Source organism: Bombus pascuorum, chromosome 3, assembly GCF_905332965.1.
Source record: "Bombus pascuorum chromosome 3, iyBomPasc1.1, whole genome shotgun sequence".
NCBI lineage: Eukaryota > Metazoa > Arthropoda > Insecta > Hymenoptera > Apidae > Bombus > Bombus pascuorum.
This window is the reverse complement of record NC_083490.1, coordinates 27,864-99,952: the sequence shown is the minus strand read 5'-3', so window position 1 is coordinate 99,952 and position 72,089 is coordinate 27,864. Positions and strand designations below refer to the sequence as shown.

The 72,089-nt window shown below is 39.2% G+C and overlaps 3 protein-coding genes across 6 annotated transcripts in view; 1 reads left to right on the top strand and 2 right to left on the bottom strand.

Annotated features, from left to right (window-relative positions):
- The window catches only part of LOC132905210 (polycomb protein Pcl), a 6,488-nt gene extending 1,978 nt beyond the window's left edge, over window positions 1–4,510 (bottom strand). Inside the window, exons 1-11 of one of the 3 annotated variants that reach the window (XM_060956282.1) lie at window positions 3,973–4,510; window positions 3,458–3,592; window positions 2,732–2,877; window positions 2,353–2,553; window positions 2,063–2,254; window positions 1,705–1,877; window positions 1,427–1,622; window positions 1,070–1,311; window positions 759–950; window positions 454–670; window positions 1–331 (exon numbers count right to left, since the gene is read on the bottom strand). The exon at window positions 1–331 is cut by the window's left edge and continues 1,978 nt beyond it. In XM_060956282.1, coding sequence (XP_060812265.1) covers window positions 1–331; window positions 454–670; window positions 759–950; window positions 1,070–1,311; window positions 1,427–1,622; window positions 1,705–1,877; window positions 2,063–2,254; window positions 2,353–2,553; window positions 2,732–2,863 — 1,876 coding nt within the window. In that variant the 5' untranslated portion in view covers window positions 2,864–2,877; window positions 3,458–3,592; window positions 3,973–4,510. The remainder of the gene's footprint in view (window positions 332–453; window positions 671–758; window positions 951–1,069; window positions 1,312–1,426; window positions 1,623–1,704; window positions 1,878–2,062; window positions 2,255–2,352; window positions 2,554–2,731; window positions 2,878–3,457; window positions 3,593–3,972) is intronic. The other 2 variants (XM_060956281.1, XM_060956280.1) reach the window with 2 other exon arrangements.
- A 425-nt stretch (window positions 4,511–4,935) lies between these two features.
- Window positions 4,936–8,038, bottom strand: LOC132905223 (leucine-rich repeat-containing protein 57). The gene has a single exon (XM_060956305.1). The coding sequence runs from the start codon at window positions 7,206–7,208 to the stop codon at window positions 6,492–6,494; it is 717 nt and encodes a 238-aa protein (XP_060812288.1). The 5' UTR covers window positions 7,209–8,038; the 3' UTR covers window positions 4,936–6,491.
- Window positions 8,039–17,207: 9,169 nt separating this feature from the next.
- Window positions 17,208–69,102, top strand: LOC132905209 (guanine nucleotide-releasing factor 2). 2 transcript variants are annotated; one of them, XM_060956278.1, is made up of 17 exons: window positions 17,208–17,281; window positions 24,374–24,915; window positions 58,112–58,517; window positions 59,410–59,634; window positions 59,820–60,005; window positions 60,131–60,438; window positions 61,818–61,934; window positions 62,353–62,666; window positions 62,934–63,141; window positions 63,409–63,432; window positions 64,614–64,809; window positions 64,896–65,148; window positions 65,236–65,476; window positions 65,777–65,951; window positions 66,050–66,694; window positions 66,830–66,961; window positions 67,055–69,102. In XM_060956278.1, the coding sequence occupies exons 2-17, from the start codon at window positions 24,732–24,734 to the stop codon at window positions 67,191–67,193; spliced, it is 3,753 nt and encodes a 1,250-aa protein (XP_060812261.1). In that variant the 5' UTR covers window positions 17,208–17,281; window positions 24,374–24,731; the 3' UTR covers window positions 67,194–69,102. The 2 variants fall into 2 exon arrangements, with proteins under 2 accessions (XP_060812261.1, XP_060812262.1); XM_060956279.1 differs by lacking the exon at window positions 63,409–63,432.
- Window positions 69,103–72,089: the final 2,987 nt, after the last annotated feature.

Genomic DNA, 72,089 nt, shown 5'->3' with positions numbered 1-72,089 from the left:
ATTGATTGTACGGTGACGGGGTACTTGAATTTGTTTGAGTGAGATGATTGCCAGGTGTACCCAATAAATCACTGAGATTTCTAAAAGGATTATTCTTGCCTTCAAAGTCTTTGGGTGGTGGAATGAAGGAGTCCAAGGTTCCTCTTGAACTGGTTTCATCCCCACTTGTATCCGCAGGCGTAGATGGTGGTAAAGGATGCATCAATTCCACAGAACTAGGCACAGATAGTTCAGATATACCCGAAGTTGTGGCTGGCGGCGTAGGTGGACCAGAAACTGAAGTTGGAGGTGTCGGTGGTAGATCAGATGTTTCCGAGTTACGGGATTTACTCTGCAATATATAACGAGCAATTGGATCGAATCCCGATTGTACGGAGCCCCGTAGTAATTACACCTGATGTTGCTGTTCTTTTTTTTTCTTTTTTCTTTTTTTTTTTTTTTGTTATCTATTACCTTAGCTATAGCATTCTTCAATAATTTCCTCGCTTTCCTATATCTAGCTTCTCGAACGCCCTGAGCTTTGCTCAAAGCACCGTCGCTCTTTTCTCTTTTCTTGTGTTTACGCAACATTCTTTCGCGAGAACTTCCTAATGCCATTAAACGTCTCCTTCTTTGCAAACTAAGTTTGGGAAACGGGAATGATTTCTTTACAAAGCCACCTCCAATATACCTATAACAAATAAACAGATAACAACGATCAAAAGTGTTTTAGGAAACACGTTGTTACGTTTCGTCGATACAGTGAACCAGAGCCCTACCTTTCCCTCAGGGACTGCGTCGATTGACTCGGTGGGCTTGGACTCGGACACGAACTTTGTTCTGCTTCCGAGTTCTGATAAATTGTTCCACGCATTACCACGTCCGATGGATTTACTGGAATTTCCAAGTTTTCTGCTGTACTTTGTTTCAACGCAGTTAATTGTTTTGTACTTTCCGGTAATGATATCGGTCTGCAACAAAACGATATATCTTTCAAGGTCGTTAAAAAGGGGGAAAGAAGGAAAGAAGAAGGAAGAAAACAATAACAATTAAAGTACGTATTTTAAACAACAATATCGCGGTAACTAACCCTGTAGGCGGAGGAAGATATTGCAGTCTTTTATTAGCACCCCAGCATCTACGTAACACAGAATCATCTATTACACCAGTTGCTGGAAGATTAACAATTGGACACGGTGGTGGTAACCTAACTCTAAGACCCCATATCGTAGTACGTTTCTTTATTTCTCTGCCACATTTGAATCTGTTCCTATTATTTGTCAATATTGCTAGTATAGATTCTCTGCGTATTTGAGCACTGACATCCCTGATCTAACAATAACAAATACATACGCATATTTTTTTAGGTGTCTAATTTGTGCACATTTTTAACCAAGTAAAAACATCTTGAACTTAACGTTCGGAAAAATTCTATGAAACATCTCACCCGTGGAGGAAGCTGCAAAGTGTTCCAGTTATCATTGGCATAAGGTACAATAACAGTGTCCAAATCATAATACTTTTTAGCATTGTAAACAGTTAAATTGTACAACATCAGGTGCACCAGATCTACCCATTTCAATTCCAGTCGCCGTACGAATTCTTTGCCATAATTGCACATTGAACACACAAATACATAAAACCTATAAATAACATCGATTATTAAAGCCACCATAGGAATAAGGAAAGAGACCCTTTTACCAAGATTTCATCATTTTCACCTACCTATCTCCACTGTATAAAGGATAAGTTAAGCAACTGACACATTTTTCATGAAACCATTGCTTGCAACGAGCACATTGCAACATTTGCGTATACCATTCGCCATTGAGTCCGCAATAACAATAAATTTGTTCCGCATTTACTCTATGATGCGCATCCCAATTCAACATATTGGGCTGTAACAAAAATTAACTATTGATTCTATCAGTATTCCAATGTATTTTTCAACAAAATAATATATTTAAAAATACAAGTAAAGGACTGATATTGTTCAGTTATTGTTGTTATTATTGTTATTATTATTATTATTATCGATTTGCTATTCAAATTAAGATTACAAAAGATTGTCTTGGATACTTACATCGTACGGCAACTTTGTCATATCATCTGGTGGCGGCTGAGGTTGGTCCCTACCACTGCAAACTTTTCTGATACTTGCCTTTACCATAGAAGTTTTCGGTTCTACAACTTCACGCGTACGCGGTTGACTATCTATACATCTTTTACACATCCAATGCGCCTCGGCTGCAGTTTCTTCTTTTAATATTTGAGGCTGCAAGTACATAAGCTTTGAAAGTCTATCTCATAACGTGTTGACACAATTACAGACAAACTGTCCATCTCCCTTTCAAATCTTTTTTGCCCTATTACCTGATGACAAAGTTGGTGATAACCACGACCACATTTGTCGCAAACGATAATGTCGTTATCAGTCTTGGGCTGGGATTTTTTACAAAGAACGCACATAACATCAGAATCTGGCATTGATAGCTTTGTCAACTCCTTAACAGAGGACCATGCGGAGGTGTTGTCCATAAATTTGACAAGGCATTTCTCCCTTGCCAAATCCACCTGTATAGACAGTGTTCAATAGAGTTTCCTCCAACTATGTTAAATACCTGTAGTCTAGCTATCTAGTTATTTTGAAATTCTCACTATGTTAAATCCGATAGCAAAACACAATGTAATTATGTTTTATTGGAAAAATGTAGAAAATCAGCTACATTTGAGAAATATTATACAAATGTACCTCAACAACCGTTCCAAGATAATATTTCCCATCTTTGTGCTGAAGAAGAACGTCGTCCCCATGAGAGAAACCCAATTTTTGTTCCCTCGTAGTGCTATCCGGCGCTGCCAGATTTTCTTCTGGCTCTGACATTTTCTACCCTGTGTCTACGGTCACATGGAACAAGAACGATATAACTTAACACACATAAAATTAACGATTGAATCATATCTAAGTAATGTAATGAAATAGCTGTTATTTAACTTTAGATTCAAATGTTACAAAGGGAATTTCATTAAAGACACTTTAATGGCATTGTTTTAAATCTAACATTGTTTAATTTCTGAAAGAAAAGCTGACATTAATGTTTAACTGTATAAGATGTACAGATCATAAAAAATGATTAGATGCTATAGAAGAAACATGTTATGATTTGATAGTAAATAATAACATCAACATGATAAGGCTTCTATATTATTAGTTACTCCAATACTACACCGCATATCTATTTACATTATAAATTGCTGTTCAATGTTATTAAACAATTATAAAACAGACTCGATATATGTGGAAATTAGCCTTTTATGAAATAAATAGCATCCTATAGAAGTAAAATTGAACATGTTTCGAGGTAAAATTACGATAATTACGTTAGGAAAGTGGTTAACATTTCGAATGAAAGGCCATGTTAATATACAATCTTCTTGTAAAATGTTTGTTGAAATCCGAAAGGAATGCAAATCTTACATGCACGTACACATAATGCTTGGTCCACGCAAATGTGCAAAATAGATGGTCGTCCGCCAAATCATTCATTTATGTACGTGTCCATTACAAGCGGCGATAAGTACGTTACAAGAATGAAAAAAGTATCGCGTATACCTGCGAAAGAAATAACGACCATATGATCGGCATCTCATTAAAAACCAGTCCGCGCGCTCTCGCTCTCGTTAACGAACGAGAGCACCTACAAATGCTGTTCTAAACAAGACGAAACGTCGCGCACGAGCGGCTACACTTTCGAGAACATTTTTATCGTTGATGACAAGTATGTCGAATGAAATCAGATTCTCTACCGATTAAGGGAACAGAAGAGACCATAAAACCGATTAATTGACAAAGACACTGGCGATACGATAGACAGGAACAACCCCCGGGAACATCTCCTAACACCGGGCGGTGCTTGGACCGGTGGTGGTGTTTATAGGACAGAAGACCGTGCGAATATCGTTCGATCTCCAAACACCTTTTCTATGTCGTACCTCAGCGTCTTGGCCGTCGAATCACGCGCGACGTTCGGCCCTCATTTTCCGATTCCCGTCAGCCATTTACAAGCATGGGGGCCCCGCCACGGTCGGTCGCTCTCAGACACAGAATCGCGGCGCGGCAAAACCCTATCCCGTGAAGTCAGGATGGCGACACGCCGGCACGCATGCAACCGTTACGATCACGGCGGCGCCCGGGTATCTACGTCGGCCACCCTCAGGATCACCACACGCCCTTAGACACGGACATCACCGCCGCGAACTCGGTGCACTTTCATTGTGTCCCTTGAAAATTCGAATAACCACCGTCCGCCATATTCGGGGAAACACTTGCTAGAGACTACGCTGCTCAACTAACCTACCGTGGTGCCAGTGCTCCCCGTAGGGATGTCTAACGAAACAGCGGTGCCCATTTCTCTTCGCTTTACACTTGCATTTACACTTTTGCCTAGGAGGTATAACACCGCTATCTCGGAACTCGTCAAATAGAATCAGAGACAGTTGGTCAATGTTCCGAGTCTGTTTTTTATAATTGTATTTCATGAATACTATAGCCTTAAATTATAACCTTGCACGTTTGTTTCATCGACAAATGTTGTTATGGAACAATCTCACCAACCCTACTTTGTCACCAAGCACAAGAAAATAACTGAACGAGCTATTAACAAAAGTTCTAAATACATACATCGTATATCATGTTTTGGTATACGTGTAAAAATTCGTGAACAGCATGGCGCAGGGCATACAAATCTTGATGTACGGCCATGGTCGTTAGTTGGACGTTCTATTGTGGTACAGGTATAATATAAACAATTGATGACAGCGTAGCTAAATACTCTGTTATATTATGATAATTACAAGGGATTATCATAATTATTTAAAATGTAGAAGATTTCGGGATTGGAACGATATATAGAATATAGAAATCTTGCAATCTTTCAACAATTAGAGTGGTACATCTTTCATACACAACATTCTCGTCATCTATACTCCAAACCTGTATAAATTTTGTTACACTTTAAATAATCCAAAGCAGACCTTAAAGCACTATTAAATAAAATACTATAGTTAATAAATGCAATGATTTGTTTAAGAAAAAAAAGCATCTTCATGCGTCGCATCTAATTTTATCAAGTTTTGAAAAATAATAATTTCGATAGCTTCTTGTAATTAACTTGTATGCAAAATATGAATTTGTAAATCAATTTTATATTACGTTTATGTACAAACAACGATTTTGCCACTCTAATATTAAGCAGTTGTACTAAGCACAAGCGCCGCAATAGCTAGATAACATTTTGGCTATTGGTTATTCACATATTAGCTGATCATTGGATATTGAATGCGCTCTAAAATTAGCTGTAATTGTCCAATCGGCAGAAGACTGGAATACGAATCTCTTATGCCTAACGAAGTAATACTTAAGCTACTCACGTATTCGCAAGTGAAGGGTTGCTAACTTGGAAGTTGAAGCATGTAAGTAACTTTTTTTCTGCCCGTAACTCACCTGCCGATTTTTTTTATTTAATTTCAGCAACTCTTCCTGTTCAGAAAGCAAAGACCAGACACGCCATTTTGGGATGCAGAACATCATTTGTTTTTCACTCGCAATAGTAAAATAATTTTTGTCTGCATATTTATACTTGTAAATACTATAATTATACGCGACAAGAAATTGATTAGGAAACGTAATAAAAGTTACAAGTTCAAAATAAAAGCACAATTTATTTTTACGAAACTTAATTTATGAAACAATTAGATTACACAATATTATCATGCAATATCATACACGCAATAATAAAGTTTTGTGTACATTTACATATTACAACTGGTTATAATAATTTCGGAAATGTTTGCTTCAAACATATTTTTGATTGTATCTATAAAATTTAGTTTGCAGCGTATAGAAATATGTATAGATATGTCAAAATGGGGAACATTTTGGGATTAAAATTGATGTTTTTGCTTATTTGAAACATGAAAGAAAAAAAAATGCAAAAATTTTTCGCAAAATATATTATTATTATTATTATTATTATTATTATTATTGTATGTTCTACTAACGTTCCATAAATTATGCGTATATATGATCATTTCTGTCAGAATTATACCGTAACACGAAATGTATATCGTTTAGACATCGTTTTATAATCCATGTAATACAACCTGAAATCCTGAATGTTATACCAAATATAACAAATGTTTATATCGTATGTACATTATTTGTATATATATATATATATATATATATATATATATATATATATATATATATATCTGCTTTTTTAAGTATAAAAATGCTTTTCCGTAAAAGCATTCATCAATTTATTAAAAACGTTTTTATCTCACGAATAATTTAAGAATTTTATTTTTATGATTACTCTATCGCAGATATCGAGTATAATACAATAGCACGAACACGATGCGGCTTGTTTTCAACGTCATAACATAATTATGTAATTATTATTATTATAGTCTATAACAAATTTCTTAATGAATATTCCATAGAATAACTCTCAAAACAGTTTCTTTTTTACCGCAGTATACCTTTCCATATAGTTATCATAACCATCGAGATTAGCAAATTGTTTCATTTCGAATAAATTTCCTTCGACAGAAAGAACGGAAATCTTGGAGTCTTTCAAAATTTTGGTAGGTATCGCGCTCAATTGTAGACAATTTTCTTCGAGTCTTAAAGTTTTTAGGCGCGAACATTCCGCCAATTTGTCAGATACAGTCGATATTTGATTTTGATTGAGGTTAAGTTCAACCACATGTAACGCCGCAGCCGCGTCGGGAATTACGGCAATTCGATTCTTCGATAAATCCAATACGTCCAGAAATTTTAACTCGCAAAACATGGGAGGAAATTCGGTTATACGATTGTCAGATAAGTTGACCTGTTTCAAACGCATTAGTTTAGATAAAGACCAAGGGATACTTTTTATTTGGTTCGAACTTGCGTTTAAGCATTCTAACTTGGTCAATGTTCCAAGTGCTTCGGGCAAAGTGGTCAATTTGTTATGATTAAGATTCAACTGCTTTAATAATGTGAAATTCCCAATTTCATCGGGAATATGACCAAATTTGTTCTCCGATAGATCCAATGTTCGTAACAGTGGCGACAAAGCTAGTAGATTTTGTGGAAATTCGTCGAGTTTCCTCTCTGACAATTTTAACGTTCCGGTTTTCTTTGCAGTTTCGTAATGCTGCTTCAAGCCAGAGTTGCCCATTTTACTTTAACATCGGTAAAAATAAACCCGTATATTTGTTCTCAATTTGTTGATATCAGAGGGTCTTTACACGGGTTTATGTTTGATAATAACTTTCTACCAATCTTCGAGAGGCATAAACAGGAAAAATTGGTTTTCGCCTAATTCACTTTATTTTCTTAACAAATGATTGTTCAACTTATAAGAAATTCACGCAATGTCTCGTTATACATTCTCGTTGGTTGCTCGGTACTCACTCCTCATCACGGTTAAACCGTGAAATATATTTTGCTACAGACTGTATTCGATCACATCGGTGCGGTGGACGATGATTTTTGCGAACCACTGTACCAACGTAGCAGAGTCAGTCGTTGCGCCGCCACTCCTCCGATTAATTTTCACACGGCGATACTTATGAAGCGGATCGTCGCAGCAGATTAACCAGTGTCGCGGTTTCTATTCTCGCGCGAGTGCAATCGCAGAACATGCTGCGCTTGTAAAAATCAGTCGTTCGAAAACATCCTTCCGAGATCGAAAATAGAGTGAAATGTCACCCGAATGACAGTCGGCCGGCCATATTGCTCTGGATGGTGGTTGTGTTCGAATCGTGACCGCACGATGGCGGTTCGCGCGCTCGCACCCCGAAACATGGCTGACAAACGAAGATGTAGCGGTGCACGTTGGGTTTACATTAGACTGAAAACGCCGCGGCAGTTACTGGTGTGTAGTTTACGATGCGATCATTCGTAGAAATGGTGAGATAGTGTCGTGGCTCGAGAGGACATACTATCGGCTAGCGATGGCCTCCACGCCGAAGTCGGAGAAGCATGCAGGTGAGTGATATACCGTGTAAGTACTATGACCTACGATCAAAGAGAACGTACGTAAGTATGTAAGTATAGGATGTTCCGCAACAACGACGGAACCCGGCCGTCCTCGCCGTTCTTCTTTTTCTCCCTTGTCAGTCAAATTCTTACTCGTTTACGCGCGTATCACAAGAATTTCTCACAGCTTAACATCCTCGAACGCCGCTATAGTCACTGCCGCGTTAATCTAAATATTAGCAGTGCAATGGTTCACGGACGCTACCGGACGCGAAACGTCAAAAGCATATGCGTTAGCACGCCTCTTCTATCGTTTCTCCTTCTCCCTTCTTTCTTTCTTCTGCACGTTGCGTGTCACATTGCTACAGGTGCCCGTTTCATTACAATTGACGATTACAACGGGCATCTTTCTGAAACGTGGGTAATGTACCTTTCGACGAACATCGACAACGATCAGCGAATGTCACTTACAAACGAAGGGTAACTGCGCCCGGTAAACGCGTTTAAAATTTCACCTTTCGTTCGACTCATCAACATCGTATCGCTCTAATTTCAAAGATTCCATTTTTCATACGAAACTAACGAAGTTTGTTGCTCGCGTTCGAATCTATAAATGGAAATTGCATATCGTATCCGTCGTCCGAAGGAATATGGTACACGTTTTTGAAACTGCGTCTGAAAGGACTAATGTTGCCCGATGATGCGAAAGCGAAAGAAGAACCGCACGAAGAGTGGAAAGAATGGCACAAGAGGTGGAAGCATCGTTGATTTTCTTCCTCTCTTAGTCCATAGATCCGAGATTCATCCTGATGCTACGACAATCGTTTCCTTTCTTGAAAAACGTTACGCGGCGGATGCACGACACTGGTAATAATACGCGGTCGCCTGGAGAGTGTGTCAATAAACCGTCCACGCGCCAGGGGCGAGCCCAATGTAATCCGAACAGCTGCCCGTGTCGCGAGTTTTTTTACTTCGCGTTCGCACGCTTCAAACAAAGAGTTACATACTTACTTACATATACGTAGGTCGGCATCGAACGCGTCGATATTAACATGTTCGTCGCGTACGTCTCATATTTCCGTTGGTACGCGTATCGAGCACATATCAATTTCGATGTCAAACTCAAACTATAGGTTTTCTCTAGGAAAACCACATACGTACATACGTATTTGTCGTGATTCCATCCGATCAGCAGTGAACGTGTTAAAGCCTCGAAAAGTCGAAGTCGTAACTTTGTTTACGTTGTTTAAAAATTACACGGAACGCGTCGCGTTGCATCGAGCATGCGGCTTTTCATTTCGATTGCTCTCTGCGTGCAATTGATAGCAGTAACTATGTTGTTACGTTCCCTTTTACTATATGCACTATGTTGCACGCAAATTTAATAGAAAATTGTGTGTGGTCAGATAATTTAAATAGGACACGCAATATATAATACGCGTATTTATTAGAGACGTAGGTCTATCAGAGGTTTTGAGATGTTTCGATATATTTTCAAGCGCCCTGTAAAATTTTACCCCACTATCCTGAAGATATATTTATCTAAATGTCGAACAATATTCTACGCATAAGTGCATAATATAAGTGCGTATATATTCTAAAGGTAATTAAAATAATTAATATAACCATTGGCATGAATGTTGATAACTTTTGAAACTGTATTATAACACGGTATGCATAGATTGTATATAAAGGGTGAACAAACTGTTCACAGACATCACTGTTAACTTGCTTATTATTATTCGTGTAACACAGATTCGTTTTCTCGGCCTTTTAATACTCCATCGAATCACAAACATCGGGCAAAATTTATACTTTATATTCATAAAGATAAAATACACGCACAAATTATTAACGAAATGTACACGCTATTATCTATTCGACGTAATTTAGCCAGCAATTTGAGACTTTATATTATCATAAAGTGGAGATGTAAATTTCTTTCTTTCTCCTTTTAATTGTAAATTGAACGTAATAAAATGGCCTCAGAATATCTAACGTTTTTATTTTATTATCATAATAAGTGCTACTTATCGGGATCGATACGTTGGACCACGTAGGACCGGCGACTGTTAGATATTCTTCAAGTAAAGGCAGCTTGATCAATTTGCCGGATAGCTAGTAGCAGCAACTAACTCGGTATATGCCCTACGTCATCTGTCGCTGGGTAATTGTGTTTAATGCGAGTTGATTTGTTCCCGGTTGAAATCGTGGAGTGTCTGTCATGTTCTGGCATGGTCTCTCGCATCTGAAAAATAAATTCGCCGGATCTATCCGAGGGGTTACAAACGTTACGCGGAGAAAAGGGCGTCAACAAAGTTACAGTTATTATCGATTAACAAACTTTTAATACACTTTTACATACATCGCGTCAAGTCGTCGAAAGTAACAACAACTTTGTTCCACCTGATCTATTACATTAGAACATTACATGTACGTTATATGCATTCCTTTTCTACGTATTTTAAATGTTTTTTTTTTTTTTCTTTTTATCATAAATCAACTCGATCGATCGATCAACAATTTGACAACGAAACAAGAACAAGCGTAAAAATATAGAGAAATATATTTTTCAAGAATTTGATCACGAAGAATTTCATCTTGAATCGTATGAGTTACTTGAGATTTGACTAAAATCGTGGGAAACAAAATACAATTGTGTCACGATAGAACAGCCTTTTTTTAAAAATATCATTACGTTATCGTATAAACACGTTTCTCGGAAAAATTCTATTTTTCTAGTTACTCTTTTTGGTAAAGGATCGAAAAGCGAAGCTGGTCCAACCGAAAGGTGAAAGGTTACCCGAACCGAAAGATCATACGAAGAATGACGACGAATAATCTTTCTTAAGGCTTATATATAATATAAGAGCCTAGTCTCTCTAAGTAACAAACTATAATTCATTTCATAATTCATCGGGTATTTCACCCAGCTACTCCGATAGATTATCGCCAACGCAACGTCTCGGAAAGGTGGTTCGTTTCGTTTTTACCAGTTACTACAATACTTACGTGTAACGAGAAAGAAAATTCTCGTTACCAAGAAACGCACCGCGGACGATCGAGTCTCTTCTCGGCGAAACATCGCAAGCTCGCATTTCGGAATAAAGGAATAAATATTAAGGAATAAATACTCCCGTAGAACAATTACCATAGCCATAAAAACAGAAGAACGTTGGAGAAGAGGAGAAATTGTACCCTCTCGGTTAGACGAACCGGACACTGCGAACTCGGTCAATAATAAATCCACGGTTTTGCCAGGGAATTCCTGATGAAAAGCGTACTCTCGTTAAATTTCCAGCTAGACCGGCTGGTTCGTTGAAATAATTCTATGGTGTGTCGCGTAAATGCCCGCAGCCGGCGATGCTTGAGCAGATTAAACGACTTTGTCTTTGTCTGGAAAAAGAAAGGGAGGAAGGCGAGAGCGAAGAAGGAAAGGTAAGAACGTGCGCTAGATCGAACTGCGATTAAATTCTACGCGTTCTCTGGCCTTTCTCCTTTCTGCTCTGTTGACATTGTATATGCGGGGTCCAGCCGTTTTGTCAGTTACGCTCTCCTGCTGGATCTCCTCGGTGAGAACAGGACACAGGGAAATATAGGGTACGTACTCCTGGCATGTAACAGTGCGCGTCTTACGGCTGGAAAGATGAGATTTCGGCGAACGAATGATTTCCTCTTCTTTCCGCTTTTTCCTTTCTTTTATCTGTTTCTTCTCTTTCTTTTCCCTTTGTCACAGGAATTTCAACTTTAGTCCGCGATATCCAACCAACGTGGCAGACCGCTGACTTTACGAAGTAAGTAATTCATCGAAGAGTGTCCCGTCGACGATATCGATTATATTTCTCGAGTAAAGATGGTCAAGAAGCAAACACCGCGCATACATTATACCATAAACAGCGTCAGGAATAGGAAACAAATCCTATACGTTATATTAGACGCGTGTACACATATGCATAGACAGTTGGTCATCAACGATCGTACTACAAGGGGATGATCGGGTTTAGGATTAGATTCTTAGATGCTCGTGTTTCTCGATCCTCGATCCCATCGGCAGCTATCCTCGACGCGAGGCCACAGGGGCAAACGTTGTAGGTCTCGTATACCGCATACATCTGTATATCAAGCACCGATGCGATGCAGCGTGAGGAAGAGACCGGGGATCTGTAGCGTGTGCATGGTACATTCACCGACGATTCATGAATATGCATCTGTTTTCACGTTTCGCCGAGCAAACGTGATATCTCGGTACACGGATTAGAGGGGAACGTGCACGTGCGAAAACCAGTCGACGTATACATGTTACGTGTTGATCCTAATTTAGGTTCTGATCCAACGGATCCCATGCGTCTTATTCTTCGTAGGCTTTCGTTGCACGCACATAACGCACACGTTGCGTCGCATCGAGGCTACTAACCGAGTGAGCTCGATACGACACCTTCTTCGCCTTCTTTCGAAAATTAATCGTCATTATCGTTTCCTTATCGTTCAATATCTGCGCGTATACAGATAATCGCGAGCGTTTAAGGTAATCGTCATGGCGAAACGAACCTGAGCCAAACAGTCCTCTTCTTTCGTGATACAACGTGTCTGCGACAAAGCATCGAGCAGGTTGAAAAGAAATTTTCCTAGCGATAGCGATTGCTGCACGAGTCACAATGGTCGTGGGATTCGTTTATAGAGAACGTAAGTTTTGCAGAAGTTTTGTCGCTTTATCTTGTACACGAGATTTTTTACCGACGTTAATCGTTTCGTGAAACGATAATCGACGGTTTTGGTACGAATGTGACGATACGAATTGAAATTTTGAGAGATTCGGCCGCGTTAGCGCCATACAGAGAAAGCGCATACAGAGAATTTCATTAAAAAATTGTTGCGTTTAGTCGACGATAGATCCAATGTATTTAACAGGTAGTAGGTAGGTATGTATCGGGACTAAATAGTATCTTAATTTATCTTGATTTTTCCTTCTTATTATTTCAGAGTTATTAGGATATTGTTAGGCGATAAAATACGAAGAAGTTGAACGACGTTCGAGACGATAAAATATCGAGATTAAGATATCAAAGAGTATTTGGTGGAAAGTTGTTTGACGATAAGCATTCGAGTACTTACAACTTGACAATTTATTTAAAATTTGTACGATTATTGGGAAAGTGACATTACTATCTCCAAATTACAATATTTTTCTTATATATCATTATATATATCATTATATATTTTATACTACGTTTCCGGAATTAGAAAGCCAGTTGAAATATAGGCTATTCTTATTTATCCGTAATGTACTATTAAAATAAGGTACAAGTACTACCATCGAAGTATAGTAAGGAACGAGTTTTTGATAAGTTATTAGCCATTTACATTTACATATATGATAAATATCCTAGTTTTTACTGATTTGACGCGTCACGTATACAAATATTAGCCTACAGTTATTCATTTCGTTCGATTTTCCTGCATGTTACACGCATATATGTAAGTATGTACATGTACAATAATGATAAAAGTCAAAAAAGATTTAAAAGTCAAAAACGTAAATCAATTAAGCACAACACCGTCAAAGAATTCATCGATATTGTTATATATTTCTTTCAATCGTTCTCTTATCTTGCTTTTTCTTTCATTCCGTGATAGTACTATAAAAGATCATTGTCGCATTACGTGCGATGTATTACTAGGATTACGGATAAATACTATTTATGATTAGTAGTAGAATTTTCTCCATTTCTTTGAAACGATCCGATCCTATAATTTCGAGACGATCCGATATGAAATTTGAAAATCGCGGGGAGCACGGCAAGGGAAAGGTGGCTATAGGCTACAAATAAAAAGTTCCAGCTTCGAGTATTTATTAAAATTTTATTAGATATTAGTAAAAAAATATTTCCGTAACATATATCGAATTCTGCCTATACATGCGTCGCTATTCAACCGTCCTCGCTGTAGTAGTTGTCGATTGTCAAACAGCCGATGACTGATGACGCAGTGGCGATATCGGCTTCAGTAGCTATAGCGCACCTGCAATTAGACCGGTTCTTTCTAAGCTACGTTACGTTTTAATCTCAGTGGCCGAAAAATGTTAGTTTACAATATACCGTATGCATATGTTATATATATATATATATATATATGTATTTTTTTATATTTATACAGATAATATAACGCATAACCGGTGATCGGCCTTAGTTTTCAAGCTGGATTGGGTTAGCCGGCCGCAAAATGATCAAGCATTTGGTTGCTTAATCACTTTAGAGAATGTTTAAATAGAACGTGAAACATGTGTGTCTTTGGTGCGATCAAAGTTACAGTAACCTGTTTTACGTGGAATATCTTACGGGTACTGAGGTCGATATCGTTATTGCGTATCACCGGCTATTCGACGAGTCGCCGAGATAACTATCAACTATTACGGGGACGGTTGTATCAGTGACGTTCGTATAGGCAGAAGTCGATGTATAACTCTAAAAATTTTTTACTAATATCTCGGAAATTAACAAGTACCTGAAGTTAAAATTTTACATATGGGGTTCGCTACTTTTTTTCTCTCTAGTTCCATCGATCCTCACAAATTTCGTGCCGATTGGCCACTGGGAGGAGGGGAGGGTGGGGTTTCGGGACTTTATCCGTTAATTCTTTTAATCACCTGCAACGTTTTGTCGGTGATACTGTGGAAAAATTAATAATGCAATATAATCTGTTACGTCGCGCGAGATGGTCCGTGCGGCGTCCCTCGTGGTCTGGCCGCCAAGGCCTACATATCGTTACACTGACCCGCGATAAACCCAAGGAATCACCATAAACCGAATCTTTTTAGCTTAATCTCTATTCGTACAAGTATTTTCGGTTTATGGATGGTCCTTAACAACGTCCTTGCGTTTATTGCACGCTCTTACACATTACGGAGAGAGCGGATGTTTGTCTAGCGAAATAGCAGGTTTTTCCCATGAACAAGGGCACCCATGAGCCACATCCGCAGGAGACTTTCTCCTCATATTTTTATTTATTAACGTTGGCTATAACCAATGGACATCGCGGATCGTTACCCTCGCTTTTCTACCGAAAAGTGTGAACAACGAATCCGCGTTCTTAGTGCAAAAATGCACACCCACACCGAGCTTTCCTCCTTAATAGCGCGAGACGGGTGTTTTACTGTTCCTCCAATCTTCGTGCAGTCGAGTCAACGGTCTTATCCTTGGAGCAGTCATCTACTGTCGCTACACATTTAAATCAGTCAAATCTATTGTTCTTTCAATCTCGACGTAGTCATCTACCGTTGCTGCAAACTTAAGCCACACTACGGTCCACGCGACATTAACTTAATCTACTTTTTGCTTATACGAAGCAACTAGCAAGTATACAATTATCAAATATATCTTCCGACACGGCGCAATAATAAGCGTAATAAATTGTTGAAAATATAAATCTTATAAAACTGTTGATTACAGTTTTATTACACAACAAACACCCCTATTATCCCACAAGAGATAAGGGGATCGACCTGTTCGTGGTGTCGATTGTTATAATCGTAACGGGAATTTACGACTCCCGTTGACGCGCTTCAACGCGATCACGTCTCCCCGCGACTGGACGAAAAAACACAATCATTAAGAGCTTCAACAAAAAAAAAAAAAAAAAAAAAAAAAAAAAGGAAAGTGATTAATTTCTGGAAAACGAATAGAGATCTATAAAGGTTAAAAGGAGAAAGAATTAGCTATAAGCCAGAGATCTTTGTTCGAAGGTAAGTGACCGATCGTTCGAAGCATGACATCTAATCAAGAGGAAAGGAAAGCATTGACTGGAGGAAAATTATAATCTGCACGGTCGTTCTCTTACGCGAGCCAAACCAATTTATGGTGCAATGGCAATGACAATGTCCATTGCATCGCCGACGAAGACGGGAAGCAAAGAACGGCGAGCGAGATGAAACGAGAAAAAGAGGAGGAAGAAAAGTAGTTCTAGCCATCGCACGCTGACACAGTGCTGCAGGGGTCCGCAAATAAATTGTGCCGCCTCCTTCTCTGCTTCTCAATTGCTCGTCTCCTCTCCTCGCTCTTTCTTCCCTTTTTCTTCTCTTCCTCTTGCCTTTCTCTTGCCTTTCTCTTCTCTTTCTCTTCTCGTCTCTGCTCGACGAAATAAAGAACGAACGTAAGAGCGACTGCCTATGTGCGTGGCCTTTTGTCTCGTCTCCTCTTTGTATTTTCTTGTGTCTCACTTTACCGCGCAGACCTTTGCGAGGCTAGATTGTGCACGCGCGCGCGCGCTCCTCTCTCTCTCTCTCTGTCTCTCTGTCTCTCTCTCTCTCTCTGTCTGTCTCTCTGACCCGTTAAAATAGACAAGCCTTCTTTCCCGGCCAAAGTCACAGATATTACTGGGCGATCCTGCTAGTGGACGGTCCACGAGTATTAGCCGCGGTTCACCTCCGGATTCGCGTGCGACTTGCCTCTCTTTGACTCTGTCGTTTAAACTCGGACGGACCTGTTTGGAATCCGATCCGCGGACCAGATTTACGCTCTGTGCTCTTTCGTAGACGTCTCTAACGCACTCGTTTAAACGTCGAACACAACGAAACGACGACGTTCGGGAACAGTCAGTGAAGTTTTTCGGTGAGATTTTCAAGATCCTGACGAATTTCAGCGGATTGATCGATTCGGATCGGTTTTCTGCGATCGATCGCGTCAGCGCACGGTGAAAACTCGGGAATGCTACGGTGCACAGATTGGAGAATCGTGTTGGGTCGATGTGAAAATTCGTTTCAGACTGACTTACGTTTGCCTAAGGTTAATATAGAGCCGAAGGTAAAAGTTCTCGATCGTTGATTGCGTTAATCGTAGAAGATGGATTACCGTTGTGAAAATCAGTTGCGTTAAACAAATCTAGAAGCTGGTATAGAAACTTGGTTGTAACAAACGTGGCGAATCCGTTTTACGTAGGTATATCGGTTTTATGTAATTGTTCGCGCTTTGGAGAAAGTGTATGGTCTATTACTTCGAAAGTAAAGATTCTAATCTTCCAGAAAATACACAATGAGGAAATTTATGGAAGATGAATCGACGCGAGCAACAATCCGTGTTCAAGATAGATGCAGAGTGTCTCTAACGAGTGATTAGTTTTTTAGTGGATATATATTTGCCGTGGTGAAGTGGATCGATTCTTACCTTTTCTACGATCGTACGGAAAGTGGATAAAACGTGGTGCATTAAATATAGGAAGATTCGTGTTATCTTGCCAAAACTTGGTAGATTTACAGTTTGAAAAATGATAGAAATCAAGGTAAATCAATATCAAGACTCGTATGAAATTTAGATCAACTTTCCGTTCCCACGACTGACAAGATGGATTCGGTTATTCAGTTATTCACTGGACGTAAAAATTCCTCATCTTTAATTCGTTGATAGAAAAGATAATCGGCCAATCGTTATACTAATCGCCAATATCACAAACATAATTCATTTAGGAATCTTTTCGCCTCTTAATGCAACATCAAAGTCCTATTAAAAATACATTGTGTTACATGTACAACGTTTGCAAGAACGAAAATGAAGCGATTTGATCGAAATTACCTTATCTTTGTCAATTTTAAACTTTATGGGCTAAAAGATTTCTTACTAAAACATAAAACATCGTCCACTGTCATCTACTACTGTTTATCGTTAAAAGCTTTGAAGGATTCGCCGCAGTGTAAAGATTAATAGATTAATTTGTATTCGAAGACAGAGACGACGATACATCTAGCGCAGCAATGATCAGCGGTTTAACAAAGTTTTGCAATATGAGGATTAGGGGAAGATTCGCAAATTCAATACGAGCGCGACGAGTTTACCACGAGTTTAAATCGAATACGGTTGAGAGCAACGTTTTTCAATTATTCGCTATGCTAAAGCTTTTCATATCTCAGATTAGCTTATTAAGAAATAAATGGCGGATCTGTAAAATTGCGGTACTAATCTCCACGATAAGTACATCAGTTTTTCACTATTCACATTGCGTTGATCCAAGTTCCATGGTTGATGGTGTGTAGTATAGATGTATCGCGTTACATCAGAGGCAAAGCTTCCCGAGAGCGAATCTTTAGTTGTTCCGCGATCTTCCAGCAAAACGGAGCTTCGTCGAGTAATAAATCCATCGATGAGTTTCTAACTAGAAATGAACAATCTACATCGGGTCGTATAACAAGTAACATTTCTTTTATTAATCTTCTCATAGCCTTTCGTCCTGGTGAATATTAAATACCTACGTAAAAACCTGCAGATTCTAGTAAATATTAATATATCTTTTATAGATCTTGTTAATAATCTTTGCTGATCGATCGAGGATTTTAGGACGGTATCTGGAGTTACGCGAAAAGCACGGTTTCTCGGTTGTACCGCTTCGTGGCGATTTCCGATTTTTTTCGTGACGATTTCAAAACTCGAGAACAGCGTGTATCGATTTAGCCGTCGAAAGTAAAGCTCTCGATTCTTTTCCACGAACAATCGCGAATCACGTCACGATCGACGACTTGGAAGCTCTAGCTAGGATAATTCCTCTGTCAACAATTGCTCGACGTTCCTTCTTCTTCACCTAGAAATCATTTTTACTAAGTTGGTGTAAAGTGGATTTTCTTTAAAATTTTTCATTAATTCGAAACGAATGTACGACGAAGAAAATTGAGAATTTACTTTTGGTGTTTGAAAACGAAATTCTCAATGCAAGTAACGTTTATATTTAAACGTAAAAGTGTGTCGCAGTAACAACTAATGTTAATTTGTTCCATCGGAGGTTCGGTTTTACTCGTTATTCACTCGTTCGTGCAACACCTGTTTTCAAGATAAATAACGGCGGTGTTTCAAGTTGATCTATGAATGAAATGCGATGAATGAAAGTGGCATGGGACTTTGGTGATGTTGCTTGTGAATGGATCGTAAGATTTATTTATAATGATTCTTTTTTAGGGAAGATAAAGAAATTCGTACAAGTTGCCGAGTAAAACGAAAAGCATAGATAAGGCTGATATCATTTTTCTAATTATACTATATGGAGAGAGATTATCACATAAATTGCTAGTATTGCATATGGTTCGTGTGTGTACACGTTTCACTGAAAAGAACAACAACGTTTCAACGAAAACGTGGAAATCCATTGAACGGTTAAGTGATCTCATGATCAGAATAGCGAGAAAGAAAAAATACGCAAGAAGAATGTATATGTAACATAGAGCCGCGTAAAATATGTTTTTAATCAAATACTTGGACGAAAATTCCGTTTTATGTTTAATAGTTAATCTCGATTGTTTTTCTTCGTTCGGGTTCCGCAAGTAATCGAGACTATATTTTAATACAATCACGGCTTATTTCATTTCGTTCATTCACAATCGTTCCATCAAGCTTTTCTTACTATTTAAATTTATTTAAATAAATAATAGGAATCATCGATGCTCCTCGAAACGAAACTTTTTGAAAAAAGCGCGAAAGACATTATATAATATAAAATATAAAATTCAAATTATCCTACTGAACGATTAAACAGAGCGAATGTTCTATATTACATTATAGTTACAAAACGGTGATAAATATAATTCTCGATCATTTAAAATAATATTGTCCGTCTCGTTTAATAAGATTTATACATGCGTTTTAATATCCAATAAGTGAAAAGTTAAAACTAATTGTTTCTTTATGGTACTTGATAAATTTGCCCTTGAAGAGATTGGACATTTCGCAGGTCTTCCTATCGAAATACTTAATCGTTAATTCTCGAATTTATACACCGTCGTTTACTCATTGTCGGCATTTACAATTCGAGCGGTTCGAGTCAATTCGACGTCGCGTCACACAGATTTTTAACGCGCGAAGATCTCGCTTACGTTGGAGCTCGCTCGCGAAAATGTCGCGACACGTACATAATCAAACTGAAACGGTCGTACGTAATTTACGGATTCGCGTAAGCAACGTTCCGATCAACCGACATCGTCGAATCGGCACGATATTTGCCAAATACGTATGTTCAGCTCTCTTCTTCGGACGTTCCCTCCACCCGTTTCGTTTCTTTTCATTTCGTTTCGTTTCGCTGAGATCGAGCGTGTTTTTCCGCAAAGTGACGATTAAAAGATCTACGCGATGCTCTTGACGACCTAGATCGCGACACGTCGGACGATCTGGAGCAAACGGCGCATAGATGCTGCGTAATAAACGATCAAGGCCCGATTAGTTAGCTGAATAGGAGCCGGCGCAGCGACCGATATGCGTTTTAATCCGTGTGAACGACGTTCTGCGGTCAAAGATGATGACGATAAGCGACATCGAAGCGATTACTTTTCATTCTTTGAACAATTAAACGGCAATCCACTTGGAAACTTTGGTAATAATGCGTTCATTTGCAAGGTAAACCGACGAAATAATGAATTAAAGAGAAACATTTTTTCCAGCCGAGATAATTTAATATTTCAAAATTGCGACAAAGATGATTAACGGATGAAACGAAATAAGCGTATCAACGGCAGACTCAAACTATTTAATTATTATATAACTAATAGATTCTATATGCAATATGGAAGTTGTATGTCGTTAGTGGCATTTAAATATTCTGTCATTGGCCGTGTCTTAATCGTGCAATCCAATGGAATTTAATTAGAAAGAATAAAATTTAGCTGAATTAATCGGGCGTAAACGGATTAAAGAAAGATCAGAGGAGAAACAAAAACACTAGGAGCAGATGGAAGGAAATAAAAAACCAGTCCACGATGATAAAGTTTTATGCTCGATTCGCCCGATTTTATTTTTCGTTCGCTGGCTAGCATTAACGTTGACAAATCCGTTTCGTTTCGTCCCGTCTCCTCTTATCGTTTCCACGCTAAAAGTCCTATCGACCTTGACGCTCCACGTCAAACGCAAGAGAAAATCGCGCGAATTACGTCAATGGATCGCCCAACTCGAAAAATAATGCAAAACCTTAGGCGTGACAGGAAGCCGAGTGTAACTGGGTCGCAAGTTCATCGTTGCTAATTACGATTATTATTGATCAGGAAATTTCGCTCGGTCGCGAAATTCCCGCGGCTCTGCATAATTACAAGGCTGTCGAAGAGTATGCTAAATAATTGCACCGGTTTGTTGTCAAGATTGTTCTTGGGGTTAGGTTAGCACGTTGGTACTTTACCAAAGTCGGCTAATTTATCGTTATTTGACAACGTACTGCTAAGAGAGGATCGTTGATCGTCGTTCTATCGCGCTTCAGACGTTTTTATAAACGTTCACGTTTACAGGTGACACTACTTTAACACTTTCGATACAGATTCAGCCTTCTTACATTTATAGACGAGATATTTTGCATATCTCTTTAGTAGTACCTTTTTATCGACGGGATTAACCGCTAAAACCGTTAAAACAAAATACGTTGTATTTTTAGAAATAAATCTTTCTCTTTTTCTCTTTCCTTTATCCGAAATCGCAGTTATAAACATACATATATTAGATATGTGAGACATTTTATGTGCTTTCAGTTACGAATATTGAGGGTAAAAATCAGTTTTCGACCAATCCTAAACACAAAACATGCTACAAATAAAGAATTAAATAAATAAGTAAGTTTTAGGCTGATCTAGAGTGTTTCGTGATATATCACCTGTGCATACCAAGCGGTTAATTTAACCGGAGTTAACTCGAAGAAATGTTCGCCCATCCGTGAAAATATGATACTAATTCTCGAAAGAATATCCTATTTTACCAAACTTCATTTTCGATAAGCTTAATCTTCCAAGATTTGGCACTGTTTCGTTACTGTGATCAGTTTTTCATTCAGTCGCGTTATTAACAGCACCAGAAACGTGAAAATTATCGTCGGCATACCTGTTAATAATAGAAAGTTAATAATAGAAAAATCTGTGTGTTTCCAAACATTGAGATATAGCACTATACTTACATACATACGTATCAATAAATAAAATATTTCCTCTCTAGTTGAATATGTGCGCGTCTTATTCACTGTTTTCTACATGTTTCATCCTATTTTCTGTTTCATCCCGCCAGTATCTTTCAGACACCCTATCTCTTTTTCTCTTTGCATTATCCAGCTTATAACTATTCATACATATATCCACTGTATCACCCATCTTTTTTTCTTTTTACGGTTCGTTTCACCCTTATTTCACCAATAGGTTGCCTAACGAGGCAGCCACGTTTCATTTCTTGGACAAAGGTTTGAAGTCGTTGCCTCGTATGTATAAATTTGGCCAGAAAACTCGATAATTTAACGAGAGCAAGTAAGCCAGAAAAACTTGGTCCTTGTGTTCAGTCCAGCGTGGAACTAGTTACGTTACACGATCGACCTCCTGGTCTTGTATCGAATCGTAGTCGTTCGGAAAGCAGTAAAAAGCGATGGCGGAATCGCGATCAGGGCGGTCGAAGGTGGAGAAAAGGTCGACTTGCCGCTCCACCAACCGCGGATCGTTTGTCGTGAAAACTGACGGAACCTTCAAGTATCTCGCCGCTTCACGTTATACGTACCACGTATTACGTATAGCGCGGCTCTCGATCGATGCATTTTTATCAATCAGTAACTCCATTAAACTCGATCCAGTTTGATCAAGCTTCATAATCAATATATCGTCATGTTCATGATTTTTTTTTAACCTTACGATGAAATATTTTACCACTTTATCGGAAGATTTTCGACTTGTTTAGTTAGAATTTGAGTTCTTATTGATTTTTGAAGGTGACTAAAGAATTGGAAAGATAAGTTCTGTTTGAAATTGCAAAGTAATTAGAAATTTAGAACTTTGTTTTACGTTGGCAGATTTTTATGCTAAATATCTCTATCTTCCCTGGTGTTTGTAAGGCATCTTCTTGTATTAACGTAGCAGATTCAAACGTTTCCTACTATTGTTATAGAATTTAAACGAGTCGTGGGTTATATTTCACAGCTTATCAGGCAACACGGGTACATCGATCTGCTCGGCCTGGAAAAAGGAAAAAATAGAAAGAAAAAAAAAAAAGAAGAAAAGAGCATCGATACTTTCTGCAAATTACAAAACCCAATGCTCTTATCGCGTAGCATAATTACATTCAACACGGTATTTAATCTTTCATTTCTTTGCCGTTGAAACATTTCCTAGGACATTAAGGACATTCGCTTTACACCAGAACTTGTCTCGGCTTTCGTCTTTTCCCAACACGAATGTTGAATCAAGTAAATATATTATAAAACTAATTATACATACGTATCATTTCGTGTTGTTTCATCGATGGATCGCTGGAAATAATTTGATGTTGTCAGTAGTAGCAGGCGTTGTACCATTGAATTTTCTATTATTGCATTCACACGATGATAGTATAGAGGAAACGGTAATATCGTATTAGCGTATCTACGAGGTTGCATGAAAAACTAGGAAGCGCGGTAAGAAATCGTAACGGAACATCCGTCGCGTTAAAATAGACATCCTGGAATTCGAATGTGCCTCGGTACATACTCCACTTTGCTACAGTACATATATACATACTCGAGACATCTAAATGTAACATAGTACGCATATTTAGGCGCGATACTGTCATCGGTGCGGCTCGATTTAAATATTTCAGCTTTTCTAGCTGTATCGTACAACGATCATTTCACGAAGCACAGTGAAATCTCCGTTCGAACGTTTTACTCTAAACTACGCACATCTAAAATTTACATTGATTTACTTGCACGATAAAATGATAAAATAGGACGAAGCATGCTAAAATTATGAAATAAAATATTTCAAAATAGAAGATTTCAAAATTCGTTCGTTTCCTATTTTCACATATATACCATAGAGCGAGCTTGGAAATTTCCTATTAACCGTTGTGCGAATTACTCTAAATCCTAAATAATCGCATTTCTTCAAGCACGACCATATCTTAAAATTATATCGCTTATCGTCAATTATAAATTATAAATTATCCGCCACTCGTTGTCAGCGTAGAATTAAAGTTCAAGAAACGGTGTATCGTCGCCCGGTGTTATCTGTTTACACGGTATACAGCATGAACTTGTAGTCACTTGCTAAATATACCTACTATTCGTGAGATCATGCGTGTATAATTACATACGTGTGTTTCTTAATAAGCTTAAGAAACGTTGCTGTTGTACGATAGTGATCATCGATAACTATAGTCCGGTACTACCGTTCTCTACCGTATGTATGCGTCTGTTGAAAGAACAGATCATCGAGCTGTTTTTGCGTTAAATCGATAGAATGAGATATAAAAAATGAGATAGAATGAGCGATGGAATGAGAAATAAAAAAAGAACCGTCAGCCTGCGTCTACGATATATATTCTTCGCGTACTACTTGGTATATTTATCGCGGTGCTGCCTCGCTTTATCGCTTTTACCATTGCGTCGTTATCAAGCAACTCATTCTTATAGCTAGCGGTGATTAGCTCTTAACGCTTTCGTTCCAACGAAAAATTAATAAATCGTCGTTGAAATCAATGAAACGTTCTTCCTTTGTTTACGCAAAGACAAATGCTCAAATATTAATAGCGGCAGTGGTAAATAAAGAATCTGTGTAAACAGCAATTTCAAGAAGGACCAACTACGATCAACGAATTTCCAATCCGCTGATAACTCGATCCCGTTACCCGTCAAATTGTGCAATGTGCTTTATCGTTGGTACAATATGAGAAAAAGGATTGTGCTCGAAAAACCCAGTGGAACAATGAACACCGATTGTGATCCGTGTTACGAGGATCCATCGTGGTTCGTAGTGGAATAGCTTCTTAAAATGCCACAGTACGACGACAGCTTCCTCGACTCGCCGATCTTCCGGCGACGCACACGTAGCTATGCGGTGCAGAAGGGGTTCGTACCGAAGTCGAAGAGCTTCATCACTGCCACGCCTCTGCTGTTGGCCGTGACCAATCACGCCAAGACCCTTTCCGGTTCCATATCGACCTGCAGCTTGAAAGGTAATTGGAAAAAAGAAATTCAGGTTAAGGGCATGATATATCCCGTGTCGTGGTTGGCCGAACGAGTCGAATGTTTAAAAGAACCCTGATCGCAGTCAAGAGAGAACATTTCCCGTTGTCGTGATTACTTTGTTGCTCGAGGAAATTTAGTCATGCGGTTCTGCTTAAAGACCCGGTTTCCCGTCTTCGTCGAATACGCTCGAATTACGTTTAAGATCACGTTCGATATTACGTTCAAGATCACGTTCAAGTTTACCCTGCTTTAGTTGCACCGTATCGTGCATAGTTTTTCGTGCGCTTACGATTCAGAAGAATTTTCATTTACATCGAAAGACTTGCATTCGTATACTTCTATCTGTACTGTCTATCGCGCTATCTAATTTTGTTCAGGTCAAAGGCGACCCTTGCCGTTGTACCGCGTACCGTTGTACCGTCGCGTCATCGAGGACAATTAAATTCAACAGGATGCATTCTTCGCGGAATATTCACCGGTCAAGCGCTATCGACGTTTCCGGAATATCTGTTAGAGTAATTAAACTTGAGATAACCGCGTTATAGAAGCGGGTTTGGCCGCACTAAATATGCCATAGCCACGGTCCTGCTGTCAATCATATTAAGCACTGTCGGTAGCCACCTTCAGCTATTAACGCCTCCGCGGTCCGGGGTGTACGGTGTATACACCGATGTACTGTACACCATCGTGCTCCATCCCCTACGGCTACGTGCATAAGGTATACACAGCCAGTGATTTCCCCCTGGGCTAGCGGTGCGCTACAAATTGCTGCGTTCTCGCGGCCCGCTTTCTACCATTGAGAAACCATTTTCGTACAACGTGATTTTAAACTCGGTACGAACATGTAAACAGAACGTTTCGCGTTTGCTCGACGTTTAACGGGCTGACGGCTGATCCTTGACTTTTAAGACTTTTAAGTGTATCTTTCGATCGAGATGCAACAAGGTCGCTTTGAAAATTACGGAAATTTCCCTGTATAAAGTGTGCAAAAGTGGAGTACATGGGAGACAAAGATAAGACTAGAATTCTTTTAATTTTACACGAATGTATGGAGAATTGTCTAGTTCGCGGCATACGATTAGACCATGCGATTTTCAAACTTGACCTATTATCGTCACCTAGAAGTCAGATTCCGTGAATACCGTTCTCCTGCGGGAAATATCGTGAAATATCGTGAAATATCGTAAAATATCGTAAAATATCGTGAAATATCGTGAAACATCGTCCTTTCGTGGAAACGGTGAAACTTGCACGGATTCGTTCATAAATACGCGATACGCGGATTATTATGCGAACCGCAACGTTTACTGCTGCCTGTAAACAAATACGCACGAGAGGGTGCAACATTAATAAACACGAGCCACGACGCGCGGTAATTAATGCAATGATAAAGTTTGCCGATGCCCAGCCGAAAATTAAACCGAACTGACCGTAGTTGATTTTGAAAGCCGGCGGAACGCGATGCGATTATTTGCGGGTCACGCACTGTTTAAGCGGATTCGATGCGCGAACGGGCGTGTACTGCGAGATTTGAATAGGATGAATTGCAAGTTCGAATTAAGTTGGTACAGGCGAAACGTCGATTGTCCAAAGAAATGTCTGAAATGAACGCGTGGATATCATGCTTTCAACATGGCCAGATATCTGAAATATAATCAAACATTTTGAAATTGCCCAGCCTATTCTTAGATCCATTCTTATTTCTTCTTACATCTCTATTTTCACTTTCCCGTAAACGTTACCTACGATTAGTTTACTATCTGAATAAGAAGCGATTAATACAATACAATACTATACGCTTCATCTCGCGCTTTTCATTTACGTACACGCAAGTACACGAACGCAGCAGATTCTGCAAAAATAGTATCGATAGATACTGCTTCGAGTCGTTTCTTTTTCAGTTACTGCAATTCTCAAAATAGAAATTGAAAAATGCCATAAACAAAAAGAACAAATAACATGAGGATATTGGATAAAATTATTATTACAGGACACGCTACGGTTTATCATGATAAAAGATTATACGTACTATTTGTATTTTTAATAGTAAATAATTTTACGTCGAATTAGTTTAGTATTAGTTTGTACATATTCGTAGGTAATAAGAGCGCGGAATATGGGTTTATCAAGACGCTTTTCCTATATTCAAGCTTATCCTCTGTCTCTTCTGAAACGAATCTACTTTCCTAGAGAAAGAAACGATCCTGCCGACACGGCGTCGCCGTGTAATCCGCATTCATGCGACTCGTTGCAACCAACACTCTCACGAGTAGGCATTTTCTACTTCAAATACTAATCGTGGACGTTTTGGAAGAAGGCTTTGTTTCCTTTTAACGGGGCTACATAAAATAATTATTCGCTATAAAAGATAATTAAGCAAATAAACGATTCGACAAGGCTAATGAAAATATTCGTTTGTGCATGCTTTTAAACCTATGCTTGTTGTCCGTCTTTTTCTCTCTTCTTCAAACGTTCGATCTTGCGATTCTGAATATACAAAAATGGTGGTTTCATCTTGTAAAATAAAGAGAACCCTACAAGCATTTATTTGAACGATGAAAACATTTATTACAATATCGAAATATTTAATCGATATTTCGCTGGATGTGAGAGATATCGTCGTCGCTTCGATTCCTTCGTTAATAATGGATTCACCATTGTCGTAAAACGTTTACCGTACAATATATAATGAGAAAGATTCCAAATTACAGGATTACGAAATTTCAATATAAAAGTAATTTAAACGAGATAACAACGAATCAGCTTGGAAACAGGGCATAGGTAGATTCGATCGAAAAATCGGCCTCTTTCATTTCTCCGCTTCATCCTCTAGTTCAGCTTCTAATCCAGGCCGAGTAAACTTGTTTCGTTCGACGGTATTTTCTTGCTCACGTCGTTACGAATCATACGTTTTTCCTCTACACGAGCATTTAACGCATCAAGCAGAATCGCAGGAAAGCAAGCTTGTTTTACGAGGGTAGCCCTACACGCCGCCCCGCAGGGTGTAAACCACTGCCTGCTTTGATCAAGACGTTATAGAAGAGTCCTCTTGGCCAGAGTTTTCAATCACTTTTGCTCCAGGCTAGCTCGTTCTCCCCTTCTAGTAATCGATCCTCGATCCTCGATCGACGAAAGCTTCGGAACTAGTACTTTGGCAACAAGCCGTCACATATTCAGCTTCGCCATATAAGTCTCTTTCAATGAACATTTACTGTCCTTACTTTTACTTCTTTTTCTCTTTTTAAATACTTTCTTCTTACTACCATATCTATTTTCTTTCCCTTGTCTATCTCCTACCTGTATCTTTCCCTTACATATAGGTTATACATTAGATATATGTCAACATACACTGATTTGCTATGTAATATCTTGCTTTATCCAATGATTCCATATTTTATTCAAGAGATATGTTTAAAAACTGGCTGTAGTTGGTATATGTCAAGGCAATAAATTATTATACAATTTCGTTCGTTGACAATTATTATATCGTACTCTGTATTTAATTCCCATATAAAGCAAAGATCGATAATTTGAAGTATAAAAACTTCTTATCAACGATAAATAGAAACTACGTAAACAACGTATGATCCATATGACGAAATTGTCCAACGAAACGAACGCGACGAATACGATACCGTTCGCAGACGGAGAACAATGGCGCAGGCTGTTGACAAGCGAACAATCGAATCTCGCCATTGGCACGCGCAGTACGGAGAAAGTAGTCGACCGTTTAATCGTTTAACGTACATTGTGTTTCGCGGTAAAGGCAAACTTGACGTTGTCGTTAGAACGACACGCCGCGGCCGTGGCCGTATACTTATTCGGCAAGTTTGGCCAGTAAATCTCAAGACACACGGATCGGCGTAACTCTTTACGTCGCTTTCTCCTCGGCAGTCAAAAATTACAAGAAATTCGCTTTTCGCGAGGAAAGAGTTCAACGTCAACGCACCGATAACTTTCCAGCCAGAAGAGGAGAATACGTATCGCTGTTTGGCAAAGCCTACGCTTACGGTTCTCCGCGTGGTTTCGGGGGATTCGGTAACGTGCCAGGGGGACAGCTTCGACGACAGGTCGTACGTAGGGTAGGGTCGCGAGGCTGTTTGCTTTTGCCTATGAACTATCTGAATCTATGTACACACGTATATAATATATAGAAGGTGGAACAGCGAACAAGTCGTTCGCGAAATACTTCTCCATCTCAAAGTAATTTCTTCTCGTTGTTGTAACACTTACAACAAGTTAGTTTAAGTAATACGCGATGAAAATTTACTCGAGAAAGATGACCAAACTTGTTAAATTTTTAGCCTTCTTAAATGATGCGTACGCACAGAGCGTTGAAAAATTAGTATTTCTCAGAATTTCAGACAGAATCGACAAGTTTGAACGTTAATTAAGTTTGCGATATAACGCGCAATAACACACTTGGGAACCAATCGACATACCAATTTTCCTTTATTTATAAGAATTTACTGCATCTTATATTGCTACGCTCGATCTACATCCACATCCTTTCCTTAAATTTCTTATTATATACATATTTTAACCAGAGTTTCATTTAAAAAGAACTTCGCCGATGCTCTCTACTTACCTCTAATCGTAATGCCATTCTATGCATTACACTGAACACGCCAATACCTACTCCTTTCACCTATTCTGTACGTTTTACACGTTCTGTATTCTCAACTGTGATCAATTTATTAACGAACCAACGAAAGGAAAAATAAGAAGACTAAAGAAAAGGTAAACGGAGAACAATATCGCTGGACCCTTAATCGGTATTCACGTATCGCCTGAACAATTTCGCAACGCCATAAAAGGGGCAACGATTTTAGGTGACGGTAGTTATCGCTGTATATCACGGCCTGCAACTCACCGTAAACCGTAAGGTATTAGGACGCTGTTTAAGTGGTTAAAGAAACGCGAAATTCCTTGTTGGGGGTTGGAGAGAGGAAGCGAGACCGCTTGGAAGAGGGCCGTGTTGGCGGTAGAAATAAATGAAAAAGGGAGTTGGGCAACCTCTGTGTTCATGTTACTATTTCCTCTTGTCTCTTACCCATTTCTCCCCATTATAGGCCATTTCTCTCTCTCTCTCTCTCTCTCTCTTTGTCCTCCCCCACCTAGCTTTTCTAAGTTTAAAAAATTTTGCGTTTTCTCCTGTTTTCTATCCTTTGCCAACGTTAAGCGTGCTCGGTTCTTCAGTTGTCGATTCTGATTCATACAGCAACTTCCAGCCAAGTGAATTTTGTTCTACTGGTTGCGGAATGTAGACGCTGATAGAGCGGCCCACGGGCCGAGACCGGTCTTCTAAGTCGGAGAAGGAAGTTGAAAGAAGATGAAACCATGGACCGGTTCCATTCTACCTTCTATGCTCGATTTTTTTCATCGCGTCTCACTGCTGCAGATCCTATGGTTACTCGTGGAAGCTTAGGAACGTCTCGGTGAAACATCGGAGAAATCGTTATTCGCTGGGACTAATTAAAAGTTTCTTCCAACAGTCGACGAGAGGATGAAGGGAAAAGAAAAAAGAAAAATTACGTGTTGAAACGAACGGCGTGTTGCTCGTTAAAAAATGCCTGGCGAACATCAGGCTGGAGATGGGCGATGGTTGGTTGGCCCATGGGGACTGTATCAAAGAGGCGCGAGAAAGAAAAATATCAGGGAACGTGTGTCGCCGCGTCGTGGCAAGATCGTGCGCTGGCATCTCATTAGTCCGCGAATCCTCCGCGCTAATGAGATTAATTATCGCAGAGATGTCGGGTCTCTCTCTCTCTCTCTTCCTCCCTCCCTCCCTCCCTCCTTCCCTCCCTACCCCCTCTCTCTGTTTCTGTCTCGATCTCACGCAGAAGGAACGCGAGGAGCAATCGGCTTGCTAAAGAAAGAGAAAAAAGAAAAATCGTGACAAACAATCGTACATGCCGTTCGATGGTAAGTACACGCGACGCACTAATTCCACGAGAGACCCGTTAATTGTTCGCGGTGTTACTCCACTCTCGTCCTGCTCGATCTGTGACACGCAGCGGGCAATTTAATGCAAAGATTCGATTCGATGGGTTGAGCTTCTTCTCATTTTTCTTCTTTTAATAGTGTTTTTGTTCGTTATCCGACGATAGCAACGATGTCTAATTGCAGGTACTAGCGATAATTATACGCGTTGTCCAAACTAGATATTTCTATGACGGACAATCATTCGGAATCACGAAAGTTTTATCTTAACAAGAATCAAATAAAGATCAAAGTAAATAGGAGCTTGGTAATTTATTTCGAAAATGCCATAGGTAGATGTACATCTTTTGCGAGACAATACACTTGCGCTAGTCTTTCAATGAATTTAAATTCGCGTTTCTCGTTGAGGTGCTCGATCGTCGCATTTCAAACCTACCAAAGTACGAGATCCTTGATGGTCCTTCGGTCTATCGCGTTTAATCGGCCGAGTCAGATCCGCTTAGTTCGAACCACGACAAAATCTATCACGAGCGAAGAATGTTATCGGGAATTTTCGATAATCGATAGGTGGCCGATCGACAAGGGCATAGTTGGCATTCGCAGGTGCGGATTGTTCTGGAATATTACGTTTGCCCCTGTGGCTCTGTATCTATACAATGATCGGTAATGACAGTGACCTCAGGGGTTCTGAACCCGGACAGATTTGAATAATTTCTGCGATTCAACCGTGGCGCGTCACCGCGACGTATCAGGAACCCTGTCTTTAAAACGTATCGGGGAAGAAGCGAATAAACGACTGCCGATTAATAAACGACCGCCGTTTTTTCCATTAAACAATCCTTGCCGAATCGTGCAACGAATGAATTTTTAATTTCGACTCGGTCGGCGATCGATCGATCAACGATCGCGTTTCGTTGGACTTTTATTTTTGATAAGCTATATCGATGAATTTATAATAATGAAATTTGATTTTTCAGCACGATGTAATTATATTTTCTGACAGAATTTGTGTTCAAGGTTTTGGTATGTTACTACGAGACGCTCTGTTGCCGGTTGGAAAATTTGAACGAAAAGACGTACGTAATCGTATTCTAGAGGAGACGCTTTGACATTGCGGCGTTAAAAAAGAAAAGGAAAAGACGAGAACAGAGTGGGAAAGAGAGAGAGAGAGAGAGAGAGAGAGAGAGAGAGAGCGGTCTCTAGTTGAGCCGTGGTGTCGCGTCGGCGCGATAAACTATACGTTGCTTGTATAAGTAACATGCCTTAGGACTTGAGACTTGGAACGGCTACAGACGGATCGACTCTAGGCGGTCGACTGGCGAGAAATTTTACCAAGTCGCTTCGTGTAACTGCAAATTTACTCGACTAGCTAAATCGACGGGTCGACCAACTTTCTGGCCAACTGGGGCCAGAAAATTGCTCGCCAGTCAACCACTTGGTCGACCGTTGGATTCGGTAGCCGATCGAACACAACTTTCTACCAGCCTACACAACTACATTTTTATGTTCGTACACGAAAACTTTACCGGCCAAACGACCCTGAGTCGTTAAGCTTAGTCGAGCAAATTTGCATTCGCTATTTACACAAAGCGCAATTTAGACGCCGCGCCGCCGGGACTGCAGAGGACAGGTGAGCAACGTATTTGCACCTTCCGAGGATGCCTTCTTCCGTGTTTTCCTGATAAACGACGACGAATGTAAAAAGGCCACCGCAAAGATTTTACCAAGAACATATTAGCACCAATAACACATAAAAAATACATATTAGCAGCTAGAAAATTGAGGAAAATTTCCTATTTTACTTTATTCGTATCGTAATGGAAAAGATTGGCTCAAATGGCAATAACATCGTGCGTGTGAAGTAGTACGATACAATTGAATCTTCGAGCTTATGAAAATTGCAAATGACTTCAGGCGCGTAAAGGAAAAAATTAGTTTACGTACATGTGCATACATACCAATGTCCATAGTATAGTTAGTGTACTTATTATACGTAGATATATACAGTTTGCGATATAAAAATGCAGTAGAGATATTGGTGATAAGCATTATATTACGATAAGCACGTAAAGAAGATAAGAAAATGCTACAGTTCGTTTAGCCGCTTGGATACGGGGCGTAACTACATCTACCAACTGGTATTGTGATTCATATTCGTAGAATGATAACGTTGAGATTCTACCATGGCACGATTACGAGGATTTACGATCCTGCGCTTATATTCCTCGCAATTATCATACGATAATTCGGACTCTTCGAAACTAAACAAAATAATCTAATCGTTTAAGTAATTTTAACGATCGTTTATATCGTTTATTCGTTATATCATTTATCATTTATCGAGCCAAGCGTTAGTGCATTTACCGTCAATAAATAAAGAGCGTATACAGCTAACAGGATTACGAAACGAAATGAATTTTTGTTACGGGATGTTGGAAACTATCTGTTAATTACAAACCCCTAGCCTGGGTTACGCAAACTCTTTTACAGCACGGTATGATACCATGTTGTCAAACCTATCTTACGGATATTCTACGCATCGATATCGATCGCTAAAATATTAGCTTGGTCTTTCTATTCCTGCAAAATCTCTGACGGCGTCTACTTAATTGGAAAATTAAATCGACAACTTTCAAGGAATTGTCTCGTCGATTATTCTTATTGCAGTTTACACAGAGAAACGTGACCGCTACGAAAGTACGAAAGTTTAAAGGCGATAATTACGCGACGTATGCGAATTTCGATGGTTGATCACGCGACGCGTCCGAACCCCCGGCAATCGTTAGCCAAGAAAATGAAAGATAAACTACGATCGAGTACACAAGTCCGAAGACTGAAGAGGAAAGACGATCAAAGAATTAAAGCGGCTAACGAATACTTACATAGTTGAGAGATACTGGCATCGCTTCGTCCAGAGTAGAAGAAGCCTCGCGTTTAGCTTCGCCTCCTGCCTAAGTGTGCAACTAAAGCTGCATTAATTAGCGAGTTGGCCTCACCTCGCCGAATGTGACGGCGCCGTCTCGCGTTGGGCCATTTGCGAACTGAAGAAAACGTGCGGTCAAAGGAAAACGGCGGTTCTTCAACGTCATTAAACCAAGCAACGCAACGATAACATTAACTACAGACGTCATTAAAGCGATTACTTTTTCCTTCTTTCTTTCCTTTAAGAGCCACTAGGGCATTCCCCTTCACGCGAACCATTTTCAGCGATTAACCGAACAATCGATACGGATCTTCTTTCCCTTGTTTCCATTCTCTCCCCCTTCCCCTCGCTCCGTCCCACCCTCTCTCGCACACATTCTCTCTCTCTCTCTTTAACATCCCATACATTTTATACCGAACATGAAATTTGGAAGAGGAAATTGTTAGTGATAATTGCAAGATTTGCACAAAATAATAAAAAGATTGCGTAGAATAATAAACTGCGAGAGAATGGTAAAATATAAAAATTTACTTGACCGTCTAGAGGTCGATGCGGTAATCTTGATCAATCGCGTGAAATGTTGGATTTTTTCAATTTCTTCCATAAATTGCCCTTTTTAGAGTCGGATTTAGTCGTTAATAGTAAGAGGTTACGTTTAGGCGAACTGTCGCGTCTTAAATAATTCGCATATCCTAACACGTATACGGTTGAAAATAGATGATATTAATTTAATCCCATTTTCCATTGGACTCGGACGCCTGCTGCACTGACGCGGCAACAATATCATATCTCAGAGTTAATATTTTTCAGAAGATATCGTATTTTCTCTGTGTAAGCAGCCCTCGTGCAGTCAACTACTCGATGCACCACCTTCTAAGCAAATATAGTCGCGTTCTGCGGTTGGTAACGGCTTTGGGTCGAATGAAATACCGCGTGAAATGTGGGTGGATACATGTACAACAATGTACATCGAAGCATAAATGGATTGCCAAACGAGAATAAACTTCTGAAAGTCTGACTCATCCGTACATTCGTCCCACGCTATCTCCTTTTATCCACACAGGGTCGAATCAGCCTAATGCTAGACTGCAATATCAAGTGATTCATCGAAATGTTCAGGGCTCGATGTTCTTTCCAATTACGGAAAAAATACACTAGTTCATTATTATAGGATCATAACCGCGAGCGAGACGTTCGAGCGGAGATGGCGAGAGTTCGAGCAGGGTTGTTATTGCTCTTAGCGGGGGTTATTGTTTGTCCGAGTGGATCGACGTTCGAGGGATCGGTGCTTGTCAAATCATAGACCAACCGATTCTTTATCCATTGAATGAGTTCTGTATTCGTCAAGTAAAGTCCAATGTATGTACCTTGCATGGTTGTAGTATCGATCGGTAATAATAGGTATTGATATTTTCAAAATTTTGGATTTCTTTTCTAATCCACGTTTGGGGATCACGATCGATACTGTGAAATTTACACAAATTTTGCGGTCTTCAAACATATGTATACCTACTTACATAAATACTTATTCGCTTGTAAATCGATAGATATTGCATTTAATTGGAACCATCGATCTTCGCTGTACCGTAACAATCCTTCGAACCAGAGTTATCTTATCCGATTGTGTCAGCCACTGTTTAGCGGAAACAAAGCACATCGGAGAACGATGAACGTGTCACCGATGCGATCGAACCTAGCCAATGCGGTGCAACGGCATGAAGCGTCTAGTATCCAGATGCTTCGAGTATCCTCGGGACGTTGGAACACGTGCTAATTAACGATGTTCAGATACCGCCCCATTTGGCTCTACCTTTAATACAATACCAAGGCAAGACCAGGAATCATCCGTCCATCCTGCTTTGTTTCCGTTTCGCCTAGAAATCGCAGCCTATATGTTTCCCCTTTGTTCTCCGTTATTCGCTTAATCGCTGAACCCGATCGCCTCACGTTCATCCGGATCCACCTTCGAATTTATTTCACACGTATCAAAACACCTAATTCCCTTCGTTTGCCATCTAAAAGATGCGTTCGAAAATAGTTCAACTTAGTTCCAGTAAGTGAAACTAATTCCTTGCCACTGAAAAATTTTGTCTATCGTGTGGATCGATTCACATTGTTAAAACAATGTATATAATTGGGAAACGTTTCACCAAGATAATTCACCATTTATAATTTGATAAAAGAGGTTTGCATGCTTGCGCAAACAAACAAGCCCCAGCGCGAGTGTTCGCTCCTCGGAAAAGCCTCGAAAGCTCGTTTAGATCGAGGCTTGAGGCTAACGTCTGCCGCGTGATTGGCCTGGAAACGTAAAAGAGATTCGTATCTGAGTAGTTTCGTGTTGCGAATTGGAAGGTGAACGCGCAGAAACGAACATCGAAAGACGTTTTGCACGTTTGTTCGTCGTCATTTTCTGCACGCAGATCTCTTCCGCCGTATCTCCCTGCTTATAGTCTAGACCAACTGAACTATAGGATATATCGCCGGCGATCAAGCTATTTCTCTATAAATTTAATAAAAGAAAATAAAAAAACAGCTTGCAAGTTGTTCCTTTGTAAAGTTGAATGAAATTATTAATTAGGAAATACAGGTACGCGTTGATTACCGACTATGCGATTAAGGATACATTCCTATTATTTTCTCACGCGTCGATTTTCAACGCGTGCGATTTTTACACCGCAGCGCGTTATTTCTGCTTTTCAAATTTCTACAGCGCAGCGACTGAATCTATGCGCATTTTGAGACAAGAAAAAGGTATAAAACGGATACGTATATATATATACGATAGCGTGGTTCCCTCTTTCTCTCCGAGGGACGCTTTTATCGGAAACGGATAATATCGTCCGCGATATATGCGACACGGCCAAGACCGGAAAGAAGTAATACAGCCCTTTACGCTCCACCCCTACCCGTGTCTTCTCGCCTCGGCTCCGTGTTCATTACGCTGGTTTTACGACAACATTTTTCTCCAGTGTCGCGCGGCTTCCTCTCTCGCGAGGGCTCGTGTCGCGCGTTGCGTCTCGTCGCCGTATTTTCGCTTGCAAATTCTCGATACACTCGGTACACGGGGCAATATTTTCCCAGCGAGAATCGATGTTCTCTCGTCTTTCTCGCTCGTAGCCTTGCTTCCGTTCAACATCCTTCGTTATTTATCTCTATCGCCGTACCCGTCAAGTTCGTTCAATTAATTTTTCCGCGATTATTAGGGACGCGTATGAACAGTATCGAGATTCGAACATCTTTCATCGATACAACTACACGATTATCGAACCGAAACCTGTCGTGGACACGATCGTATGGATCAATGATATCGGCTAAGGATTAAATATTTAAAAGATCAAAACGACGCAATGAAACTTTTATCTTTCCAATTAGAAAAGAAGAAAGCAACAGTCAAGAGCGCTGCTAAATTAAGATTCTGACGAGTTAAATCAAGTAACTTTACAACCTGTGTCATATCGCACGAGCCGAGCGTTTTCACTGAACTCCAAGGAACAAATAAATAATCGTGGTCCGAGTCGTTGATCGCTAGTAAGATGAAATTATGATATTCGATCGATCCGACGCGACACGACGCAACGAACAGAATAATAAAATGCTTTCGTCGGATCGGATTTATTGTTAAAAGCAGCGAGAACGCATTGTTCCAAGTTTTTCGATTAAAAGTTCCCCGGTATCATTCGCTCTTCCTTTGGCTCCGTAAAACGCTTCTGGTCGGTTATTTACGTTTTCGCTGACTTGGAAGATAAATTGGGTTCGTTGCTGAGACAGACTTTGAAGAAACAATAGCCAGTATTGGACAGTGTTGTATGCGTGAGAGAAAAATTCAGGCAAACAGTCTTCAATTTGAACATTGCTTCTCGTAGAAGAAAGAATTTTTCGCCCGTTAAAAGCAGAGAAATCACGGATTCATCACATAATTGGATAACTCGATAAAACATCTGGATAATTTACATACTTTCTGGATACATACTTGTCGTTATCGCACAGTAATTAGTAACGACGAATTAATTGCAGTCAGATTTCGTAAAATCGTTGGAACATTGCAAAATTCGAAACGCCCAAGACGATAACTTACTTAAACCCCGTTAATTTCACGCGGAACCGTACCTGTCGTATTTTATTAAGAAAAAAGATCGGTGTGACATCGGTGTGAAAAAGCGATCGATGTGTCATCGAATGATCCAATTCGTCTCTTTTGAATCAGTACCATCGCTGCCAAATACTATTAAGTACTACTAAATACTAAATACTAAATACTAAATACTAAAATATTAAAATATTACAGCTACATATGTACCTACTTTACTTAGATACTTGCTTTATTCGTTTACTCGTAGCACTGAAATATTCTATCTGCGCTACCTAGTACCAATATCATAATTTTCTGAACTAAATTTTACCATCCTCTGTTACGTTGGATTCATTTTTAAGCGACTCCGCCGTTCTTTTTTCCTTTTCCTTTTTTCTTTTTTACTTTCTTTCTTTCTTTCTTTCTTTCGTTTAACAACGAATAACAACGAAAATGCGACCAGAGTAACGGCGATTTCTGGAAAAACTCCCTTTATTCGCGTTGCGCACTGCGTCAAACTGCGTTTCACGATTTGTACTACAAATAGTAGATATAATTCCTCGCCTGCAATTAAAGCAGCCGTTGTGTAGCAGAGTAGTAGCCTTCCTTAATGTTCGTTCGCTGTTCCGACGCCACTAGCAGGAATGAAAATGATTCGCCGTCCCTATTAGCTTCTTATTTAGCATGGGCCGATGCTGCGTAGCGTGTACGGTAATGTACACGCGTGTATCGAAACACGGCGCAGTCACACAGGGTGTATCGATGTTTTACCTACCGTTAATCGCAACGACGCGACGGAGAAACCACTACGGCTGGCGGTCGTAAAATGTCGTTTATCACCCGCTAAAGTCATTGCAGCGCTACCTCCGCGGGACGCCATTAATACGCAAATTGCGAGCAGAAATTCTGTGGGACGAGACGCAACCACGATAACTAATACCTATGCAAGTCGTTACGATTCTGGAAAGTCATTGGATGTTTCTATGATTCGCTCTGAACCGGCAAGAATTCCACATCGTTATCCACCTGGTAACGTGAAATTATATTTATTTATTTATTTATTTTGTTTAGTTAAGAATCGAGGAGTTAAAATGTTAAACGACATATGTAAATATTAGAAATAGTAGAATATCATTAATCGTAAAATATAGTATGCAGCAGAGCAATCAAAGCGTGCAAATCAGTAGTAAATTTAAGTAATCTGATATACGCGTAAATGTACGTATGTATTTCGGTAGCATTCGTGAAAAGATGATAGAGCGTATATTTGTATCCTACTACAAAAGTGGTTAAGACATTTCGAGGTTTAGAAAAAGACAAGTGTAATAGAAATGAAATAAGAGTTTTGTACAATATTGCGTTTTATGGATCAATTGGTAAAACGGCAAAAATTAATCACATAGAAACGATTCGTTCGACAACGTTCTACGTAATGAATCGCTGACGATGGTCGATACGTACACTTATGTATCACAAACTATGTATTTTGTTATTGCAAGTCGAAATTCACGCGGATCGTGTTTTTTTACGATCGACCCACTCGCTCCACAAGTTCCGTCCAGAATTTTATTATTACGCCGTGCAAGAACGAACTGGTCGAGAAAATAGCACGAAAGTCGGCCGTAAGAATACAGCGAAAGAAAGGAGAAAGGGATAAATAAAAATATAAGAGGAGGCCTGGTCGTTTCACGGACAACCTCCAATAATAATAACGGATAATAAATAATTATATCTTGTATTTTATAACATTGTATAATAACTTAAAAATTACGCCGAATACTCGACGAAATGTATTATTATGTCTATATATTATATATATACGACTACTAATTACGTATACGTAATTTACATCTATAAGACAGTTGTCGGAAAAATGTTTCACAGCGACCTTTTTTATCAACAATCGTTCTTATCGACATGACAAAAAGGTTGAAATTCTACATTTCTTTTTGAATAACTTGGACGCTAAGAAAAATAACTTTTTTCATTTCTCGTTTAACATTATGCATCGTCGAATGAGAAATTCAATTACATATAAGATTTAAAAGAAAGGAATCGATCGATTAGACAACATACTATAAACTTGTATTGTTCGTTTTTTTTCTTTTTTCTTTTTTCTTTTTAGAATTTTCGTATGAAAATCAAATTAATTTTCACGTCTGTATTACTCAGGTTGCAGTATTGTCGAACTCGCGAATAACGGCCGATCACGAAAATGGGGATGTATTACGTGAAACGGGGTAAGAACGGAACACAACTGATGCATCTTCCTGTTAACGTGGGAACGCGAGTATGAAACACAACACAAGAGCGCTTATCGTTAGTAGAACAAGGACTAAAAAGGGTTGGGGTGGGCGGGGGTGAGAGAAGAAAGATCGAAAATCTGTCGACACAAAGAAAGCACGAGTAGAGGAGAAAGGAAGTAATGGAAAAGGAAGGTCGAATATCTGGTATGGTAGAGATAGAGGCGACCTAAGCAGGCTGGACGAAACTGTATAGAAAAGAGAGGAGAAGAGAAGACGTAACGATAGGCAGAGATAAAGAAGCGCGAGAGAGAAGGTCGACCGGGTGCAGGACACGCACGTCGCGTCGGTGCGACTAGGATGGAAAGACAAGAGATCGTACTCGATGCTCGTTGGGTGAAGTTAGCAGTCGATGCGCACACGCCACGCGCTCCGGACGTACGTATCGTTCCTCTCTCCGGTTCGGTGTCTCGTCGCGTTGCGTCGCGTCGCGTCGCGTTGTCCGTTCGTTCCTTTCTTGGTTTGTCAACGTGTCCGTTTCGAGCCAGGGAAATCTGCTGCGCGGCTTCCGCTCGAAATTGTTTCCTCTGCGACACTCTACGCGACAGAAACTCGGTCGACCGACGATCTTCGTCGTCTCGATCGTTTCTCTGCCGAACAGCCGCCGCATGCGACCGGTTACGAATTTCAAGAAAACCGATCCTACCAGTGTAGTGGTACATTTAGAATTCGCGATGCTTGTGATATATTAGTATCAGTGAGCCACTTATTCTGTGCAGTTTTCAACATTCCTGTGTGTGTCGAGCATACTCGAGTTTAGGATAAAACCACGACGTGTTACCTTATCGGAAGACTTGGATGGTTCCTTGGAATGTTCGTTTCTCGTTGATGCCCGAGCAAAACGGGTTGAGCCGTGAAATCGAAAGCCAGGTAAATTAGTCGTTTCTCTAAAAACGATCGTGCTACGACGTGATTTGTGCAACGTCGAGATGCGGTCGAATTAGATCGATAATTCGAATATCTGTAGTTTGAATGCTTTCATGAGACTACGTTTCTATCTTATAGATTGTTTATATTACATACTTGTCCGACGAATCGTATACATACACGCACGCACGTACGAACACCTATATACCTATACTGTACGTATATATAAATATTTACTTGCAACGAAAAATCGTTTCGTAACATACATTTATTTATTGTCGGTAATACGTGACCCGCTGTGCTCCCGTGTCCCCCGCACGTAGTTTTCGTCACTCGGACCTACGGTTTCCGCACCGCATGTCGTTTGATTCGTTACGCATCTCCGTTTCTCTGTCATATTATTCATACGTGGCTCGCATTTCACACAACGTTTCGTTCACACAGATTCTCGTTCATCCATAAAAAATTATTGAACGAAGCGTGTTTTAAACAAAGACGAAAACTTTGTTTGCTTTGCATTTAATATTCATTATTTAAAATTCGATTTGATATGCTTATAAGGAATGCATATGTATACGACCTCGGTAGTCTGAATTTCTGTTTCTTGAATATAAGATGAGAAACCCGAACAACCATTAGATTTCAATCGTCTCCTTGTGATTTGAATAATCGAGTTTCGATCGTTACATCGATTCGAAAAGCAAGAAACGTTGATAGAATTGGCCGGCGCTCGATTCAAAATACTCTTACAAAGTGATCGTTAAGATGGGTGTGACTATATGTTGAACGATATATGGATCGACGAAATTTTCACAAGTTATATATCGTGTCGCATCACGCTCAATTTTCTCCCTTGATATTTTTCCGATGGCATTTAAATTTTAAAGGCGAACGCTGGACGACGTGAACGGTGGATCAATCATGGCTGCACGATGGCAATGACAGAATGGTGTTTATTAATAACTCTGTGACAGAAGTAACGTGCCTGTTTGAACGAACCTTCGAGCCTTCGAGCCTTCGAGCCTTCGAGCCTTCGAGCCTTCGAGCCTTCGAGCCTTCGTGCCTTCGTGCCTTCGTGCCTTCGTGTTTTTCTCACGTAACGATAAATCACGATGTCCTGTTGTCAGCTAGCCGAACGAACATAATGAAACTTTTCCGTTTCCACCACATATCGTACGCGCGGTATGTGTACGTGAACCGCTGGCGCCTATGACTCATTTCACGGGCGTGTATCGTGATTTTTTGCGGTTGAAACGCCGAGACGCAAGATCGTAGGAAGGAATATGGTTACATCCGCATTCTGTCTCCGAGGCGTCTAGATATGTATATCTATGTACCTACTATACATCTACGCCCTACGAAACGAAGGAAAAGGGAACGAACGTTTTAAATTCAAACAGTCATTTTAACAAGGTAATCTCTCCTGCTGTTTGCTAACTTTTACGACATTTTTTAACCTCGTTCTCAAGATTAGCACATTGGTTTAAAAGAATGGTTTATTATATGAGAGATAAAATTTATATGGCGAAATCGTGGTACCAAACTTTCTTTCGATTTACAATGTCAAAACAGGGTCGGTTGACATTTCTTTCGAGTCACACTATCTAAAAACACCTCCCCTTATGCAAGATTAATTATTAAAACATGATTATTTCTGCTTACGTTCGTTACAAACACATTAAAATGTTATACGACGAAAATTGTTACATCGTGTTATTAATATTATACGATGCTTGTTCCTCTTCGCGTCCTTTGTCGTTGACAAAGACAAGCGACTATATCTAACTGATATAATATAATTTCGATATTGTTTCGCATAGATAAACGTTGAGATATTTGATTGCTTGAAACGCGTGTGTATACGTACATCTACCGATACGCGCTACCGATGGTCAGATATCATATACTAATTGCACGTATGTATCGCGTGGTACCCAGATCCCTTCACATGGAACTTGGCCTCGATACAGGCTTCGAGGTAAATCTCGTCGCGACAGTTATCGTTACAAGAACATTCCAGCATGACCTACATAATAACCCTTGGGCCCAGCAATGTCTGCGATATATCGATATTCGTTAAGCATGGAATTTACTTACTTATTGCCGACATCGTATTACGTGTATGTATGTATAATAAAACATACCGTAGAAGGAATTCAGAGATGAGATCATGGCAAGTGCATGAAAGTAGGCGGTCGGTCGATTCAATAAACAGCAGCACGAAGGTCACAGGCTGAAGTCATCCAATGTGTTAACATTTTTATTTTCGGCTCGCTTGTTCTGGCCTCTGGCTTATACGAAATGACTTGAAATCGATGATCGCAGCATCTTGTTAATCATTGATCGTTAATAAAACAACGTAGTATTAACCGCAAAGCTATCGACGATAGCCGATAAAAAGTATGATCCATCTTTACGAGTAGGTTTTCTCCTTGCACGGATTCGGTCGTTTGTAAGGCGTTAGAAGAACGAAGTCGGCGATTTGATCGACAGTGCTATAGATGGTGGTACTCTAGTCTCTTATTCCATTTATTATGGACGAAAAATTGACGACCATGTTCTTCGACCGTGAACCCCATCGACGCAACGCCACGTCTCGAGCGAACTTAATGTCACGGGCTTTGCTCGTAACGGCGAGTTGCTAATTAATTAAACGAAGCGAACCTCTACACAGATAAAGCAGATATTTCTCGTTTCTTCTTGTTCACCGACAATTTTATTCTCTCGTTGTTTTCATTATTGTTGCGCGTCTTATTCAAACTGGTTCGATCGATTCGGCGAATCTTCATTTCTCACGCTTTTTCATGGTAAAAAGATACGCGTTTAGAATTCGGTTCGATGCAACCGATACAATTTCCCAACACATACGTTATTAATCTCAAATAATCTATCGGGTATTCCGTTAATTGGCTCGTTTCTTCCATTGATAACTTTACTCTTGTAATTTAACTAATGTAATTTAATTAATGTACAGTTTTGCCATATGCGCTGTTGGTATAAAGTTTGAATTAACTACTAATCGTTACGTATTCGAGAGATTGCAAGAGGAAAAGTCGCTATTAAAAGATCTATCGAAATAAAGAAATGCTCACGGATGTATCAAAATAATTGTGTTTCGTATCGACGATTGGTATTAACCAGTTGATACTTCTATTATACGAGGCGCACTCCTTAAGATTGGTTTATATTATCCGTTCAGATACGCAATTGAAAAAAAGGAAAAAACCGATTACCGGTTACGACGTGATTCTGCCCAAACAGACACGGAGTCGGATTGTGCATGTTAGTTTCTGCTTGAAAACGCTACGAAGAATAAGATACTCCTCCGTCTCGTGTCGTACAGTGGATATCGTTCGATAATCTTTTCACATTTATCTCTCGTAAGTGTCACAGCTTTTGAACGATACACATATACACGTACATTTCATTTCAAGCGGTAGAAGAAATATTGGCGGAAACGTGAGAAACAATATCGCCGGTCCATCTGTCGTTCCATCGAAAATGTCCGATTCGTGATTCTCAGCATAACGCGTACTATCCGAATGTACGCGTTTACACTTTGGACGTTTTCCGACAACTTCCGACACGGAATACCTTCCCGCACGCGTGCGAGACGTAAGGCCGCATCTCTCCATTCCGCGTCGGTATTCGCCAATGCGGCCAGCGGTCAATGCGGTAGTGCCAAGACAGACGTCCCTTCGCTTGTGAAGCCGATCGGCGCTGCATAGGCATGCCGCGATCGATTTACCGACTGTTGTCGGTATAGAAATGTCTGACGATGAGCGGAACCGTGCCGTAAGCCGTAACCGTGCCGTAAGCCGTAACCGTGCCGTAAGCCGTAATCGTTCCGTCTCCGAACGGACATGTAATACGCGTAAATCCACCTTCATAGTCGATACGCTGCCAGACTTATTTTCAAAAGGAATTAGAAATAAAGTGGCACGATTAACCATAGACTTTGTTGAGTCAGAATTGCTCTTTGCAAAATAGATTGCGATCGATCGTTCTCCGTTGCCTTCCTATTTTACGATGACTTTTCAATGTCGCTTATTAATGTCTCTTTATGTTATCCAATTTTGCGATCTTTTCCTTTGACAAATTTTTCTATTTTATTTATCCACCTTGTTTGAAAAGAGCGAGGCGGAGCTTTGAAAAAGCGATGATCTTTTATTTCGTCGTTAAATTATTTCTTCTTTTTAGTTTTTCGTTCCTCAAGATACGTAAATATAAAGCGAAGAGAAACAGAAAGAAATTGAAACTTATTTGCCGCACGCGCGCGTACAGCGATGCATAAATTATGTATTGAATTTGATTAATTATTTATATGCATTCTTAGCACGCACGCAGTGTTTATTGCTGCATTTATGAGTCATGCAAGACGCGCAGCTGCAATTGTCAGAATTGAATTTGTTTAGGATGATAGTGGCTAGAAGATCTTTGAAAGGATAACTATGTTTTTAGGGAATTTCTAGTGCCATCTTCGTGCGAGAATCAATCAGTTGAAACAGAACTTTGAACATATATTACGTATACATTTTATATCGGAAAGTTTATAAGGACACATTTTATAAGGACAGTTACCTATATTTGAAAGACGAACAAGAAATTCTTCGCTTGGCCTTCATCTTACGTTTGAGAAATAAACGCACAATTTGTAACGTATAAGTTTATTTTCTATTATATGAAAGTTGCCGCGTTCTATTTTATATCGGAAACACGAGCCATCTGGTGCTAGAACCAAATGTCACTGCCGTAAACAGCGTGATAGGAAAGAAACTCTATTTACGAGCGTGCAATACGAAGATTTGCGTCGAGAGAAGGGAGAGGATTTCCTGCAAGTTATCAGCATATCCCTCCTTTGGTATCGCACATGTTTCACACACGTGTTACGCTATTATGTCAATCGTTACCACGTGGATAAATGCACCAACGATACATTCTCCAAGGACTAGCTTCCGAGGCATGTTTACTAGCATGTAAACGAACAAGCAACGTGAACGACAGGAAACACGCGTTGAACAAATTTTCTTGAATCAATCAAATCTGTTTAGCCTTTTTAATATATTTTAATATTCTCGCGTATAATAGTGACACGTTATGTTATGTTGCGTTATGTTGCGCGATCGTTAGATTACGACGGTAAACGTTGAATTGGATCCGCAATGTTCGAGGATAGCCAGCCCTCGTTTACAAATTCCGTTTCGAATTATTTGACTCGGAGAACAACTCTTGTTTGGTAGCGTAGAACCGAGTATATCGTTTGACTTGGCTTCGCTTAGCTCGAAGAATCAATCTGTATCGTTCGCTCGTCCTCTCGGTACGATCTTTTCGCTCGAATGTCCGAACGAACCTAATCTCTCCTTCGAGGGGAGGTTGAAAAGGCAGACGGGAGTGTAACAAGCTGTATAGATTTCGAAATACTTGGAACATTTGGATTTTCTATTTGTAATGGGGCAGATCTAATATCAATGGCAAGATAGGAGCATGGCGTGGTGGTGGGGTGGTAGCTGACGTTGGAAATTTCTGCAAACAGATACGAGTTAGGGCGAAATATATCGTTAGAAGATAAATTTGAGCATATCGCGAAAAAAAAAAAAAAATACAAAACGAATGTCAAGCGAGACGTAATTTGCAAACAAAATTTTCAGATTGACAAGAAGAGAACGTTTCAAGGAATATCGAAATATTTCGCTACTCCGTTTGTTGCCGGATTATGGCTTCCTTTATTCATTAGGTTTCTCTGTTACCAAGCAGAACAGTACCTCCAACATCGACGTGTGCTCGTCGTAGGTTACAGCCACGCGCGTTTCGGCCGATCATCGTGCCACGCGTACATGCGTATCTTACATAATACATACATTGTACATATATTCTGAAGTTTACGATGTTATCTGTAACTCTTATAATATAGACTATATAAAATGTTGAAAAATCGTTAGTTTTCATAATTGGTCAATCGATCGTTACAGCGACCTGACAAGCGTATCGAACAATTTTTTGTATCTGATCAGGCAAATGTTGCAATAGTCAAATCCTGCAATAGTCAAAATATCCGTACAGTTGTATCGTACGCGCACGATACGGTATCACAGTAAATCCGAAGAGGCATACCCCTATGTATCTTACGCCCGCTCATAGGTCCACCGGAACCTGTGTAGCTGACTTAAAGATTGTACCAACGAATTATACGCGGTGAATATGCGCTGTTAACGAACGGTAGCCATTAACCCTTTCATATAGAGCTTCACATCGTAATGTTTGCAATATTTGCTCAAGGATCAAACAAATATTTCCAACGAATCGGGTAAATAAGAAGATTTTTCTCGAAACAAGGCGAATTCTGTTTTACGAAAAATCAGCGAAATGTTGGCAAAAAATGCAAGGTACACGTGATTCTGGTCGCGAACGTAATAATACCCAAATCCAGGGGGCAAGCAATCGGGTCAGTTCGCGTTCTTCCACACATTCGTGGAGTGCACTATTTGTCCGCATTTTACTAGCCACTTTTCCAGCGGCTTTTCACATTAAATGAAAAGAGTTTGCACGTAGATTTAGAAAGTTCATCCACTCGCTCGGACGATTTTCGCTCGATTTTTCATTTTTAATGTGTTTACGTTAGGTCGGCTAACATTTAGAATGAAACGTTACATACATTACTTGTTCCGACCCGTCTTGTTTCTTCGATCTGTCACTATCCGATTTATTCTATCTGATTTGATCTGTCGTTATTCGTTATCGAACGTTGATATATAATCTCTTAACCCCTTGTAATCGGATTAATATCGACTTTGCTCTCGAAGAAAACAGATAGTAGTGCGATTACCTGCCTCCCTGTTCTACATATACATATTTATATACGTATACATTTACAATTCACTCCATGTTACGAGTGCTTAATGCAGCGCCATTGCCGAAGGCTCCTTTTTCTATTTATCGCATTAACGCTTTGCTTTTTCAAGTTTCGTGTCGCACGAAAGCTTGCAAGCTCGAGCAGCACTTTTTTTTATCTTCTTTGTACGTACATGCTCTATAGCTCTGAGTTGTTTATCGAGTTTGGTAGCTAACTCGAGGGTGTTACGTCGCGCGAGATGGTCCGTGCGACGTCCTCACGCTCACGGTCTGGCCGCCAAGGCTTACCCCTCGTTACACTGACCCGCGATAAACCCAAGGAACCACCATAAACCGAATCCTTTTAACTTAACTTCTATTCGTACAAGTATTTTCGATTTATGGATGGTCCTTAACACCGTCCTTGCGTTTATTGCACGCTCTTACAAATTACGGAGAGAGCGGATGTTTGTCTAGCGAAATAGCAGGTTTTTCCCAGGAACAAGGACACCCATGAGCCACATCTGCAGGACACTTTCTCCTCGTATTTTATTCATTAACATTGGCTATAACCAATGAGCATCGCGGATCGTTACCCTCGCTTTTCTACCGAAAAGTGTGAACGAACGAACAACGAACAAAGGCGTTCTTAGTTCAAAAAGGGTACACCCACACCAAGCTTTCCTCCTAAATAGTACGAGACGAGTCTGTTACTGTTCTATCAATCCTCGGCCAGTCAAGACTACTGATCTTCAAATCGTTTCTCCATACCTTCGGTCAATCAGCTACTGTACTTTCCGACACGACAAAGTCAAACAATTCCTGTCTACGCAATAAGTATTGTAAGCTGGTGTAAATATATACATATTATATAACTATAGACTACAGTTGTATTCCAAAACAAACACCCCTATTATCCCACAAGAAATAAGGGGATCGCTCTGCTCGTGCTGTCGATTCTTATAATCGTAACGGGAATTTACGACTCCCGTTGACGCGCTTCAACGCGATCGCGTCTCCCCGCGACTGGACGAATTATCAGAGGGCATTTGGACAAATGCTAACGATGATAGCGAGGCGTGAATATCGCAAGTCGTATTTCGTTACAATTAATTTAATTAGTAATCGGAGCACGTTATGGCGAGAATTTAACGGATCGTCGGATGAAAAGACGATCGGAGAAAGGGAAACATGCGCCGGGCAATGGGCTTCGAATGCAAAGTAAATTCGCGATTCGAGTAAATTTAATTAGTTGGAAGTTGAAACGTTCGAACGTTTCCAATCCTGTTCGGACGAGACTGGAAATGTTTGGTGCAGGCAAATTCACAATTTTGCAACCGTTGCGCTTTCTTTCGTTCGATCGAATGAGATTTAGCTCGTATAGGACAAGTATGGCACGCAGGGGCGATGAGCGTATGATATGGTAAAGTATGTACAATGTACATACATACGTATTTCTTGAAATATTTCTTGAAATGGCTTCAACGACGGACGCTGACAGCGGTGACTCGAGAGACTTGGCTGGCTCGACCGACTTATCGTTTTTGCTGTATTCTGCACGCACGCTTTTCGATCTTCGGCTTTTCGGCGAAGATAATAAGCACGCGGCTACCGTTACGATACGGTCGCGTCGTCAACGATCACTGCGACAGCCTCAATGGTTATGCCATCGTCGTCGCTTTTCCGTAAAAGCTTTCTGCTTTTCCCCTCCATTGGACTAACATTTATATCTGCCTATTGAATAACTGCATATAAATAAATAAATAAATATATATATATATATATATACATATACACTTTGTTATATATGTATACTTGTAGCGTTCGGTACAAAATAGATTTGCGATTGGTTATAGTCATTTGTAAATAAATCTTTCGCAAGTTTAAAATTATACATACCCCCGCGTTGTTCAGGGGTTAACATCTCTACATAGGAGGTATGATTCGACTTTTTAGATAGATTAGCGTAGGAAGTGGAAAGTACGCGTCATACTTAAATATAACAGAATTAAAAATATGATAGCAGCTATATATAATAAAACATAGCTACTAAAGGAACAAAAGAGCTTTTTCTGAAACGTAACTCTCATGTTTTAATTAGGAAACGTAATCCCGTATTTCCACGTGGAATCGAACAGTTTCAAACACTTGGAGAGTTTTAAAATCCATGCAGTCAAAAGCGTGCATAGACGAAAAAGGACCACCTTCGTCGTCGATCCGATCTTTTAATTCAGAGTACGACGTTACCACCTGCGAAAATCACGCTGGTGCAGCCGGCAATCCCGCGCTCGCTAATATCGCTATCGAACCATGAAATTCCCAGCTGGAGACGATGCCTGATATTCCGCTAACATTAAAGTTCCGTAATTGCATCGCTGCGAGCGCAATGGGAAATTCCAAACTGAATCGGCTTGGCCGCTTCCATAACGGCGATGCAGCTGCATGGAATTTAACCTGTTAACAAATTAGCCGGGGGATTTGTTAATCGGGATTCGTCCGACGAGAGCCGGTGGTTACATAGCGTATGATTAAACCACCGATCGAAATTACACACGAGACTCGTTAATATTCTGTAATAAGTGTAATTAACTCGGTTAGGTGTTGCGATAGGATAAATCATTTAGATTCAAATGACGTACGAATCGATATATATATATATGTATGTGCATATTGGTTACGATGTTAGAATGGAAGTTTAATTCTATATTTATAGAATTAAAAATAAAGCAAAAACAATTTTTATAGAAATCCTTCATGCACGGCGGTATAACATTCGTCGGTTCTCTTTTCTCTTTGCTCGGTCCCCTTGCATTTTCTTTGTTAGCTATTTACTTTATTCGTCAGTATATATATAAAAGAGAGAGAGAGAGAGAGAGAGGGGAGAGAGGGACAGGCAGAGATGGAGATTTTTATAAAACGTTTCGATTAGTTCTTACGATTGAAGTGAGAGGTTAGAAATGTTATCCGTCTGTGATTGGACGCAGTAATTAAATTTGTATTTGCAGTTTTTGACGCGAGTGATAATCGGATTAAGAATAGAAAGTGAGAGAAATGTTATGAAAGGTGATCGATGGGAATAACAACAGATAATAAGAGGGAGATAAGAGAGAGAGCAACGTGTGTCGCTTTTCTGTCGAAACGAGAAATCATGCCACAATGATAGTTTATTAACTTTTCTATATAGTTTGAGACACAATGAGCGTGATTAAACACTGCAATTAGATAAAAAATTGCTCGATATGCACATATTCCTTCCCTTCTTCGTTGATATATTCACCCTTCGCTTCGTGCGACGGTGGTGGTAACGATAACGATAACGATAACGATACAGTTTGATTGCTTCGAAGCCGGGAACATTCTCGTCTTCGGCGAAGCGTTCCTCGATGTTTCGTCACTTACATCGTGATTTGGCCGTTGCCTCGCGTCGCGCCGGTTTCGGGCTCGCTTACTAAATTTAGTTCGTTGTCCGAAGGCACCATCTTGGAATAATTCTCTGTCGGCATTTAAGCTATTTCGAAAGCTCTTTAAACTCCGGCAACGCTTCTTCGTATTTTGTCGACACTGTTCAACGCGGCTTAAAACGTTATTACGTCACGTCAGTCAACTACCGACATTACATTTTTGGGAAAAAGCTAACGCGACTCCTTTCATTAACAGTTCTCACACAGTCGAATGATTACCATATCGTGAAACACGTTCGATCGAACAGAGAACATGCTATACTTACACCTTACAACGTTTTACACCAGACCGACATACCGTCGCCTCTCGCCGCCATCCAGTGACCCCCTTCCAACTATTGAAGGGACAGGCGTGGGAGGATGAAATTCAAGTGCCACGTTTAACACGTTTTTCGAAGACTGAACAGGACATAGTCGCCGCCGCCGCCGCCGCGTATTATTATTACAGAGCGGTGCAACAACCTCGCGGTTATTTCGGCGCGACTCCCGTCTCACGGAATGCACCGTGCAAAGGAAACTGGCCGGCGCTGCGTGACTTGAGGATGCGTGTGTTCCGGAAAAATAACAGATTATTTAGACGAGATAACAGTGACGATACGATATATTTTCTATCTGTTCGAATGGACGTTCTTTTCTTTCTGACGTTCCACTTTCGATCCACAACGCCGACGGTATGAAAATCCATTTGACAAACAGGCATCGAGTCAAGAACTTATCGCCTCTATTTACTCTAGATACATATAACTCTGTCTTCCTTTTTCACAGCGTGTGGTGTATAGGTTGACAGAGATCAAGTGGTGCCGATGCGATGGTAGAAAAAGGTACGATATTGGGAGCATATCGTGAATATGCCGTCTCAACGCGATTAATACCCGGACGATCGCTGATGGATATTCTTAGATCCTGACATCAGCTTTCTTTCATTCCCCTAACACTCGCGTTCTTCTTTAGCGCGCTGATTGGCATCGGTGTTATTAACGACCTGCGATTAGCGTCAGATTCACTAGCGGAGCTATCGTGCCGGAAAACCGCTAACGCTATTTATTGAAACGTATCAACTAAATATTTGTAAAATTTTTAGTACTTTTGACGTTCAATGTCACTGTAAAGCTAAACGCGATAAAACTATGAAGCGCTTTAACGTTTTAACGAATTTAAGTATGTAAATCGGTTGGGTTCGTTCGGTTATTGTATCGCATTGCGTATATCCTGTCAGCGGCAACTTACCACGACGTGTCGCGTCACGCGCCATCCCAGCTTCACAAGTTCGAAGCAACAATTTTTAACGTGATCGGACAATTCGGTTAAGAAAGCGTGTCGGATTCGGATATGCTGGCGCTTATCTAAAATTCATTACCACGTCGCAAAACAAATCTCGTCGAATGAAACGTAAATCTGCATCTATCGGTAGACGAAACAGTTATGATCCGCGATCATTTAGAAAATAAGCGAAATAGGAGGCGATTTACCAGACACTTTCCATATTTGTATATTTTACTATTATAATATCTATCTCGTATCTTGTATCTATCATCTACTATCCAGTATCTATATCGAGAATTATAAAAACACCGTTTTTTAATTACTTTTATAGGGGCGGGGGGGAAAGGAAAAGCAGGATTTTCTCGTCAACTCGATACGCGGTACATATCCGCTCGTCAAACGTAGCTTTTCATTCGCGTTATCGCAATAAATCTCGCCAAGCAAAATCTCCGATAATATTAAGTCCTACCGCTACGAAGCGATTGATTAATAGACCGTTTTCCATGGACAGCGGGATGGTCCTGATTTCCCGCGGTTCCGCCGCGAAATACCCGGAAAATCCGCATTTCGGTATTAGGCACGATCTGCCATGAAATCGCGTGTCCGATAACCGCAGACCGCGATGTACCATCCCGAGTCCCATGTTCCACACGTGTTTCGTCACATACCTATGTACGGAATACATGCTACACCTACACCTACACACAAACGCGCGCGCGCAACCTCCGATACATTTCCGCTTCTACCCATCTAGCTTCCATCTACGAAAGATCCTTTCATTTGTTCTTCTTTCCCCTCTTTCTTTCTTTCGCTTTCGTCCATTTATTTATTTCTCCCTAGTCCTCTTCTCGTTCGTCGTATGTCTCTGTGTTCCACCGTTTCTTCACCCCTTCTTCTTCCTATCTTCCTATCGAGATAGGAATTACAGATTGCCTCAAACATTTTGCGCTGTTTCGTTCGCAACGTAACATCATGGAGACTGAGTAGCGTGCAGCCTAGTGTCATCGAGTTTCTTCGTATCGCGGACGATTTTCAGGCTGGTTCCTTGATTAGAAGGGCGATGAATCGATACGAGGTCGTGTGGACGTCGATATCTTTTCGCGAAATCGTTATCGGAGATAAGGGCGGGAACTGCCCGACGAGCGAGGAAGTACACTGGGGATGGATCGTTGCCGAGTCAGGTATTTGAGATCTGCTTCTACTTCGTCAAAGTTTGTCGTCGTCGAGATAATTTTTAATAGGTTGACGATATAATGCTCCATGTCGAGTTATTTCCAACATTTCAAACGGATTTTAACGCAGCGATTGAAAATATTTTATTCGACTACCGTAGACCATCGTTAAATTATTATTGATTCAGTGAACTCGTGTAAATACGTACCTATCCCGGCCTTACTTCTTGCTCCTCCACTCTGCACGAGTCATCCGCAGCAATCCTCCAGTGCGAAAACAGCGTAAATACAGCTTTAAATTCTCCCGTGCTCAAACTCGTCGTTGTTAATAACTCCGTTATTGTTTCAAGTTGATGTTCGGTTACCTTTGCAGAATTTCTTGCCCGACTTCCGCACCTCGTAATCACACGATGCGTCGTCGCTAATCCGAAATTCGTTAGTTCGAACAGGCGCTTTCGTTAACGAAGCTGTAGATAATGAATTTTCAGCCGCCTAACAATAAGGCAATTGTTAGCGCCGTTCGATATTCTTCTATTCCGCTTTGTCAGGTCCAATTTAGATGATTTCGCGCGCGAAACTCTCGTTCAACATTGCTATAAATATTCTAGTACGAGATCGAAATATGTTTTCAAGCTGGGGGAGAAAGAGAGAAAGGGGGGGGGGCTAACGATAAGCCTATTCTCATTTGTTGCTGCGGCAATACTTGTTTCACCACGAAAGAGTAAAACTGGCGCTTGTCGGATTATTCTTGTTTTTGGAAATCTGTATCGAACGTTACGCTGGCTTTCTATCCTGGATACACTCGCCAATGGCAATCTGAGGCATTAATCTGATTTCTAAATTAACTAATTTCGAAATCAAGATGTGCACTCTACTCGTTGTTGTGTAACGTACAACGCATTTTATTCCCTTGTACGTATGTATATCTGTTTTCATGCACGCCTATAACATCTTAAACCTCTAATTATTGATAACGTAGTATCAAGAATTATTCATTAGCGGAACACTTACAACAGGCACATGTTTTGAAGAAGATAGGAGAAGAAACCGTTGGTTATTTTCTTCAAATAGCTGTGTATTTCACGTTAACTTATTCACTGAGACGCTCAAAAGGCATTCCAAGCTTGCAAATCTTGCTCAATGTCCGAATATTCTCCTCTCGATGTGTTACTTAAAGGCGATCGTTAGACGAATCTCAACCCCTTTGGCCTGGCCTTTCATCCATCGGCATGCTAAAAATTCACTCGTAAGCCGTTTTCAGAAACACCGATGCGTCTCTCGTTCATCGATCGTACAGTTGTTAATCCAAGCTATCGAAGCTATCCAATCTCGAGCTGTACGCCATTCGGGATCCATCGGTATTCGAAAGACGATCGGCCGCGATTAGAATGACGAACGGGTAGTATAGCAAAGTAAAGCAGAGTATTTCGCTTTGATTCATGTCTGTACGACGGCGATGACCGCTCTCAAACCCTCTCGCACGTGTTCACGTTTTCCATCAACCCATCAACCCAAAGCCCTTCCACTTGCACGTATTCGAGGTGGTGCGGTACGGCGCAGCGAGAGGCTTTCACGCTGATGAATGGCTGGCAGTGACGCGATTAAAGGGACATGCGTGGAAAGCTATCGCGGTCGTTGCATTCTCGAGCACGTTGCACGTTCGCGATAACGATGAAAAGATGATCTGACCGCTGTGCTCTCAGTGTTACCTCGCGACAACAACAAGATCCGCGCCATGTGTACCAGCAACGTGATGTTTACTTGACGAGGGGCTACTTGCTCTGTATGTGTGTGTTACCATGCGAGTTATTAACTTCACGCGAGAATCCAACGATTGCGTTCACCGATTATTATCTTCTTGTTATTAACACGATACGCACACACCCACACCCACATACATCCACATACATCCACATGTACCCACACAAGAGCGATCTTGTTTTTGGGATATATTAGGCGCGCAAGTGAATAATCCAAAGTTTATTTGAAAGGACAATACTGTATCAGGCAAGCGACGAATATCATCGCGAGGAATACCGCGTTTTTAGGCAAGATCCAATGGTCAAGTTATTCTTGTGTCTCGTCCACTAATTAAAAGTGGGTATCGAACGAGGCGTGTTGCATCGATCCGAACAGCTAGCAATCCGAAAGAGTAATGTCTAGTGAATAAACTGGTTGCTGCAATACGTACCAAACAACGCTCGTTATGATGTAACGTTATGATGCTCGTTAACGATCGTAAAAGCAGCGTGTGGCTTGGCATTGCCGTGCAGCAGCAATTTCACAGAACGTTCTCCTTTGTCGTTTGTCAGTGTCCTGACGATCGAAACTCGCATAGAGAGCAACGACGAATACCTTGGTCGAACAACATGCGGGTGCCTTTTCTCAAATAAAAAAGGCTCTTAAAGGCTCTGTCGTACATGCGATTATTTGCGAAGCGCGGGTGCGCTGGTTACAGCAGCCTCGAGTATAGGCGCACTTCTTTGGCATGGACAGCGTACAGGATCGAGCATGTTCCGTGGATCCAGTCAGTCACGGCAATTTCGATTCCGTCCTCCGTTCTCCGTGTTTTCTATTATCTCTGTCGGCCATCCGAATCCTGCCTTTAGCGCAAATCACGCCTGATTGAGGTTTCAATCGGAATTCGTGAATAGAACTTGATTTACCGGCGTACACACACACGTACATACGTGATCAGAGATGCAGAGATTGCCTCGACCAGTCGCTTGCTTGCATTTCCCCCTATCGCGAAACGCAAACCACCAAAGATGACTGGTTCAACCAACCCCTTCTGTCCCCATGCGCACTTGTCCAGGCAAACCACCTGGTAATGATTCGAGCATGAAGTTATTAATCGAAGAGAAGCGTCGCGGACAGCGTTCGATAGACCGATCTTTGCCGTAGGTATTTTCGGGGTGTTTTGTGCAAAGTGGAACGTTGAACGTTGCTATGACATGTGCATTTACATTTTCGTTAATAGATTAGATTCGACAATATTTTCCGAGGTAATAGCAGTGATTTCGTTAAATACCTAAAGGAAATTTCAAAGTGCGCGTTACACACACTTCGCAGAACACTGCGCATTACTTATTTGGTCCTCCGTGTGTGACAAATGTATAATCCTATCAACGAGGCCAACAGAGATTGCTCAGATTTGCTGCTTTAAAGTTAGCTCTTGGAGCGTCATATCTTGACAATGGCCATCTACGCTCGAGAACCGCAGAATCTCTCTAGCAAACTTAAATAGAGTTATTTTTATTTCGTTTTCATTGAAAATTATTACCAGTATTACAAGAGTATATGCATTAATCGATCCAGCATCTCGTTTCGACGATCCATTAGAATTATTAAACTAGCAAATTCATACGCTGAAAATTACGTCGACTTTTTCTTTGGACGCTCGTCCACTTTTAAAACAAAGCTCTACAATACCCTTCTATCGTTATTTATAACATAACATATTTCTTAACAACTTTATTATATACTTATTATTGGGCTCGGTTCGTACAACAACAACAACAACAACGACGACGACAACAACGACAACAACAATTTTCTAACAAATAGTATTACCGAATTAACAAGTATAGGTAGATATATTTCTGTAACATCAATTGCAGATGCTATAATATAACTATATGTATACCTCTTCTTAGTTATCATCATACCATCGAACCATATAATAGCAGACTGGTACTTGACCAAATCAAACTTATCCAAACAATCTTCGTAAAAATGAAAAAAGATAACTCGAAATGAATCGAATCGAATCGAATCGAAAGCCCTTCTGCCTGTACATTCGAATCTTCTCGACAAACGAACCGATCAATCGAGCCCCGGCCGTCGCGTCGCTTTGATTTTAAACGTTTGGTCGCGTTTGTTTACTATTCCCGATATATTTATCCGTTTCGTTTGCACGGTGAATTCACCGATGGAATTTACGTACCAGTACGTCTGCTATTCTGACGCGAAATTTTCCAGCATAAAATTTTCGCGACTCGATTGGTTGTAATCGTTGCGACGACAGTCCATTAAACGCGTTTTTCACCAGTTTACGCGGATATCACGTACTTACCTTTTGCACCCTTTACGATGCAAGTTACATCGATCGATCGTTTGCTACGTACGTTCGCCTGTGGCAATCTGTTTCGATATCTTTAAAGTGGAATAATGGTTTTAAACTGGCTACTATGTGACGAAAAAATAGAAGATTGCACGGGAATAAGTTTCGTTGAACGCACGCAAATTATTATTGCAACCTACGCAAGTCTGAAACGAAAAGATCAGGAAACGCATAATCTTCTTCTGTGTCGCGATAAACGATATTCAATTTTCTGTTTATTGTCTGTTACAGAAGTCGAGGAACGCTCCAGCGGGAAGGCGCGTGGTGGTAAACTAGCGCGTCGTGCGCGCTCCTTCAAGGAGGACTTCCTGGAGAAGCTCTCCCACATGCGCTCTCCTGGTAGTGGAAGCGGAGGTGGAGGCAGCGGAGCGGCTACGAGGGCCGCCTCGCCCTCCTCGCCGCGAACACCGCGTGATAAAAGCGCGCCCGGCTGCACCGATGGCGCGACCACCCTCGACAAGAATCCCCTCCGCGATCTGCATATCCACGTGCGACAGGTGCAACTGGCACTGCTTCACTTCCGGGACGTTGTGTCAAAGAAAAAGCTCGAGATGCTGCCCGGCAACGGCACCATCGTCCTCGATACTGTTACCACCATACACACTGTGCTGAAGTCCTATCTCCTCTACGAGAACAGGTAAGCGAGTTCGATCGTGATTAAAGTATCGATCAAAAACGTATAGACCGATCTTTCTCCGAAGTATTTTTAGTTGCGTTCTTATCCTCCAGAGAATGAAAAACGAAAGAGCTTGTAGATTAATCGAGTGACTTGGTATAAAAAACATATATATTTCCTGGCGGAAACTTTGAATCGGCTACTTTCATCTATTCGATATCAAGGATCGCTGGTGCGCGTGAAAATATATGCCAGATATTTATTTTATAATTTAACGTTGAGCTAAACGAGTAACGCACAACACTGCCAGGGACGTCGAAATGTTCGAACAACTTTTGAAAATTTTATATCTTATTTTTAATTCTAAATTAAATTTGGTCATTTTCTTCGTAATTTGCTATATGGAAAATGTTATGTAAATCATGGAAATATATTTCACGTTTGTAACATTGGAAGTAAGTGTTTTGTCTAGATAAAATTCTAAATTTTTATATAAAACGCCTGCGTGAACTAATATTCTTCGAGGTGATGCAACTACAAATTTATTCTGTGTAAAAGTCAAATATATGGTAACAAATATTGAAAAAATATTAAAAGTTTATAAGCACCGTATCAATTATCGTATAATTACAACTAGTGGGAACTAGGTATTTTGAGATATATTGGAACAAAACATGTATGTATATATTGTAGCTTTATTTTTATTTTCATTTTTATTTTTATTTCTATTCAACTAGCAAGTTTAGTTAAAATATTAAGATCGGAGATATTTTCTAGAATCTTAAATGTAATCTATGCTCGTAATTTCAAACTTTAATTATCATCTATTGGAAATGCAAAGAGAGATGACGAATATAATAACTTTAAATACGATATCGTTTGTAATCGCGACCTTCGTATTTTCTTGACGAAGCTCTACTCTGGGATCAGCGACGAACCAAGTATATCAAGCTCTAGCACAATTATTAAAACTCTGTGACGACGTGTTGCTGCACGGTGACCAGTCCTCTGCGTTGGATACCGAGAACGTTACACACATCATAGGATTAGTCGAAGAAGCTGTGAAAAATTTGGTTGCCCTGGCGAATGAGAAGATTGCCAATAGACAGAAACCTGTCGTCGTTACAGCTAGTAATAGGTAATCTTTCTACTTGTTCTCTGAACAAGTTGAAACACTGATTTTCGATAAATTTACATTCTTCCATACTGGTACAAAAAATTAGTTGTTCGATTTTATTAGTACAATGACCAAAAGTTGGATACCATTTTGTGTCGTGGTAATCAGCAGAATTTGACGATGAACCATTGAAATCGCGTTTTCAGAACGTCGTCTTATGGATCGGAAATGACGCCGCAAAGAAATTCTTTGCCTGATATTCCATTAACGCCAAGGGAAAGGCAGATTTTAGAGCAAACAGCTGCGACTACTAGTTTGGTCCGTAGCTCGCATAGTTCAGAGTCGATTTTAAGGGATTCTAGTCCTCCCCCAAAACCGCCACTCCCCGAGAGGTAGTTTCTTCCTATGCTTTTTATAGATAGTGCATAACAACGCATCTATTCTCGAATGTAGTGTAAAAGTAGTTCTACGTTAAACGAGTACGATTAAAAAATAATGTTTGGATGGTGAATTGCAGAACTAATATGTGTCTGTCGGAAGAAAATAGTTCTTCCGGTACACCGCCACCATTGCCACCGAAACGGAGAACGAGAGGTCAACAATTGCTCGATGAATCCGAAGGTTTTTTAGCATCTAGTCTCGACGGTGTTTCCCTACGAAGTCGATCTCCGGAGGATTCGTCGTCTCTTCTGAGCGCGTCGGCTGGCAGTTTGGATTCGGCCTTGAATCATTCCCGTGACGAAGACGAGATACGGGCGATCATGGGACCAAACGACGAGTCTCTGAACGATAGTATGGATCTCAGCCTGATGGCTACTATCCAAGGTAACAGATTCATCCTTTTATCGTATCATAGCATCGAGTATTTAATCATGGCCAATAAGAATGTGATAAACGATATATCTTGCATAACCTCGGTAACATTGACTCGATATCGAGTCAGTTTCAAGTACATTTAAAAGAAGAAAGTAATAAAGAGAAGCACACGTAGACAAAATCTACCATTTATATAAATAATATGTTTATATTATAGATTAATTTATAATACGTGGACTATAATACGATATTAGGATATTTCTTTGTAACGTACATTATTTGCATTTTGTAATATAATTGCCTCCTGTCTTCTTTTCAACACATCTGTATCCAACTATTAGTGTTAGTCATGATATATATTACTTAAATTGATACGATGAAATACCTTTTACAAAAGTGAATGGCAACCGGAATGGAACCAAATGGAACCAAATGGGATATAGGGGTCTGTGGCAGCACGTTTTCATCAAACTGGAATTAACAGTAAAGTAAATATATCAACAGTAAAGTATTCTACAGTCCCTGTACATCGTTTTAGTACACGCGGGTTGCACATAGTACGTCGGAAGATGATGTAATCTTGAACTCAAGCGTGTTAGGAGTTTGAAATTTAAAGAGCAATCCTATAAAGCACAGTTTCACGGTAGGAGGAGGTTCGAGCGTTGTTGTTCTAGTTGTTCCGTTGGCTGTTCTGTTGGTTGTTCCCAAGAAATAAGAATCCAAGTCTAGAGGCGATTGTCGAAAAACTGTAAGGAGAATGTCGTCGCAACATATCGAGTACCTACAGCGTAATCTAAAAATCGCTTTAGCTCGTAATTTCATCTTTATTCCCGGTTGCCATTCAATCAATGTCACTTATAAATTGCCAACATTTAATCATCTGTTTTAAGTTTAAGCGTCAACATTTTCCGAAACGAGGCAACCTCAGCGTAGCTCCGTTTCTCAACATTGAAATATCGTATTAGTCGTATTAGTTTGTTCTATGAAGATTTATATCCGATTTATGACAACGAAATTAGAATCATCCTAAGATCGTAGCGGTAGATCTATACAAGTACATTTCCATTTGTGTCGAAAGGTTCACTATGCGGACAATGCTTAGTCAGCGAAGTGGTCTTCAACCGTGCTTGTCTCGATCGTCGGATCGGTCTTACTGAAAATCTCTTAGAATACGTTAGGATACATATTTCGAAAATAATTAACTCTCCGCCGAGCAATTAACGGCAAAAGATTATGCGGCGTAACGATAAAAAGAAAAAGTCATATTTAATTATATACATAGATGCGTAAAAGTTTCATTTTTATCGATCGAATTAATCTTTTTCCAAACATTATGCAGACGATACGGAGAGAAACTAAATATATTGATTATTTTTTTACATTTATAGGTATGCAAGTTAATGGTAGTTCAAACTGTAGTTGCTGGGACGGTTCCGAAACAAACATACCAAGCACAATGTTATTGGGTCAACAAACTCCGCAAGAAATGCTTAATCCATTTACCGGTGGGTAATACAAAATCGTTTTATATTTTGTCGCCAACACCGTCAAGCTGAAGTAAAGGCGGTGCCGATGACGTTGCACATTTATAAATGTAAAGGAAAAATGTACAAGAGCTAAAATTATGCAAGAATTTCTCGAATAGCTAGAGCGAAGCAGACAACGTAGGTGTCAGACCTTTAGACTACGTGACTAAACAGTATAGTATAGATCTTCGTACCGATCAGTCTAATAGGTTGGTATTCTTTTTCTTGATTCGTTTTCTAAATCTAGATTATCTAAATTGAACTTACCTTCGTAAAATAGTGCCTGCCGACAGGAATTGGGAAGCGTTGCAAAGTATCTTTATGTAAGAAAATTGAAGAACAGGCAAGTAATCATTTTTAACGTGTTATAACGAACCATATGGCGATTATGTTTCAGGTATTGAAGGAAAAATGGAACGATTATCGACTCAAACGCAGGAATCCGGTTTCGTATCCATGCATTCGCAACGAAGTTCGTCTCAAAGTTATACCACCTCCAGTATAACGTCCAAAAGATCTTCTCAGCAAAGCAGTATTAGTTACAATTCCCAAACGTTTAATTCGCAACAATCGTTTTCCCAAACAAAACTGTCTTCGGATAATAACGGGTCTATTTTCACTCAGAAGACAATGACTAGTACGAAGAGTACCGTTAGTACAACAAATATTTCCGGAACTGGAGATCCTGCTGTATTAGAAAAATTGGTAAATGTGGGTGTTGTGTGTCGTGATTTTATTTCTTGTTACTTATAAATCTTTTACTTATAATTGCTAAAAAACAGTTTAAACAATTTTCAAATCGAAACATAAAATAGAAATCAAGCTCCTTTGTCGCTGATTATTTGCAGAAATTCTATATGTATTTATAATTCTATCATGACTATGCAATAATTTCGATCGTCGATGCATCGTAGATTAAAAATTTGCAAACATCAACATATTATGTTCTTATTAAACGTGAGTTTCCGTGTCTCGTAGGAAATGGAGTCGATTTCTGCATCGGACGCTAATGGTGTGCCGCCAGCATTGCCGGAAAAGCGATCGAAACGGAGGAAAGAACGTCAACCGTCACAGTACGACAATGTACCTGAAAATGAGCATTTATCAACCTGTAGTCTACATACCAATAACGGCGATAATACAGATACCAATAAACCCCCTCCACTGCCGCTTAAGAAAAGGCATAGTAAGTCGAATTATAGTTTATAATAAACAACAGTAATACAGCAGATAATATTTAACACCATACTACGATTGCTTTATTGCTGTTGAAAATATTCAAATAAAGTATCAATGATAATGGATATGTGTTAAAAATGAAGTTGCCTGAATTTGAAGAGAATAATTATTAAACAAAATTATGTTAGAGATTATCTAGATTATATTAGAGTAGTCGTTCAGAATCTTTTCCACGTAGTAGGTTAAAACTGATACAATATTTTGTATCCCCCAGTGTTCCAATCAGTGGCATATTCTGGTAAGTGGGATCCTGCCCACGCAAATCAGCTATCCCTCAGCAAACACACGTTCACGCTAAGTTGAAACCCGTCGTTTCACGCATTAATTATACACGACTTTTAATATCTTAGCTTTTTGCGGCATGTTTTCGTCGTTATTTTTCATTTCATTTTGTCGAAATCATCAACGCGATTTCATTTGACTAAGCTTGGATATGTCACTCATATTTTTGGGCTTTTTCATGGCTTATATCTTAATATATATAATTGAAATAATGAAATAATACTAAAAACACATAGAGTAATGTGTGTGAAATATATATATATATATATACATAGATTTCTTTTTTTTCTTACATACAAATTATTAAATTTTCAGATCTCATTACATTCTACTATCCACACTCATCTTTTCCTTTCATTAGTTAAATTATTTTGTCAAATCAAACTCTATACAGATTTATTATTATTATTTGATTTGAATTTGTTACACATCGTACTTTATAAATATATTATTTCCACTGACATTTCTGTATAATAGCTCTAAATTTCATTAACCGTAGAAACTAATCTTCAACCGTTTATGTGGGCGTCGTCATTGTTTCATTAATTAAATTGACCTTTTCTTGCTAATAGTCAGTTATAACACTTGCGCTTCTTTAACTCTAGAATTAAGACAGCCGACTTTAGTTTTCGTTTCCACAATTGCGCGTAAAGAATCGACTAGAGGATATATCTCCAACGATCCGAAATTTCCACGAAATCTACGCGATATTTGTTAATGCTTGCATCATCGTGATGATATTTATTCCAATTTTAAGTAACCGTTTAACCGCGAAGAATGTAATCTTAATCGCGGTAAGAATGTCGTTTAACGAATTTCATTCTTATTCCAATGAGTTTATAGTAATCTGGTATTCGCTACCTTACATATATGTCATTATCTATCGAGATACATGCTTGTGCATCAGTGTTTTTCTGTATTTTATACACTTGTGCTTTGATATTTTATTGTAACATGAATCATGCTTGTATGTACCATATATATACACATGTGTGATAAAAATAGAAATAATATACATACATGTATACACACATATATATATGGAATCGTATTTTTTTTATTTATTTATTTTTCTTAAGTATATCACATTGTCTAGTAGATTAGAACCGTATCAATTTAATCGTATCTATATTCCAGTTATGGCATACATGGAGATGTTTGGGAATTGTTCTCACAGTAACAACGATTTCATCTCTGGTCTTGGGACCCGTCATTCAGTGGCAGCTTATAATTCGATGCAAGCGGAATGGCAACAACACGAAATGGCTCTTACTACGACACAATCGTGTTCTTTCATGGCACATACTATAACTACATTACATGATAATTCAAAGTATGCGTTTCTAGATATAAAAATTTATGCACATCTTCCCGTGTTTAATATAAAAAATACAAGAAGGCGTATTATATCTTTTTCAGTACCTCCATAACTATGACACCATCAGTAACGGAAGTAACGAATAATTCTAGTCTCCCACCAGCATTACCACCAAAGAGATCCCGTTCCATTAAATCAAATACAACGCCACCGCCAATTTCGCCAAAACCCACCATTAGTATGCAAAGCATACATACAATCGAACCAATCGTAACGTCAACGCCAATGAAAGTAGAGGAATCTGGTTGTATTCATGATAAAAAGGAGTTATCACCATTGTCTCCAGCGAAGTTGGTAAATACTTCATAAAGTAACGTTGATTAACGTAGATTTGTATTACCTAGACACATCGTTGCTAATCTGTTGCCGTTTCATTTCTAGAATAACGTTGCTTTGGACACTATATTACCGTCCTCAAGACCCGCGAGTAATGCCTTATCGTCGATTTCCGTCGATGATAATAACTTGGACTTGAGAGACGTCGATCAAGACGATACTATTTTGGATGAACTCGATATCAGCAAGTATTTAGTCTTCAAGAAACCAGACGAAGAAGGGCCAGATATAAGGGGTGGCCACCCGGATGCATTGTTAATTCATGCAACCAAAGCTAATAAACATGGTAAGCTTTCTATTCAAGCGTTATAGTATAAATTGTATTGACAAATGAATAGTCATTGAAGTATATAATGCATTTCGTATTCTTTCATGCTTCATAGATGAGAAAGAATCAGGTCAGTGTAATAATTTGTTGGATTTATTTTCAATTCTGCTGTAACTTAAAATTACAAGATGTAAAATTGTTTTTCCTCTCCCGCAAAATATCATGCATACGAAAATTTCTGCGATACGCAATTAAAAAAAAAAAAAAAAAGAAACATTTACCATACGAACTAATTACCGCATGCTAATTTATTTACAGACTTTTTGTATCAAGAGGCGTTTCTAACAACATATAGAACATTTATGCAACCATTGGAATTAATTCAAAAATTACACAAGCGTCATCAACGATTCTCTTGTTCTGCTGACGTTATTAAACAAAGAGCAGCACGTGAAGCATTTTCCTTGTTGGTTAGAGTTGTCAGCGATTTAACGTAAGTTTTCTAGAAAATTAACTAAAAATTAAAAAATTTTTTCTAAATATATCGCAAATAATTCAATGTAACTATAAAGAGGTTATAATTTCTTCCAGCATGTCAGATCTCGATGATACCCTGTTGCAAACTCTAATGGAATTCGTACAGCAATTGGTATGTAGCGGTGATCTTACTATGGCAAAAGCTTTGCGTGTTAAAATTTTGGAAAAACACGCAGCGAAACAGTTGCAATCTACACAACCGATTCTTTCTTCGTTGAGTGTAACAACAAAGCAAGCTTCCCTTCTCGATTTCAAGAGTGAACAAATTGCAGAACAAATGACATTGTTAGATGCTGATTTATTCATGAAGATTGAGATTCCGGAAGTACTAATTTGGGCTCAAGAACAGAATGAAGAACGAAGTCCGAATCTAACTAGGTTCACAGAACACTTTAACAAAATGTCGTATTGGGCTAGATCGAGAATACTGGAACATAGATTAGAGAATGAAGCGAAAGATAGAGAGAAATACGTTGTTAAATTTATCAAGATAATGAAGCACCTTAGAAAAATAAATAATTTTAATAGCTACTTAGCCTTGCTTTCTGCGTTGGATAGCGCGCCAATTAGAAGGCTCGAATGGCAGAAACATATTACAGAAGGTTTAAAAGAATATTGCGCTCTTATTGATAGTTCCAGTAGTTTCAGAGCTTATAGGCAAGCTCTGGCAGAAACACAACCGCCATGCATTCCGTACATGTAAGTACCTTTAATCCTTTTCTTTTTTTTTTTTTTTTTTTTTTTTTTCTTTCAATAATCGAAAGGCAATGTTTTCGTCGAAGCAAACTTCATCGAAGAGCTAACAAATATTCGAAGCATATTTTTCACTTACAGCGGACTTGTGTTACAAGATCTTACATTCGTGCATATTGGAAACAATGATTTGTTACCGGATGGTACGATAAATTTTTCGAAAAGATGGCAACAGTTTAATATCGTTGAGAATATGAAAAGGTTCAAAAAAGGGTAAGCTCGCTCGTTTAATAATTTAAAAAAAAAAATAACGAATATATATTTCAATGTTATTCCTAAATTGAATTGTTTATTTATTTATTGCAGAACATATTCGTTCAAGAAACACGAACGTATAATAACGTTCTTCAATAATTTTAGCGATTTCCTCTGTGAGGAAGCAATGTGGCAGATTTCCGAGAGTATCAAGCCGCGCGGTGGAAAAAAAACACAGTCACAGAACTAGAATATATCAAACCCTTTCACCGCCTGCGTCTCAAAATCGAAAGGCTGAATCAGTAAATTAGATTATCTGTAGTTGTGATGTTTAGGTAAATTTACCTAATTACGAGCCGAATAAAAATGATAGGCTTTAAGGGCGGTGAAAGGGTTAGCTATGTCTGTCCCGCTTCAACAACCTCTGTGAGGTTGTATCTCATTTTATGGAATATTCAGTCTCTATTGAAAAGTAAAACAGAAAAAGGAATGCGAATAGTCAGTCATTTAGATCGAATTGAGATTTGATGCGTGCGTGTGCGCGCGCGTGCGCGCGCGCGTGTATGTGTGTTTTTGTTTTGTTTAAAAATATAAATTGCGTGCACGGATATCGATTGAATCGAAATACGTATAGAGAGACTTTAATGAATTGGCTAGATCAATCATGTCTCAATGTATTTTTGCAATTTTTTCCTTTTTGCTATAAGGTTAGTAAGGGAGAAAATCATGTTTACTATGGATCTATGCAATGTATACTTAAACGATACACAGCTGTAATGATGCTTAACATGGCATGATAGAAAGAGCAACCTCCTCTCTCTATCTCTCTCTCCCTCTCTCCCCCTCCCGCCACTCCACCCCCAACCTAACCCCTCACCACTCTCCCGCACACACGCATGCACTAGCTCTTCTATAGAAATATATATATAATTCTATAGAATTATATGTATATATATATATAAAAGCTATTTATTTATTTGCTTTATATCGGCGAATAGCGATATGTAAAAAATAGTAAATGTCATACATTTCTTTTTAAACTTATTTAGATATATATGTAAACGTCCATCATATAGATCTGTTATAGATAGGCAAACTTATCAAGCGTCAACAGAGATACATTTGTTGACTTCGCAAGGAAAAAACACCAATTATGTTTATTAATGTAAAACAATTATAGTCTCAGATCAGTGCAATAATGATGCGCTTTTCCGAACACGTGGCACGACTGAGCGTAACTGTTACATATACTATTGTATATGATTCTAGGAAACATTTTTTGTTGGAAACTCGTTAATAGGTATCCAAGATTTCAGCTTTAAGACAAATGGTTATCTAAAAGTGCGTAGGTAAATTAAGTGTAAAAAAAAAGCTCACGATTAGACGAATTGGATTGATATATCATTCGCATTGCCCTTGTACCTTCGCCGATAATTCTAAATATCTTTGATATCTTTTATTATCAGATTCCATTAGTTTCTCTGCGTTTAAATTTTCCAGCATTGCTAACGAGAGTTTCCCTCAGGATACATTCCGATGGAGTAAAAGAAAATTATTCAATCAATTTTATCAAGATAGAAGAAACATACTACTGGGTCCTACAATTTTCTTATTCTTTGTTAAACGCGTCGAATTTTAACGCGTGCATCGAGTTTATTTGATTTCTTAAGATAAATGATACCACTATAATGATTTATGGCTGTCTGCGTGCCTCATATTATAGAGTGAATGAATTACGTCTATTAACGTTTCTCCGGTCTCGCGTTTAATAATATAAATATCTTGTATGCATAATTCATGAACAAAACTATAATAATCGGGCTTAAAAGATATGAAAAAGAAAAAAAAAAAAAAAAGGAGAGATGTCACCAGTACGTTAACGCGATATACGTACGATGGTACTGATCGTACACTTTTATCCACGTTAAAAAGAGGGCCTAAGCAATTGATGAGTAGCATCGGTTTATAAACACACATATGCGGTTAATTAAAATTTACCGATATAAAACACCGAGGAAGTAAAAGATAAACAAGCCATAATTTAGTCTCAAGGTCTAGTTAGAGGTTAACTATTGTATACATACATATATAAATTTGATAAACGGTTGTCAATTTCTAAACGTGCATCAAGCGCACACGTACACGTACACGTACACGCACACGCACACGTACACACACACGCACACACAGACAGAAATTATATACATACATACGTCGTACACACGTAATATAGTTTTCAATTGAACTGTAAACGAAGAATAATAGACGTAAACGACTTTGTTTCCATAAGAATAGATGCATCCCGTTTATCGCAGCTGTAAACATTTTGAAAGACGCAAACAAGGAAAAAGGTTAGTACTGGTTATGAACTTTTAGACAAGCATATATCCCCCTATAAACCCCAATAGTTCACAAATAACGATAATCATACGTGGATGAGTATGCAAGTGTGTTTGAAGACAACCATTTTTATTTAATAAGTTGGTACGTATAAAAATGGTTCGTCTAATGTAAAGCTAAGAATAGGTTATTAACATTGTATGTAAATAGTTTGTGATTGTATTCATAATTTCTTGTATGTATGTGAGTGCTCATTTATTACTCATGCAAATGCGCGCGCGCGCTCAGCATATTATCTTTATATTATCTTTACGCACGATGTAATTAATCTTATATACTTTTTAAATTATGATCGAAGTCATTGTGATGCCATTTTACATTCTCACATAATAGCGGGCACATAATCTGTATATTTTTTTCATTTCAGTTAGTTTAAATCACGCAACGAACAGATATACATAAATTCTTCATAACAGAAGAAATAAATTAAAAAGTTACTACAGTGGATTCCGCTTATTTGAACCACCGATTAACCGAGGTAACCGTTTATTTGAAACGAAGTTGAAAGTATAGAACCTGATCGAATAAATGAGAACCATTTGTAGATAGTCCTAATTTTCTTCGCTTAATTTCATTAGTTGAAGCAGCAGCGTGTTTGGTTTTTTTGGGAGGGGGAGGGGGGGGACAGATGACTGCGGTAGTCTATGAGAAAGAGAAGATGGCAAGCGGGACGGAGCGACATAGGGGCAAATAAGACCACCATTTCCTTTCCTTTGCCCATCGTCACATGGCTATATCTTATCTGTACCGTAATATTTTCGGTCACAACGATTGCTTATCTATATGATTGCATTGGGTGTATTAGATGTAATCAATTAGATCCGCATTCCTTTGCCTTATTATCTTTTTACAGACGCATTACTTACGTATCGCATTTCTCTTTCGTTTCCGCTCGCTGTTACTTTATCTTCTCAAAATATTCTCATCAACTATGTAGTTTGTTTTACATTTTTTGTTATCTTAACTACCTACGTAATTCTGTATTGACCTATGTGATACTTGGCATAATTGAGACATTCGTTTAACCGGGCTGACGTTAGTGTCCTGAATAACCGAAATCCACTGTATTTGTAATTTAAAATTTTATTCGCAGAACACGAAAACAAAATATTAGAGATCGACTTGTGATACTTATTCATTTACATGCCATAAAAAGTGAAAGTAAATGTATATAAATATACGTACATATATCTTTAATAACAAAGCCAAATTTACCGATTTTTATTTATATTATAAAATAAAATATAATTTTTTGTTCTAACGAGGAATTTGTGTATGCTGCATAATTTTACATTGCATAATTTTAAGGTGTTTTGTGTCATGTTCAACATTGATTTTCTTTGTAGTTTTCTTTTATACGTAGAATCATTGCCATTCTCTCTCTCTCTCCCCCCCCCCCTCCACCCACCCACTACAAATTCATTACATTATTTCCTTTATGCATCACATCTACATCTCCTCGATGTCTGCTGCTATTACATATTTGTACATATATTTTGAATCGCTTCTATACTCTCTGAGATTTCGTTGACAGTTGTTTTATCGAAACATTTCATGCGAAAATGTATTTGTATGTGTAAATGTATAATGTGATTATATCGATCGCCTTTGCATCTGTTTTCTATTATACGTTTCTTCGATTTACTGTTAACGGAATTCTCATGCAAGTTTCGCGTAGGCGTACATACACATATGCATACGTACATACAATTTAAGGATAAACGCTACAAAATCATGAGTGAGATAAAAACAGTGAATATGCAACGAAAAACTTAGACTCGATCGGTTAATTAGATAAAGGAACTAGACTAATTCATAGTAGGTGAACAAACTGCGAGAAAAATTAATTAACTTGATAAAAATAGATTGATAATAAGATATTTTTGAAGTTCTTTTATTTTATACTTTATAGTACAACAATATTAATTACTAGTTAAAAGAATGAATATCCGTATATATCTATAGTTGGACAAATTCTAATATCGTGGTCCATTTTTTGTGCTCGGAAATTTTATAACAATCATTAAAGTACATAAATATTTGCTTTGTAGGAACATATTGAATCTATTTTTTATTCGCCAAAAAATTAATATAATAATTCTATTAAGTATACATATATTATTAAAATGGATTACCATGAATTTAAATGCTAAACAAAAATATAGAAATATTGAAAATTAATTTTTATTATTTATCCTTCCTTTAACTGCTTAGATTTACATTCACTTTACTTATAAGCTATCGTATAACTTTAGAATTAAAAGTATGGATAGGACAACGAGTAGGAGAGGGTGTGACACTTTAATCCGAAGTTTGTGCTTCAAGGATTACGATGATGGTGGTCCAGATTGCCGGAAACTCGTAGTTTCTAAGATTTTCGAGAGAGTTTTCGAGAATATTACATTAGGTTTGGGTTATTCCTTGGGGCCGTCGTGACTGTGAGGCGGCCAGTTACATAGAGATAAGTCGATTACCGAGCGTCGGGCGAAGCAGTTATCGCGTCGACTACGCTGTGTACTACCATTTTAACACTAATATACATATTCGTTAATACGTATCTCGAAAGCTGCTGCGGTTTTTTCAGCAACTCGAACTATCACCGTTGCAATCCTTCAAGCACGAGCTTCTATTCATTGACCCAATAACTAAAGGGAAGCTAAAGTGTTATGTTACTTCAGATTTCTAATTTATTTAGAATTATTGAATTCCTTTTACATATTCTCATTCTATGGTCCTAATCCTGTAC

Bases quoted from the DNA above. Each gene is read 5' to 3' on its own strand.
- LOC132905209 (XM_060956278.1), top strand. From the start codon at position 24,732: ATGCCACAGTACGACGACAGCTTCCTCGACTCGCCGATCTTCCGGCGA. The intron at 24,916-58,111 runs GTAATTGGAAAA...TGTCTGTTACAG, and splicing joins ATCGACCTGCAGCTTGAAAG to AAGTCGAGGAACGCTCCAGC. The intron at 60,006-60,130 runs GTAGTTTCTTCC...GGTGAATTGCAG, and splicing joins AAACCGCCACTCCCCGAGAG to AACTAATATGTGTCTGTCGG.
- LOC132905223 (XM_060956305.1), bottom strand. From the start codon at position 7,208: ATGGGCAACTCTGGCTTGAAGCAGCATTACGAAACTGCAAAGAAAACC.